This window comes from Gymnogyps californianus, chromosome 5 (genome assembly GCF_018139145.2).
Source record: "Gymnogyps californianus isolate 813 chromosome 5, ASM1813914v2, whole genome shotgun sequence".
Classification (NCBI taxonomy): Eukaryota; Metazoa; Chordata; class Aves; order Accipitriformes; family Cathartidae; genus Gymnogyps; species Gymnogyps californianus.
Window position 1 is genome coordinate 5,532,849 of NC_059475.1, and position 72,089 is coordinate 5,604,937.

At 38.4% G+C, this 72,089-nt stretch overlaps 1 protein-coding gene across 1 annotated transcript; it reads left to right on the forward strand.

The window, feature by feature from the left end:
- Window positions 1-213: 213 nt before the first annotated feature.
- On the forward strand, window positions 214-33,499 carry SLC17A6 (solute carrier family 17 member 6). The gene is made up of 12 exons (XM_050897768.1): window positions 214-299; window positions 3,212-3,464; window positions 4,645-4,763; window positions 22,227-22,341; window positions 24,209-24,296; window positions 24,398-24,484; window positions 25,399-25,541; window positions 27,949-28,098; window positions 30,281-30,413; window positions 31,132-31,242; window positions 32,678-32,805; window positions 33,167-33,499. Exons 1-12 carry the CDS (start codon window positions 214-216, stop codon window positions 33,497-33,499), a joined length of 1,746 nt encoding a protein of 581 aa, XP_050753725.1.
- Window positions 33,500-72,089: the final 38,590 nt, after the last annotated feature.

The following is a 72,089-nucleotide window of genomic DNA, read 5'->3' on the forward strand; positions in this document are numbered from 1 at the left end:
CTCCCCCCCGGCTCCGCACGCCGTCTCTCCCTCTCCCTCTCTCACACACACACAGGCGCGCACGCTTTCTCTCAGTCCCCCTTTACCCGGAGGTGCACTGATAGCCATTTAATGAGGGGGAAAAGTTAAGAGATTAAACCAATATGAACCATCGTTGCTCGTAGCAGTGCCCTATCCAGAGCAGAGCAGAATCCAGCGAGCACCTCTGCAGGAATGGAGTCGGTAAAACAAAGGATTTTGACCCCTGGCAAGGAGGGATTGAAGAATTTTGCTGGAAAATCGCTTGGTCAACTCTACAGGTAAGACTGCGATCTCTTATAGGACTCTACTTCCTAGAAATAATTGGAAGCTTTTCTTAACCGCCAGCTGCTGAAGGAGGTCGAAGGCTTTGGGGAGGTTAGTGGTGGAGGGGCTGGGAGCTGTTGAGATACTGCTGATATAATCTGGATCCTGGAAACTAGTGCTGAAGCTTCTCAATATGGCACCCTCGTAACTTCTCTCTCTGATTCGTAGATGGTGTCAGTAAATATGTAGCAAAAGCTTACCCCATCTTTCTCCCACGAAAACAGGATCCCATCTTGAAATCATAATCGGGAGAGAGCAGCTCCCTGTATTTTGTTCTGTGTTAATTTTGCAATGCAGTCACAGGATCTTTCCCCCTGACCTTACCAATCATTAAAAAATAATAATAATAATCTTTCCTGGTTTCGATTAGCCTTGTCCCTTGTGTAATTCGTCGTCAGAGGAAGATAAACATGGAGATGTATAAATAATTGATATCCGAACGATTTTTTTTTTTCTCCTGAAGCTGAAACATATAGAGGGATGTGTTTAATTATTTATCCGTCTGCCTTGAGAAGCATCCACTTGTCTTATAAGTAATACACAACTGCAATTGCTAAACTCAAAAGCATCACTCAACAGTATGCTTCTGTGCGTACAGAACATTTCTACCGTTTTCGAGCCCGGTACACCCAGATAAACAAGCCCAAATTCTCGCATACCTACAAAGGGTATGCACTTAAGTTGACACCTCGTGCTCCATCCAGTCTGGCGACTTTAGTGACCTCCAGGACGTTTGAGAATAGCCTGAGAAATTCCAATGTATTTTCGATTGTCCCCACTGCTAGAAATTACCCCGAAGTTGTTTTTTTTTCGAATTACAGATTAAAGGTAACTGCGGATTTATCTGCCTAGGCTAGGTCACGTAAAAGTCTTTTTTCCATACCTATGCGGCAGTGTTGGGCACAGGCACAAGGCTGTTCCACAGCATGAGTCACAACTTCTGCTGCCATTTTCAGGAAAGGGGACGTATCAGTGAAGTGATAAAGACAAAATTAAGATTTCCCTTTTAGTAGGAAGGGTACAGTTTTGAAAAGCCAAAAGTAAAACCAAAGCCATCAAAAACGCAGTGAATATCCTACAGTTTTTGGTCATATTTAAGTCATTTTCAATGGCCGGAAAAAGAAAAAGAAATATTGACAATCCAGAATAACTGCTTAAAACATAATTAAGGAAATAAACCTCTTTTTCACCCTAAAAGACTCTACAACATATAAATAAAACGATCATGTCTACTGCTTTTTATATATAGTCGCACAGTGAATCATGGAGAAACGGTGTTTCTATTTTCCAGCAAAACTCCGTTTGAACTCCCCCCTTGATTAACAAATGCGCGATTTACTGATCTTTTTCAACGCACGGGACTGAAGCATTTTGTTTCCGATTCCTAGAATTAAAATAGTTTTCCTGTCCCTTACACATTGATTTCTAGTGTCTTCCCGACGACAAGAAGCCCATTCAGGGAGAAAACACTTCTACTTCATCCTTTATTCGCACGAACGAATTTTGAACATAAAAACACGGTGGTTTATTCTATTCCCAACTTTAAGACATTTCTTAATGCTGCGGTCTTTAAGCATGGAAATAATTCTCCCAGCAAAGAAAAATCGGGAGAATTTCAACTGAGTAACTATTGGAGAAAATCCCTGTATCCCTGTATTTTCTCCAAAACACGGAGAACCTTTTGAGCCTTATTCTGCTAATTGTTACTGCCCCGTTAGCCGGATGAGTTAACCTCAAAGAGATGCTCCTCCGAGGAGAATTTCTGACGTGAGAAAACACTCCTAGAGCAGGGGTGAGGGCAGCGGCAGGAGAGTCCAGAGTGTCGGGAAATGGCCACATATTCGCTCCTCAAGGCGATGGAGCCAGGATGGAAGCGGTTAGTTTTTCTGTGTTTTAAAAATCTCAGTGACTACAAAAGAAAATTAAGAGATTCAGCATGGGACACTTGCTCGATAAACCCGATCTTTCTTACTACCGACACGGCATTTTTAAAGCTTTTCCAGCAAAGAAGAAATAAAACGAAATGTTCTAAGTCACCTTTCGTGGATGGCAGGGGTTTTTTTTCCCGGCATTTTTCTGTTGATTCGAAATAGCTGCAAATAACCATTCCCCTTCAGATTCCTGCACATTGTTTTCTAGGAGATAGGATTCTCATGTAAAAACAAGGAAGCGGGGGCAATGAGATCGAGCTTAAAGCTGATCTGGGAAGGTTAGACCTGCTAAGCGATCACACGCTCACAACGTGTAGCTGAACAGATGCGATCTTTTGGAAAGACTTCTCCGGAGATGCCAGTTCTCTAAAGACGGTCATGTTTTCTTCCACTGCATGTGACAGCCATTTTGCAAATCTAAAATAAGTAGCAATATCGCCCCCCCTCCTTTGCTGTTAATATTTCTTTTGTTCCCAGACCCGAAGCGAGATGCACACCAAGATCATCCCCCTTGGTGTTTCTAATACAGCAAGGAGGGAATAAAACCTTGTCCAAAAGACTGTTTCGGTTTCCATACTATGCCTCTTGGGCTACCCAACATGGCGCCTCTGCAGTGGTTACAGATGATGTCTTCTTAATGCATCCTACATATTTAAGCAGAAGTCTTTAATGATAGATGAGCAATTCTCAGCTAGAGCTCCTCCCTGGGCTTCTGCGGCGGGGTGGCGGGGGGAGTTGGGGATGACTAATCGCGACTCCCACAGGTCACTGCTAAAGAGCAGTTGAAGGTGAATGGAGAACAAGGAATAAATCCTCAAATCAATCCCAACCAAGCCAAAGGGGCGGGGGGAGCGGTGAATGTAAGCCTTCAGCTACCCGAAGTGGCTGTGCGTTCAGGCGGCCAGGGCTTGACTTTCCCTTCTTGTGTCGGGTAGAGTCCTAGAGAAGAGGCAGAAGCCTGGGGACACCATCGAGCTGACGGAGGATGGGAAGCCCATGGAAATGCCCGAGAAGAAAGCCCCGTTGTGCGACTGTACCTGCTTCGGGCTGCCCCGGAGGTACATCATTGCCATCATGAGCGGACTGGGATTCTGCATTTCCTTCGGGATCCGATGTAACTTGGGAGTGGCCATCGTGGATATGGTCAATAACAGCACCATACACCGAGGAGGAAAAATTATTAAAGAGGTGGGAACCCTTCCCTCGTAAATCCTGTGTCCTCCCAGTACAACTCCCAGGTCAAGCACCTTAGCGCAGGCGAGACGGGCTCTGGTGGTTTCGCAGCATTTCCCCCCGCTTCAGCCCGCGATGCTCCCCGGCCCGGGGCGGGCGGCCCCCCTCCCGCCGCCCGGCCCCGCCGCCGCCCTTTGTAGCACGGGAACCCCGTTCTTGAAGGAGGAACAATTTCTACCGATTATTCCTATTTTTCCTGTTCGGTTCCCAGCCCAAAGCAGTTTTGCGTTATTAATTAGCGGGTAGATTTTTTTTTTTTTCCCTTTTGCACACAACCTTGAAAAATGCAGATATCTCGTAAAATAAATGTAGGGGATGGGGGAAGGAGGGCGTCGAATAAGCGACTGCCAGCGGATGCGCTGCGCTGTAACGGAGACGGGGAGGTTGTGCAGGAATGTTTTAAAACACCAGGGAGAAAGAATTTACATTGATAAAAGGCGTTAAATGATACGAGCCGCTTTAAAGCGAGTGCTAGCGCAGTGAGAAAGAGGTGAATGCTAAATACAGATGAGCGTTAGCTATACAAGTCCGGAGACAAACCAACCCCTGTAGCTTACTGCTTGCACGGGCAAGAGGTAGGTGCTTGCAGCCGCGGCCGTGCGGGCAGGGAGGGCAGGCGACGCCTCCGTCCCCCCCCGACCGCGCAGGGGTGTATTTGCAAGCCCAGGAGAGCCGGCCCCGAGGAGGTGCAGCAGCAGCCGGGGGGTCCCCGCGGGGCCCAGCGCCTCTCCGGGTCCGCGCCGCCCCGGCCCGGCCCCGCCGCCCCTGCCCCGGCCCAGCGGCTCGGGGCACACGGGGAGCATCACTCGTGAGCGACCCTGCCCCTCGCGTGGCCCCCAGAGGCACGGACGGTGCTATTTTTATTGCTATTATCGAATTTGTTTTGCTGCTTATTTATCTGGCGGGCAGCTGGAGTTTTTGCTTTGGGGGGCTCAGGCGGAGCGAGCAGCTTTGGGCGCCGGGCGCCCCGCGTCCCTGTCCCTGTGCCCCGGCCGCCAAGTGCCACCGCCGGCGTTAGAATCCCCCCCCTCGACTGCCCGGTATGAAGTTACTGCGGGTGAATGCTTTAACCTGGCACGATTACAGCCTTCCTCTTCTCTTTCTCTCCTTCTCTCCCGGTCCCTTGCATTGGAAGAAAGCGAAGTTTAATTGGGATCCTGAAACAGTTGGCATGATCCACGGCTCTTTTTTCTGGGGATACATAATCACCCAAATCCCCGGCGGGTATATCTCGTCCCGGCTGGCAGCTAACAGGTAACGACGGCCTAAATAGCCCTAGGGTCCCGTACGAGTCCGAGCGGGAGGCGGCCGGGGAGCGCGGGGCGGTGGCGGCGGGGGGAGCGGCTCCCGGCCGCAGCCGCTGACCGCCCCCCGGGAGCCGGGGACACGGCAGGACGGCCGGGCCCGCCGCAGCCGGGGCTCCCCGGCACCCCTGCAGCAAGCCGCCCCTGGTTCAAAGGCAGTCGCGTTAAAAAAGGAAGGAACACTTGCATGAAGTCTGGAAACGCGGGTGTGATGATGCGTTGATCACCTATCTTCAAACCACCTCCTGGTTTTGCGGGGATATCTCCTGTCGGTTTCTTTTTCCTTTTAAAAGTCATTTAAGGAGGTTGTGGCAATGATATTCACGCAATGATATTCACGCACCCCGTATTCAGAGAGAAATTCAAAGATTCATTGTTTCATCAAAGCTTGAGAGATTTTCTTGCACGATCGAACGAAAGTATTTTATTATTTTTGTTTTAATGGAAAGGAAAACCATCAGCAGGACTTTTCCATTAACGCAGAAATGAATTTAGAATGGTCGAAAAACATGTTTCAATGAGACTTCCTCAATGAAAAGAAAGTGCAGATGGTGCGGGGACTTAAGGACTCGTTTCTATGGTGTCTGGCAATTTTTCAAGCACCCAGGGTGCGATTCTACCTGTTAATTAGATCCACTGAGTATTCAAGACACATGAGGCTTTCACATCCATGCTTAATGACATAGGCTCATCGTTTGCAGAAGTAGCGAAGGTCCTAGTGCCACTCTTCAAAACAGTAACAAACTGAGTGCAAATGGATACAAAAATCAGCAATATATACCTTTAACTCTTCTCAGGAGTGTGCGACATCAAAGGTAGGCCTGGATAGGCAGAGACGCTTTGCCTGGCGAGCAAGCTGACTTGTGTTTGTTTGAGAAAGAGGGGGAGGAGAGAGGGGAGCTACGGAAAAAATGCTCTCTCCAAGGTAAATACCTTTTAGACAGACACCTACGTTAAAAATAATGAGTATTTACTAATGTAGAGATGCTTTGTAACTGAGATAACCCTAATATCCCTCCTTTTAAAGCAACTAAACCAAAAGACAACATTTATTAAGCTGAGGTATCCATCGCCTGTTCACAAGTGCCATCTTTCTGATAATGGTTCAGAAATGTAAAAGGCTATTTCAAATAACAATTAACAGCCAGTTAAAGGGTTCTTTTCCTTTTCTTCCTCCTTCGAGCATGTGTGCATCTTTACAGAGTCTGTAATCCCTCAGGTTTAATTGGAGTTTTGCTTGAGTAAAGACTGCAGAATTGGAGTTTTGCTTGAGTAAAGACTGCAGAATTTGACTCGGAGAACCTGTCGTCATTCACCCGAGCACCATCAGTAAAGCCATTTGAATCAATCCAGATTTAAAGTGGTGCAACTACAAAGATTTGCAAGACAAAGGCAGGGACTTTCCCAGGAAAACTCAGTAGTAGAAACACACAACCTGGCATATGCGAATCAAATTTTCCTCCTCTTCACAAACATTTACATTTACAACAGTAAATGAAGACTAGTTCCAGTTATTAACCTGAGTGTATTTTAACTCAGCAGTTTTCACAGATTAGTGGTTCGTTATTACTATTGTGGAAGCCTCTGAGACAACTCCAACACAAGGCAAATGACTATGTAAATCACAGATTTAATTAAGGAACTAGCTATGACATACATGCCAGTAATTGCAAATAGTAAAATAGGGATAGTGGCTGTGATTTGTATGTAGTTTGTAGGTAAAAATGGCAGAGAATAGAGTGCTGAGTGGTTAGATGTAGTGGTTGGAATAACAGGGTATTGAGGAGGTGAAAATACAAGTTAGTTGCTGAATACTACAAAGAGATTTTGACATCTACACGTTCAACGTGAAACGAACCGGATGACTGTAGGGTAAAGCGGCACCCAAAATAGGGTGCAAGCCTCGATGTCCATGCCCTTTCCAAGAAACTGCAGGAGAAAAAGTCAGACAAGTGAGTACGCAGGTCTGGAGGCCTACAGCACCCATAGAATATCAGCTACTATACAAGTCTCTGCTGATTTACATGTCTCGTGCTACAGCCCCAACTGGTCCCTTCACACTGTGGTGGATGAAAGCCAAGTAACTTACTTTTTTTTTTGTAACAAACCTCACTGAATATCTTTGTGGCGTCAGTGGTTTCCTTTGCATTCAGAATTTGCATTCTGAATTTATACAAAAAACAAAGTTCAGATGTGCTCTACATAAAAAAAGAATAGACTAGAATAGCATCACCAGATTCAAGATGATCTGTGAGAAACTCAATCTTGAGCTCAAGAAAAAGGGAGATTTTCAAGAGATTCATTCCCTGGAAGGGAAGGAGATAACAATTACATGGAAAAGATAGCATGAATGAAAAACTGACTCCCAACTGCTAAGAGTGTCAAGGAAGGAAACTGGGAGGCGCGTTAAGGTGTGCTTTGCGAGCTTAATTTGTTATTGACAGGGAGTTGCTGAGTGTACGGCACTGAGTTTGCTTGACATTAAGATTCAGTCTAGCAACCAATTATAGAGATTGGGTTGACATAATTTGAAAGTTTCTCTACGGTATAACACATGGAAGAAATGACCCTCCTGTTGTATCAAGGAAACCTTTCTACACACAATGCATTAATTTCAAGCCGGGCTGAATCCCTTTATTTTGATTCTGACCCTGTTTTAAAATGCTGACTGCCAATCAAGAATTAGCAACCCTGACTCTCTAACATATTTTCTTCAGCTGAGTCTGTCAATGCGTAGCATTTTACTGAGATCCTTTGCTAATTGTAGAACTCAGGGCTGCTGCTGCATGGTTATACTGTTCTGCCTTGACCCACTGCTCTTATCATACATAGCTCCTCATTACTTCTGACAGATCAGATTTAGTGATTTACAGATTTTACAAGTAGTAAATGGAGTTTCTCAGGAATTTGCACTTGATAGCTTGGGTCTCAATTTATCTCATATTGCATCACTGAGAATTTTCTGTTACAGAGTATTTTCAGCCCAACACTAAGAAAAATGCTTGACTTAAAAGAGGTGTATTTATGCTGCTGTAGTACCAACAAGGTCAAACAAAACGGTGTTTGAAAATTCCAGAGAACATTCAGAAACAACACATCTCCCGAGCACTTACCTCTCCGGTGGGCAATAGAAGTTGGGCTAGTATGTTACAAAGGTCAGTGCTCCCGAACACTTTCAACCTCTGTTGACTTCCGTAGGAATAGAGAACCTTCAGTACATTGCAAGACAACGTAATTTTTCGAAAGACGTGCATTGGGCCTCAGGTGCCCCCTCGTTTGCAATCAGTGAAGCTTTAAACTTGCATCCCTTGAGTAGTGTGAAAATAGAAGAGGATTCCCTCTTGCTACAAGGCTAGAGACCTCTTCTCCCAGAGGAGGATCCACCTCTGGAAGATGCTGGTACGAAACCACTGTGCAACGAACCACAGCAGACTGGAGGAACAAAGGAAGCGCAATGTGGAGTCCCATGGGTAGGGTTTATTACAGCTATACCTTTTCTCAGGGTTAAGTTCTCAATGAACAATGAACAATTAACCTTGCCATCGATTAAGCGTGACACGATGATAGCAGAGAGTATTGAGCAGGCTCTGGTAGTTTAGAGAAGGCATCTTGTCACATAGACATCCAGGTTTGCAACTAATCTAGGTTACTTCTCCTATTTGAACATACATACAGCCTTACACTAAAAAAAGCACCCTTCTCCCCAGGCTGCAGTACACTGGGAGTAGAATTCATGGTCCCTGCAGAGATGTTTACGTAACTATCTTTATCGAGAGAAAATCGGCTGTGATTCAGAGCTTTTGAGACTGTAGGGGAAAGAACAGACAAGCAGATTCCAGAGACAAATCCAAAATAATATAAATGTTTATTGGTTACAACCCTTTCTGATTAGTAATAGCAGAGCTTTCTCCCCCAAAAGTTAATAAAGAGTGAGACTTTTTTTTTTTTGAGATTGTTGGGGATTCAATGCTATGTTTTTCACTAAATCACAGTGGATTTTGACTAGTGTGAGCAGGGTTTTCGGGAGGAAGTTGCTTTTGCATTGTTTAAAAGTATTTTTCCTTGAAAAATACAAGAAAACATGAAAATTCAAGCGTGATGCCCTAATACCATGTATCCACACTATTTAATCAGCTGAGCTATTACTCATAATGGCAGTTAATGCCATTTAAAAGCACATAAATCTCATTTGAATGCTTTTAAACTACAGGTTTTAATATAAGCATTACAGAGGCTCCCACCAGAGAGGCTGTCATTATATGATTATGATGCAATGTGAACAGAAAAGGTATGAAATGCTGACCGTCTTCCAACCCCACCTAGTCTTAATTTCTGCTTAGTCCATGAGAAGAACTTCTGCTAGGGCCAATCAGAATTCATCTAATCTTTACAAATTTTAAAAAACAATCATCATTCTCAGCGACTGAAATCTTGTTAAAAGAAAGAAAAAGAAATTTGTGCTTTGGTGGTTCTTCAACTCTATCATTCAAAATTTGATTTAAATGGAATGCATTTAAACATCAACGGCCAAGATGTTTACATGTTCTGAAACAATGCAATGAATGCAATATTCTGATATGAAATTCAGAAATGTCGTTTAAGAATTACATTCTTTTGTAGTATCTTAACAACTATATTATGAACAGATTTTGCTGTTCTGATGCTTTAAAAATAGTAAACTGGAAACTGGTGCAGTTTTTCTTGACTCTGAGATCCTCCAGGAAGATTTATACTGTTTAACTAAGCCAGTGAGTTAACAAGGACTTCATACCTCAGGTGTATTGTGCCATTTCCAGAATACGCATACCTCTGCCTGTATACTGTATAGGGGCCTCAGGTTACTTGGGGTATTTGCCCCGGTCATCACGTGGGGTGATGAAACCCCTTCTTTTTGTGTTTTGCAGAACCAAGTGAGTGCCTGTAACCGGACTAGTGATATTTATCACACTGGGAGACTGACGATTAACTAGCTAGTGTTTATGAACCTTTCGAAAGATTTAGATACCGTTATGATACTGCTGAGCGGTCCTTAAACAAGATCTACTGTGATCTTCGCATTTCATCAGCCATTTTGGGAATAGGTATAAATGCTGATAAATTTGTGGGTACAAAAAGGACCAGACAATCAGATGATACATTATACACCATTTGATAAACTGCATTCTGTTCAATATTGTCCTGGGGTTAAACCACGACAAATGTATATGACACTTAAGTGCAAAGTAACATCAGGGAGTGGGGAACCACCCTGGAAAGCAGTCACGCTGAGTGGGATCTTAAGCCATGCTGGACTAGAAACCCACCATGAGCTTCCAACATGATGCTGTAATAAAGAAGTCGATGTAATCCTGGGATATTTATTTTTCTGTATTTAGTGCAGTGAGTGTATTTAGGTCAATGACACTGACCTTGGATTGTTGCGGGTAATTTGGGTACACGCATATTAATACGAGTGTCAAAAAATTAGAGGTTGATTTAGAGATCTTTAATTACTTAAGAGATGATAGTATATAATCTCACATAGTGAAAGAAGTAGCAAGAACTATGTATTTAGGATATCAGCATATAAAAAAGAATACTAGGAAGTAATCTGGTTACAAAGTATGCATATGACTCCACTGGAAAAAATCTCTGGGTATAAATGTGTGCTTTAGTCCCAGGGAAAGATATAACAAGAATCAGTAAACAACAGCCATATAAATGAAAAAAGCATAAATATTTTCCATAATGACCAGCCACCACGGGTCCAACCAGAGAAATTATATGCTAGATTATTCTTCTTTAGGTGTTAAATTCCTATATTGGAAGTGATATTTTAGCTATTATAGAATGTTTTCAGTACAGGGATATTTAAGCAAAATATAAGGGATAATCAAGTGAAACATAAGAGTTAATGCCATAGCGAATGTCAGGCTAGATGGCCTTAAAACTAAGTACTTGTTTTGTTTTTAATCTAGAAATATAATAATTTTATTTAAATTAATATTTCCTATTCCACATTCATGCTATTGAAAAGCTGCAGCTGTCTGTGAATAAACTACCTGCTGTGCCATCACACATATATGGGAAGGTGTGAAACTGTACTGGTTTTTACCACCTCATCTCAGGATAATTTAAATATTGTTATATTTCAACTTCTGATACACTCTTTAAAAATTCTTTAAAAACCATGCTGGAAATCTATAATAAACCCCTTGCCCTATCAAAAGCTTTACCAAAATGCTGTGGCAGTATTTCCTTACCGATTTCCTAAGCGAACAGTTTAAATATTTATTGTAAATCGGGAAAGATTCTCTGAAGTTAATGGGTCATTGTTAGATTACACAGGATAGGGAATTAATTCCCAAGTTTGCAGTTATATATTTAAAACAGAAATGCAGGTTTTGACTGTATGTGCCAAGTACTGTTTCAAAGATAGATCTGCAATAATCACAGTCTCTTTTTTTGGTAAAACAGAGCTGAGTGACCATTTTAGCTCATTTGTGTGTACTCAAACATTAGAACCTTCTTACACAAAGAAATACAAATGGCAGAATAGAATGACAATTTTTAAAAAATTAAAGTCACCTTATAATTCTATGATAATGACATATATTTCTCATTATCTGTTAAACCACAAATCCTGGCACTATTCACATTAAGAATCGTCACTACATAACTATACTAAATTTCACTACAATGCAATTATCTCTCATCTATGTTGAACTCTTCATCATTGTCACATTCTAACCTGAATGAAAATATATAAATCAACCTTTCACTTCAAATTCATCTTTGTTTTTAAAGTGCCATTCATCTTGTTATTAAGGGCTAAATCCTTCCTCCCAGCAAGTAATCCGATAGGATTATTTGCATGAATAAACTGAATGATATTTCAGACAACTGTATGTCAGTGCATCTCATCTCAGAGTCCCAAAGATTTTCACTGAAACTGTGTCATTAGTGTGTCAGTGAAATCAGAATATTTCTCCCTAACTCAGCCTTAATGACAACAAGCATAAAAAACGTAAGGTAAAGTATTGGTTTAGAAATACAAGTACAAAGATTTCCTAGAACTTTACATCTTTACATTTTTCTGTTTTAAAAAGAGAAATTATTCACTCCCCTTTAGCAGGTAGAAATATTGTGTGTTTTTCTGATTTGCAAACAATGAATAATTCACAGCATGACCAGGGGATTTGTGGATGGTTAGACAAGAGCCAACTTCTGAACTTCTGAAGACATAAGCTGACCTTGCACTGTAACAGAGAACCCCCAAAGTTGTACTTGCGAACCCCACCTTTCACGTTCAGTTCGAAGTCCTGCAAATTAAACTGGGCGCCGATCCCAGGCACTGGTGTTGGGTTCGTCTGTTTCCAGGCAAAGAAGCCAATATTGCACAAAAAACTCAAAGACGATTTTGTCACCCTACTGCATTGCAGGGTCTTTTAAGCACCAGTCACTGCAAGAAGGGGACTGGGGAAACATCTACGGGTGGCTGGTACCGCTGCTCCCTCTGCCATATGGCTCAGGGTCCTTCCATTTTTCTGTCATGAATGATGAAGCTGTTTTCACAATTTAATGATGCAACAAGGGATTTGGATGGGGGTTTTGGTTGATAAAAGGGGGCCTCAGATGTGTGACAAAAATTAATAATGTATCCAAGCCCTTATTATACTAGATTAGATGGCGGGAGGTCGGCTTTTACATATTAATGCTTCATGAAGGGCTTATAATAGGATTTAGTATGAAGGGCACACAGACACACATCCCCCTCCTCCCTTGTACACATATGAATGAAAATAACCTGTTTTATCACGTTTTAAAAAAGCCAAATAAAGCTGCTATACTATGGCTTTTGGCCACAGACTATTATTAAAGAGGATCGGTTTTAAGCGATTCTCTCATGAAGCATGTTCAACCTGACCGGCACTTGGGAATAAGTGTTCCTCTCTGCTGTCAAAGGTAGCTTATTCTATCTGTTTTGCTGGGCAGCTGAGTTCATCAACCACTCTAATATTCATGGCATAATCCCAGCTTTGTTAGCCCTATGCCATTTTATGCAAATTAAAGGCCCGATTCACAAAAAAACCCCACTACATTCTGTCTATCATTTATGAAGCCATAAACTGTCAGGGTAAGCATTTCACAGGAATATGTCTACAGTAGAGGGGTCAACAGAGTCATCAGGAAATTAGCCTGTACTAGAGAAAAGTCAGAATGATGATATGTGTCGCAGAATAGCTAAAAAGTGTCTCCCTCTGGGTTCATTTTCACTTAGTCCATTTCAAATACATAAACACAAACAGAAGTTGTCCCAAGAAAGGCAATCAGCATGATTACAGACTGAAAAGACAACTAGAGTAAGAGAACTATTATCAGGAGTATTTAGGTTACAAAGGAGATGAACAAGTGACATGATAGGTACATACTTAATAAACATCAGTGTAGGTAATGTAAATATTCCAAATGAGAGGCTACTCACAGTTTGCGGTCAAGGAGGTAACCATTGATGCACCGGGGAACAGCTGAAAAAATGCAAAAAATCGTCACACTGTATTACTGAGGAAAATAATCTTTTCAGAAGTCAGTAAAAGTACTGTTTATATTTACATAAATTGGAAGCAAGTAAACCATCATTAATGGTGTTAAATTTTTAGCTTCCAAGCAACCCTCCAGCAAGAACATCATAGACTAAAATATTATTTTCTCTGTTACTGAGAAGCACCTGTATAACTCTCAGTTGACAAATGTGGACTTTTAGAACTATTTGGATGTAGAATGGCAGTGATCCTCAAGATACTAAATGCAGAGAACTACATTTACTCTTGACGAGTTATTTCTGGACTAAATATAAAAAATTCAGAATTTGGCCCTGCTTGTTCAGATATAACTAACAAGAGTAGGATTATGTCTGAAATTTAACCTTATTTTTGCATTCCATCCTCCATTGATCCAAATCCTTTGAAATCGGTATCTGTAGAAAATTTGCTACACAGTTTACATAAAATTACACCAGATGCTTTCAGACCAAGCTGATAAAGAAACTTATTATTTATTGGGATTATATCATCCAGATATGTCAATACTGTCAAATAACTTTGCTCCCACTTCTCTCCCAGGTCCCAAGCCTCCACGAATCCCTACTGCATGTATCATACCTCATAACCAGAGTCCTTTTCAGAGGGGAAAAGACTAATCCTCTCTGAAACAAAACCCATGTATGCTTCTGACATAGTTAATTCCAGGCACTCTATCCAACAGGTACCCTTAATCACCCCTACCTGCTTTGATACTTCACCCCAATACAATATGTACATCCGATTTCATGCAACAAAATGCTGTTTAGGTTGGTTGCATAAAACCACTAATGTCACAGTCACTTTGCTCTGAAGGAATCTGCATTTGCTCTGAGCAGTCCAGATACAATCAGCTGTAACATGTGGCCCATCTGTCAGAAAACACTCCACAAAGCAGTACAGCTGTAGCTTTTGAGTCCAACACATAGCAGTTATCCTCCCAACCAGCTCCACAAAACATTTTAAAGTTAAAAACACAGATGATTTCTTTTTTAAGTGTATTATATATCTCTAAGTCAACAGAGACAGCTGAATCACAGCCTGAGCCCTGGAACTTGGTAAGGTAATTTGAATGAGATGGTCTTGGTTTGAAACATGATCTAGCAGATTACATATTTAACGAGGAAGCCATCCTAAAGCTAATGAGCTAGAAAGGAATGAGTCAGAGTTTTATCTAGACATATATGGATATAATGAGTTGTAAAACGAAACCGCAGGTTTGAGAGATTCCCCAGCTGAATTCAAACAGGAGAGAGACAGGGTTGGTAGGGTGATCAAATAAATGAAGAATAAAGAAGATGAGGTGAAGAGGGCCTGGCTTGCTTAGCGATGCAAAAGAAAGAAGATAGGATTGCTATTGGGGTAAACTGCAGAGATTAAAACCGCTAAGATGAAACAGCATGGGTACAAGATATCTACTGGATGTAGGAAGTAACAAGCTGGAAAGGCCTCCAAAATAAGTAGGGCAAATGCTAATTACTTCTGAGATGGAACCTGATCTACTTATGAAAGGATGATGTAATGCACTTGCTGGTAAGAGCAACGATCAGAATTTAATGACCCAGGAGTCTTTTACGTTCAGCATCAATTGCAATGATGCTGTCATCCAGCAGTGCCCAAGTTCTTCATAAAATACATGCTGACATATCAAAAATAGGTCTGTGAACAGGCAATGGAAGACGCAGCCTGAAAACTGTTTAGGGTCTTGGTTTGACCTGTATGAGTCAGTGGCTTTAGAGGGGCTTGGAGAAGGCAGAAGGCTAAAGGGACTTTGTGTTACTGATACACATTGACTTAGTCTCTGCATGGCATTTCACTCTGGTGCTTGATGCAGTCCTTGTATGGTCTGTTTTGCTAAAAGACTTTTGAGTATTTGGGGATTTATTTATCTTCAAAGCTGGCAGATCAAGCCACAGCAAATTCAGGTCGTCAAAATGTTCACGTTCTGTATCAAAGGCTTAGAAGGCCCTCATCACACCTGGTATGGGTAGAGATACACTTTGTAAGAAGGGAAGTGTTAACTGGCAGCTAACCCCCTGAAATTTCTATATATTCAGTCACTGCACAACTCAAAAAAATAAGTTAAAAAGGATGATCACAAATTGTCATTGCTAGCAACATTTTCAGAAGGAAGGATTCTGAGAAACTGCTGCATGCCTACAGGCATTCCAGCTAGCTCCTGTCCTGTTTCTCCCTAGACATTATGTTTTACTCAAAAAATTAAGCATTTAATCCAGCATTCAGCCTTGCAGTTCCTCTCAGACAAGAAATTCTTTGGGTTGTATAAAAATATAACATAACCAGTTCTATGCTGTGTTGTTGGCCTTTTGCAGGAGGAGGGGTGTCAAAGATGAATGATAGTAGGTAGAGTCAGAGTAAAAGATAATAAATTTTAGAAATCTTGAGCTGACAGAATAGTCTAAAAAGTCACTTTGCGTGATACATGTTCAGCTGCTCAGAGCTGCTGCTGCTCTGGGACTCTCCCAAACAAGCACTGTTCAAGACAGAACACCAAAGGATAGTCAAGACCCAGTTTATTTTTTATATATGTTTGATAAAATAAGTCTTTGTTCAACATATTTTATGTGTTTTCTGTAAAGAAAAGGAATGGCAATAACCAGCTCACCAACTTGAATCCAAATACGTTTCCTTTTTTTTAATGACAGAATTTTCTTCTCATCTTTAAACTAGGTTGGGAAAACTTTGCAAGGAAAACCCATGTTTTCCCTCCTCTTCAGTTTCCACCCCTACCTAACAGAGGACTCTTATCTAAGACTAGGAAAAATGTTTTATCACTGTGTACAAATAAAGTATTTGTTCAATACAGGTACTTTACTAAATGAAAATAATGTCCTCTATAATATTATCAGTATTACTGTAAAATTGTCAAGTGTGGAAGTTGTATGTCCCAGAAAAGAACATGGGCTACATTTTCCACAGGTTCCTGTTTACAGTCAGAATAAATCACCTTATAATATTTTGATTTAATTTATTGTAGCAGTGTGAAAAGCCTTCACCCTCCCTCCCCCATGATTCCCTAGAAAACTAACAAAATAATCAAACTTTCCTATTCCGTAGATAGGTCTTCCATGAAATGATGATCAGTGGCTTTTTGGAGGTGAAAACTATTCAGTTACAGTCCTGAATGAATTTTCTGCTGAAGCCATTGAAAACTTCTTTAGGTTATCATAAAGTGATGTGAAACCTTCTATGCCTTCATAGTTCTCAGTGTAAATCCATTAAAATATCTGCAATCTTGTTTTGTAGTTGTCAGTGACCAACACCTATTATTCTTTTATTATTTTGGATTTTAATGAAATGGCATTCTTAATTCATTGGTACAGCATATATTTAAGCATCTTAAACCTACAGTATTTTCTCTTTAAATAAATATTAAAAAATGCTGTTTTGAACATGCAGAATTACTCTTTGATTTTTATTTTTTTTAAAGGACAAACTTTAATTAAGGTACTTCATATGCTTTAGAACAGACATATTATTTGGTTTCCATAACAGTTTTGTTTTCACAAAGTTGGACCACTTATTCAGAGAATAGAGACATAGATAATTGTGGAATTTGTCAATTATATTAAAAAATGACATAAGTAGAAATACACGGGATTCAGACAGCTGAGGAATTGACTCCTCCCCACACACATATGAAAGGGGTTTTAGGTTTATGGAGTCATTGTAGCAATTTTCACTCCCAGTCATTGGGGTAAAAGGATGCTTCCAACCAGGACCCCTTACTTTCAGGTATCTTATGTGGAACCCAATATGTCATCCATCTGGCATTCAGCGTTTGGCATGCATCTGTGCTCCCACTGTTCTCAGCTCACTTTTTGAGCTGGCACTTCTTCCAGCCGAGTAACAATATCTATAACACACTTCCGTGCGGAATGCTCCTGTAATACGAATTGCCTGGAAAAGGTAGATGAGAATAGTGGGGCTGCACAGATGCAGAGATTAGAAATCCAGAGATGAAAATAAATACATTTTTTTCTCTTTAGTTTTGTCCCCAAAGAGAAAAATAAGCCAACTGGCTTGAAACCCAAAAAGGTTAATTCCCCTTGCAACCTCATTCCATTCTAAGCATTTTTCCTGCATTGTCAGAGTCATTTCCTTCCTCTGCTCCCATCCCAAACATCTCTTAGTCAAATATGATTTTGCTATTATTACTACTTGTATTACAGGAGGACTAAGTCACAGCTCATGACCTTCATATAATGCCAATGTCAGTAAAACACTAAGGATCGATGTTAGATTCTGTCTTTTGGGACTGAGTCTACCGAGTCTAGAAATAGAAATAGATAAGCAAAGCATAATTCTTTGTTTCAGGGCTTCTTCTGGACACTTATGAGGACTAGGATTTACCTATTTTTCCTCTTCTTGACATACTACTACTGTATTTATTCATTTGTCTTCTTCTGTATATGGTTATTTTCTTCTATAAATAGTTACGTAGTTGCTGCTTTCAGGTCAGAAAGGAATTTTCCCCCAAGTCTAGGGGCTGCTGAAGGCATGTCAGGGCATTTTAATTCCCTCCTAATACCAGGGCCAAGAATGATGGCAATGATGTCATTGGCCTCTCCTGCTCTGTCTCTGTGGCATACTGTAGTTTTCCCAGAGTTTACCTTCAATCTGCTAAAGCTCTACATTTGTGCCATGGCATTAAAATATGTTTGGTGGGGTTTGGAGTGTGCCCAGCATGAAATGGATGATCAGGGATACCTCTGAATGAAAATTCAACAGCACAGCTACATGGATTTCCTAGGCTGAGCCCAACCCAAGGGACACCATGCAGTAAGGCTTGGCTCACTCTGTAAGAGACGTGAACTCTAGTGGTGTTTGTGCTTGAGGTATTGTCCTGGTTTCGGCTAGGACAGAGTTAATTTTCTTCCTAGTAGCTGGTATAATGCTGTGTTTTGGATTTAGTAGGAAAAGAATGTTGATAACACACCGATGTTTTTAGTTGTTGCTAAGTAGTGTTTATACTAAGTCAAGGATTTTTCAGCTTCTCGTGCCCAGGCAGCAAGAAGGCTGGAGGGGCACAAGAAGCTGGGAGGGGACACCATCAGGACAGCTGACCCAAATTGGCCAAAGAGCTATTCCATACCATATGACATCATGCCCAGTATATAAACTGGGGGGAGTTAACTGGGAGGGGGGATCGCGGCTCGGGAACTAACTGGGCATCGGTCAACGAGTGGTGAGCAATTGCATTGTGCACCACTTACTTTGTATAGTTTAATTCTTTTAGTATTGCTATTGTCATATTATTAGTATTATCATTATCATTGTTTTTCATTCCTTTCTGTCCTATTAAACTGTCTTTATCTCAACTCACGAGTTTTTTTTCCTGATTCTCTCCCCCATCCCAGGGGTGGGGGGGCAGTGAGCAAGCGGCTGCGTGGTGCTTAGCTGCCGGCTGGGGTTAAACCACGACAGGTATAAAGCCTTCTCCGCAAGCCCATGCCGCTGCAGAAAGCATGACTGAAGAAATGCACAAGAGGGCATGGCAGCTTTGAGACTGTGTATCCCCTAAGGGCCACCCCTATCCGTTCAAGGTGATATCGGAATATCAAGAGGACAAATAGATACGTGTATAAAAAAATGCAGTGGGGTGTGGGATAGGAACGAACACTCCTAAACAGGCTGACAGTCTTATTTTAAACAAGGAATCTTGTCTGTCTGAGAATGAACATAATCCATCTTCAATTGCAATAAATACAACTATGGAACCCCACATACTGTCAATATTTGCCATGGAAACATAAGGATCTTAAAGAAAAACGTGGTTTCTAACCCATTGTTGGAGTTAACATTGTAGCAAAATTGAGCAAATGAGAATTGTTTGAGAAGCAGAAATGAAACATAACAGATCATAAGATCACTAGCTTAATAAACATAACAAAAATGTAAGCACAAAAAAAGAACGACGCAATTCTGGGGTTTGATGCGTGGGTCCATAAAACGCCTTAGAAATGCCTTAGGAACAATCAGAATGTTCTGTTTCCCAATTAAATATGTTCAAATGTGAGCAGCATTCAAATATATTTAGAATTATTGTAGCTCAAAATCATTCTTATTTGATCTAAATCATAATAAATGTAGTTGGCTGAGATATTTAAAACAATGAAACAGTAAGTTTGTACAAAAACCAGAACTATATCACAATACTCTGTTAGGAAGAAGAATTTAGTATTTATGGAGGTGAAATAAATGTAATAAGACAAAAGAGCACAAAGGAGAAATACTGATTATATTTATGGATGTGCATTGAGAGATACAAAGCAAATGCAGGAAGATGTATTTGCTCTTGACTAAGGGTTATAGAGGAAACCGACTCACTAAAATAGCCATGCACTAAATTCATGGTGCCGCTTTTAATATTCATTCAAGAAAAAGGATAAAAAAGCCATTTCTTACAAGAATCATAATTTAACTCTAATTTATTCTACCTTTAAATCCATAGATTTTTTTGGGAAAAAATGATCTATTTTTGAGAAGGCTGTTTCTATAAAGCATAATTCTGAGAGAATTGACTTACAAGCGACATTGTTGAATTATTTCATCATCTGCTCCTCAATGTAACTAAATATTCACTGGTACTTATGTGTCTAAATACAGGCAAGATTTTCATTTGGAAGATGCATGTCTCTGATCGTTCCTTAAATTACATTTTCCTTTCTCTTCTAGAAGGAACAGACTCAAGGAAACAGCTTCTCTTTAGTGAACATGAGAACAAAGGCAATTCTGAGAAACACAGCTTTCAGTTGTGGCAAACAGAAGCTGATTTCAGATACATCATTGAAAAACTAGAGTAAATTTCCTTGAAGAAACAGTTACCTACCATAACAATTTTTAAAATCTTACCCTTATAAAGAGATGGCATTTTTTAATATTCTATCTTAGCACGATTTTAACAGGAATAGTGATTTAGAAAGAGTTGCACTGATTCACACTAGCTAAGAATCTGCTCCAGCAAGTCTATGCGCTATCACAAATTTAAAACCGTATTGCTGCATTAGGCATTTAGCTAAATAGCTATTCAGAAAAGAAACAGGAAAGGCTACAAACAAAACACCCTTTCTTCCTGCTTACAAGCAAATAAGGATTTTCTCGATGACCCTTTAGAACAGCTACAGTCTATTGCTCTTCAAAAATTGCTAACATGAACACATAACTTTTTAAAAGAATTTGTAAAAATCACAAACAAAGCTCCTATGAGTCCCAAACTCTTCTCATTAATAAAGAAAGAAAAAAAGCAAATGAAAACCAAGACACCATTGTGGTTTATGTGAACATATGGGGGTATTCAATTATAAGGAAATGAACTGCATGTACTTTTGGAGTAGAAACTTACACATAAAGAAATTAAGAGTAAAGACAGAATTCAGGACAAAATAGTTCACACAGTGCAACACAAACGTGCACCAGTCAGTCCCAGTAAATGTATTGAACATGCTGCCAAACAAAGCCAGAAATGTGCTGCACAGCCAGCTAGATGTTGTTTAACATGAGATGGGGATCACAGGGAACACAAAGAGGAGACCAGATTTAGAGCTATTTAACAAAGCTTCCTTACCCTGCCAAGAAATGTTTTTTCTGCTGCCCTTTAATATTTGTCGAATAGAAGTGGAATATACTCAGTTTGGTATTTAAAGATTCGTATCGGGCTGTAATTCTAAATAGAGAATGTGAAACATAGATGTCTTTGGGAAGAATTTTTGTGTCGAAACTTAGCACTGCTTCCTGCTTCTTTAGCCCAAGGTCTGTTTCCCACTAACTTATGGCACTGTACCAATTTCTGAAGAACACATGCTAAGGTTAAAGGTTTCTGTCAAATCTGTTCCACATCAGATACCGTGATGTCATATGTTAAGACATCTCTGGGATTTATCTTAGCATTACATAGTTTTGTATAAAGAAAGTGGCCAGTCATCGCTACTGGTTTCATCCCTTTGCATAGTTCTACTGAAGGGAAAATGGGGGGAAAAAAGATTATTTCCACAATAAAGGAATGAATGAACATGAAATAATGATATAATAATGCTGGAGAAAAGGCTTCCTCCTACCAGGGGCAGAGATTAATTGAACTAAATTAAAATTCAGTCAAAGCAGTGGAATTTTGAAAATGAATCATCACTTCACACATTTATTTGGACCTTGTAATGTGCCTTATTTGAAGCAATTTCTAGGATGCTGTTGGAGTCAAAATCAGCAATATTCAATGAGTAGCCCCTGAAAAACCAGCAGAAAGAATGATCTGTTTTCTATGGATATGTGTTTCCAGATTGATTCACTCTTGTGTCTAAGAAAATCTCAGCTTTGTTTGAAATTCTTCTTGCTGTTTTGACATTTATAAAAGTGGATTCTCTTCTGCTTTATAAGTAGTGAATGCATGGTGCCACTTCCTTACAATTAAAGCACTAACAAGAATCTCTCTTTTACCTAGCCGCCTGTTTTAGCAAACCATTTGAAGACCTAACTTCTAATTTCTCTAGAGGGTGGCGAACAATCAGATTTGGTTGAAACAGATGTAAAAATTAACTAAAGGAAAGAGTGGGGATACATAGGCAAAGTAAGAACTATACCTGTCATTGCATAAGATGTATTTCCTTAGGAAATTATGCTAAATAGATGTATACGTCCATGTTTGGTCTGGGTCTTATCAGACAGGTTATTACACTAGATGGAAGTAGACACTAATCCAGTCCAGCAGTTAGTATATTCCCTACATAAAGAACATACATTTAAATACATTTATATTGAAATGTGAGCATATGTGGAATAAGTCAATTGGAACAACACTGAAGTTACTTCCTTTCCTTTTTTTTCCCCCATCTTTGCAGAGTATTTGGTGCTGCTATACTGCTGACATCCTCCCTCAACATGCTAATACCGTCTGCAGCCAGGGTGCACTACGGGTGTGTCATCTTTGTTAGGATCTTGCAGGGCCTTGTAGAGGTATGGAAAAACTATAAAATAACCAGTAAATGTGATAGATGCCTGTTAGCTTTTAATTAGCAATTGGAACTTTTAGGGGAAAATAAAAATTGCTTTCAGTTTATTACTGATTTCCAGTTTAATGGATTTCAGTGTATGAATTACATGTATTTGATTTTCCTTTATCTATAAAATTATATAGCAAAGATTTTCCTTGCCGAGATGCAAATAAGATATGTATTTAGCACTGAAGTTTCACTGAAATCTTGTACTGCATTGGGCTTATACTGGTGCTATTCTCAACAGTTATTTGCTGCCCAGCCTCACAGACTGTACCTATAATAATGAATTAAGCTTCTACCATAGGCCCTGAACATGATCTTGTTGGAATGAATGAGATATTTACCGTGATTTAAGAGAGAAAAAAATTGAGCATGCCTTCTAAATTTGTTTTTTTGTTTGTTTCTTTACTGAAAGACAGATATTTAGGCCTCTGATCACTGGTTCTTTGCTCCTCAGGGCTACGCACTTTTGTTGCATGAGCTAACTTTAACTCGTGCACTTTATTGTATAAAAGACTCCAAAAGAGGGTGCAGAATATGCCTGAAAATTAGGTTACCAGTAATCAAGTTCTTAAAGTGTACGTATATAAATATGGATCCATTCCTGAAAAGTGATCTGCATGTCCAGAGGTGTGCTTGACTGCAAAGAGGAGAGGAACAAAAGCAAGTGGGTAATTACACAATAAAATAGCTATTTTAGACCCACTTATTTCTGTGATACTGTTCGAAGGAATCGTGAATGCAAAACATCTCAAACAGGACCGTTTGAAGAAGGTTTACAATAAATCATGACAACCTTAAGATTACGTCTTTATATATTTTTTTTAAATTAACAAAAAGACTGAAACAAACATGAAATTGGTTATAGGATCTTTCAAAACAGAAGAACATATTTTACAACCTTTTTTGTGTATTGAGAGTGATAATATCAACATTTATGATAACCTCAACATTTGCAAAAAGTTATTAATTTTTTCTACTTTTTGCATAGGAAACAAAACATCAGATTAAGAGAAAAGTGACTCTATATAACTATGCATACATCATAATAATTCTTAAGCAGGAATTTTGTGAAAAATTACTGTATATTTCATATTATATTTTCTAAAATTTCAACACTACAGGATGTAATGATTTTTTTTTTTTTTTTTTTTTATTTCTTTAGTTTTTCTATCATTAAGTTAAAGGCTGGTTTTGAAGAGAGACCTAAAAAGTAACTGGTTTAAAATCAGACCAACTAAAATCATTCAATTATTTGCTTTAAGTGCTCAAGAAGGTTCATTAAAGATAAAGACAGTGAAAAACTTCTCTCTTAACATTATATTTTTAACCTCTTATTGATCTTATTTTCCAGTTTTAGAGCAGTGGAACAGTAATCTGTATTTCCTAAATTATACTTTAAATGTTAGATCAAAAAAAGTTAGAAGGTCACTAAAACTGGGGGTTGGAGAAATCAGCCCAGCATTAGAAAGACTCCAGAGGGTCTGTGTTTTCATCCTTCCTTTGACTCTGGTACTCGTGCATTAAGATTCTTTCTTTCTAATTCTTTGCGATTCTTTCCTGGAAGGGGCAAGGGGAGCAAAAGGAAATAATTATGTTTTGTATCTGTTTCATAAGGCCTCTTTAACGATTTGGAGTGCTATACAAACCCCATTTCAACTTTAATAGAAACTGAAGTTTTTCTATGGCTGTGCTCAGACTTGACTATAGAAATGCAAAGCATTCTCGACTTCTTGTTTGTAGCAATTAAAAAAAAATATCATGCAAAGACAATGAACTGAGTGATTGATCAGCATTAGCTAACTTGTGGCACACCCATTCCCCAGGGGGTCACCTACCCTGCCTGCCACGGTATTTGGAGCAAGTGGGCCCCCCCATTAGAAAGAAGTAGGTTAGCAACCACTTCCTTTTGTGGTAAGTAACTTTCTATTTTTGTCTTTCTTTCATTTGTAACGTAAAAGTATTTTGAGACTGAATTTTTCTCCCTTTTCATCCACACATGTCTTGTTTTGTAGGTTCCTATGCAGGAGCTGTTATTGCAATGCCTTTAGCTGGAATTCTAGTGCAATATACTGGGTGGTCTTCTGTGTTCTATGTGTATGGTATGCATTTTTGCTCATCTCACTCCAATATCGTGTGACCTTACTCTACCCTTTCTAAAAATGTAAAAGCTACTGTTAAGAGGCCAAAAAAAAGAGAAGTGGGTCCGTAAAGCTAAAAATACAGTCTAGAGAAAAGGACAATGAAAGAACAGGATTTAAAGGAGAGAGTAGGAAAGCAACATTATTAAATAAGAAGAGAAACTCGTTCATGGTGAAACCTTCATCATTTCTAGTACAAGTAGTGCAAACTGCTCTGCAGGTCTATAGAATCTCAGATCATGTAACGTCGCTCTTTCATTTATACAACTGTAAGTTTAGAGTACCTGCCCTGACTAAGATGTCCTGATTTTTATCTGAAGACTTACATAACTTCATTCACACTAGTTGTGCTACCTTAACTTACACTGATGGAAAAAAATGTCCCAAAGGAGTTCATTCTGCAGTGTAAAATTGATGTGAATTAGGGGGAAACCTTATAGAAATTTAATAAACTACTCATAGCATTGCTATGTTGAAAACAATGTCACAATCTTGTATTTTGCAGGTAAAAAATTTAGTGCAGTAATCAAACAACAGTGGCTCAAAGCAGAATGGAACTTCATTTACAGTCTGGTGAAATGAAATGGAAGCTGTTTCACTGCATTGCATTGTACAAATTGATGTTAAAATATCAGTGAATATTCACTTACAGTGAAATCATTCTGTAAATGAAACAAAGAAGACTTCACTCTGGTCCAGCTCTGCATGTATTTTGCACAAATGTTGTTTGCAGGATCCACCTCCCTGTTAGAATGACTCAGTAGAAGAGCAGTAACAACAATTGCCATTTAAATTTGTTATAATTCTTCACAGATTTTGTCCTTGTTTGCTGCTTTACTGTGCATCTTTTTAAAGTCTTTCTTTCCATTCCAAAGGGAGCTTTGGTATAGTCTGGTACATGTTTTGGCTTTTGGTTTCATATGAGAGTCCTGCAAAGCATCCTACGATCACAGATGAAGAAAGGAGATACATAGAAGAAAGCATTGGAGAGAGTGCCAACCTCCTAGGTGCAATGGAAGTAAGAATATTACTTATACACTTGTTTCCTATGAGACAGTAATAACCCCCCCCCCCCAAAAAATAGAAACAACAAAAAAAATCAAACACCCTTCTTCTTTAAGACAGAAAAGCATGTTTCAAACAATTGAAAGTTTTTTGGGGTAGGGAGATCTGAAATCTGCTGATGGATTTCTGAGTGGATATTGCTTCTGCACAAAGAGAATCATAGAATCATAGAATAATTTGGGTTGGAAGGGACCTCTAAAGGTCATCTAGTCCAACCCCCTGCAGCGAGGAGGGACATCTTCAACTAGATCAGGTTGCTCAGAGTGCAACTGCAACCTGTTCCAGTGTTTCACCACCCTTATTGTAAAAAATTTCTTCCTTAGATCTAGTCTAAATCTACCCTCTTTTAGTTTAAAACCATTACCCCTTGTCCTATTGCAGCAGGCCCTGCTAAAAAGTTTGTCCCCGTCTTTCTTATAAGCCCCCTTTAAGTACTGAAAGGCCGCAATAAGGTCTCCAGTTCTTCTAGTAGATCACTCATGGACTTTATGCCTCTTTTTCTACTCCAAAGTATAAAAAAACCCCTACAGCTACATTTGAAATAGCAGCTTTATTGAGACTTTCATAGTACCTTGAGTTCAAGTGGTTAATTTCCTTCCTATATAATCCCTTCTGGAAGGTTTTCCTCTTCCTAAAAGTAAACTGGAGGAAAAGCACTACTCAGTGTCTCTTGAGGTCCTCAGAACATCAGAAAAAAAGCAAATCCTGACTATTCTATGTTTCATTTGCAAGAAAGGCTGTAAGTTGCAACAGAGCATGCTAGGAGAGCCATAGGAACATTCCCCATTACCGTGGTAACTTTGCTGGAAACATGCTATCAAGCCTCTCGTAATCTGACTTAGTTATGTACTGGATTAGTCCTCAAGAACTCCTAAAAAAACAGCTATGAACTTAGAGAATTTTCTAGCCACTTAATAATCCTATCATGCTAAATAATAATTTTCTTATTTCTCTAACTATTGAAAAGCTTTAAAGAAACTATCACCATGCTTACTAACTCAAGAAAGTAAAAAAATTCTGGTTCTTAAGCCTCACTTCATCTGCCCAAATTTTTACACCATCCATTCCCAGTAGACCCTCACTACCACTCTTCATTATGTTTTCTAATTGGTCAGAACATTGGTTCTTGATTGAACTCAGGAATAAACCATTTCTCTCTTAGTAAAAAAACTTTGATCCAGATTAAATAGGGAACTGGAAATATTACAGAGTCATTTCTTTGATAGCTGACATTTTTTGGTGTTCTTGAGGGGGTGTCTGTGTTGATATTCAACAGCATTCAGCAATGTTCATGGTTTCTTATACCTATAAGTGCTTTTGAAAATCTGACATGAAATGAGATACTTCACAGGATGTCCATATAATTCTAACTTGGGCTGGATAATTTCTGTCTATTTTTTATTGTTGCTTTTTCATTAAACATTTTTTGGAAATGATTGATTTGTATCAATAGTTCAGTTGCTCCTAACATATTTAGGCTGAAATTCTTCCCATAGTATCAAGTTAGCTTTTCTGGCTGGCTTCTCATTAATTAAGTCACACTTAATTCTTAGCTCTTACTTAAGTGTAATTGAATAGGTATACAAAGTATGGCATATATCCATCTATGGGCTGTTTTTCTTTGCAGAGAAGCCAGTATTCAAATCAACAGTAGGCTAAATTCAGCCTGAAACCTTGCTGAAGTGATTTTCAAACACTCAGCTGGGTCTGGATCCTGTATTTGGATCAACACAGATGGGCAAAACCCTGGGCTCATGGAGGGGTGCTGGGACCCAGCAGGATTGTAGTTCTGTCCATCTGTCATTTTTTTTTTCATCATGCAATTCATTTTAAAAATACAGTAAAACAAACAAAAAATATATTGACCAAGCAGTTTCAGCTGAGGCTTAATAAAAAAATTATTCAGAATGCTGAGATTAAGATTTAAATGCTAAAATACATTCTTAAAATAAATCTGGATGAAATTGTGTACTTACAGTGTAAAATCTGACTGTTGCCTTAGATACAGCAACATCGTCTTTTAAAGACATATTATTATTTTGGACTTAGTATGTTCATGTTTACATGATTGAGATAATAGCACTTGTACCTGAGTGTTGTGATACAGCTAAGTGTCACTGAGTTTCTCCACGTGTGCATTTTGTAGCAATTTTTATTTGCTAATGTTTTTAAATTAAATCTTGATCATCCAAACGTGGATGCATGTACTTTATGATAATTGAAGTAATTGGAATTCAGATACATAAAGCTGTGCATATATGAGCTTGTTGGGGTCTAGGTAAAAATACCAGATAGGAAAAAGGAAGGTAGATAGTTGATAACGATCAAAATGGTGACTGGTTCCCCTTTCTGTGTTTCAGAAATACAAAACTCCATGGAGAAAATTTTTTACATCTATGCCAGTCTATGCAATAATTGTTGCAAACTTCTGTAGAAGCTGGACTTTTTACTTGCTGCTTATTAGTCAGCCTGCTTACTTTGAGGAAGTGTTTGGATTTGAAATAAGCAAGGTATGTAAAAATAATGTAAAGCTTTTATCTTAGCTAAGCAAATACCAGAGCTACATTTGTGGTATTTATTAGGAGGAGGAAAGAAAAGTGTTCTGCATCTTTATCATGGGTTTACAAGTCTTAAATCTTATCCCTCCCAGTTACTGTTTCCGTGACCAGCACATATAAGTGAAGCAACAACAATGACAAAGGCTTGAATAGGGGAAGGTGAAGGCAGGATGAGATTCAGTGATGATCTACTTGGGGCCATATTGCAAAAAGACCTTCAGTTAAGTGCTTGAAACCAGATCATGCATGGTATTAGAAAGGTATCGAGAGAACCATTACACTTCGGTCCCTGACACCCCAGGGAATGCAGGATCCCACCAAAGCTATAAAGAAAGCATTGACAAAAGGTTCCATTTTTTCAGGTGCATTTTACAAAGCAGAATCACCTAGTTTTAGGAAGGATAGTACAATTTATCACCTTTCTATGTCCCCCTTTAATGTGGTCAGAACTGCTCCTCCTTTTTCGCTTAGGAAGTGAAAGAGATGGTGGCAAAATATGAGACATAGGGATGATCTAAGGTTCCACATAATCCATATGAATTTTGGATCAGACCTGTAATGTAAATATGGGTACATGCAAACAAGCCTTCAGAGAGTATAGTAAACTTTCTACTAATACAGATTTCCTTCTTGTGAAAGTGACGGGGGCTTGTGCTTTTGAGAGACCTGTATTCTTTTGATATTGTTCCATGAGGTATTGTCACCCTAAATTTGTGGTGTAAGTGACAATTAGAGGAGTAGCTTCCAAAGGGTTGCCGTATTATGGAGTATTGTCAAAATTATGTAATGCCATCCTGCATTTAAAGGTGGGCTTCCATCTTTGGCTGGAGTTATTTTAAGAAGCTTTGCTACGCTTGAGACATCATCTGTTGTGCATGCAATAAGAATGGTTACATCCTATAGAATTAATCTGATCATTTTGTTCTAGAAGATTTTTCTTAGAGTGTATTTAAAGAAATGCAGAGCTTTGTAAACAATGACAGCAAAGTCATTTTTCACCTGCTATGGATATGGATGCTCATAAATGAATAGTTATCATTTAGTCATGAACACCTCAAAGCAGTAACCACAATACCATAATTACCTCATAGTTAGTATCTGGTTTATTGGGAGAAACATCGATTAACATGAAGCTAGCTGTCACAACATAGTCGCCACATATATAAACTGCAGTGAAATACACAACTGCACAATTTTAATTGAAAAATAGAGAAAATTAGTTTTCTTTTTTTCTTACGAAGTGTCTCTGCTCTGCACGCTGATGTAACTCAAGTCAGACATCAGGCCAGCTGATACACTGTTCAGACACGAATTATGCAAAAAACCCTGTTCTTAAGCACTTTTTCAGATATAGACAATAATCAGAATTCCCTATTAGAACAAAATGCCATGCGTACTAAACCAAACTACCTGCAAGGCAGTTACGCTGACAGGAGATAGCAGGTGGCAGTTCGTGCCATGCTCACAGATACCCTATCCTGCTTTGAAGGGATAGTCTTCAAATATATTATTATATCTTGGAACAGTCATCACAAAATTACTATGTCTTACTTTGCTAGTATGTATAGCATTTTGAATATTGTCCACGGATATTTAGTGTTATCTTTCACTACGTACAGAGTTTCTCGGACATTTGCCCACGTGAAATTTGAAGCTTGAGGGATGGTGAGAAATGAAAGGCAAATGGCCATTGTGCACATGAGGATGATCTACAGGGAATCTGTCTAGACATGTTAGGTTTGCTGGGCAATGCTACACCAAACACTTCACCAACAGAAATGTAGCAATTCAGTTCAACGTATTTGATCATAAATTTTCTGAAAAGAAAGGGCAGAGGGGCTATTAGTCAGGGGAGAAAAACCATTAGCTTAAATACAAACTGTGAAAACCATCTATAAACAAAAAGTGTCATGGCGTCAGAGGTTCTTAAAAACTCTGGCTGTTCTTCATAAAATACAACGACAACTTAAGATCATTAGTTTTGTTCATTTAATAAACCAAGTTAAGATTTTTAGTTTTAGCACATAGCCTGAAATCGAAAAGAAACAATTAATTAGTTGCTGAATGCTTCAGAAAATGAAGAATCAATATTTTCTTACAGTTTATACTCTGCTAATTCTAATGATTATTTTAGGTGGGTATCTTATCTGCTGTGCCGCATTTAGTGATGACAATTATTGTTCCTATTGGGGGACAAATTGCAGACTTTTTAAGAAGCAGGCAGATTCTTTCAACCACTACTGTGAGAAAGATAATGAACTGTGGAGGTAAGTCTTCTTCTTTTATTAAAAAGCTTCTTGTACAGATTTAATGTCCATATAGTACGCTGTATACAGTAAACAAAGAAACTGCATGGTTCTATGTACTTATGAAGCAATACTTTGTGCGTTTTTTGTGTATTACAGATGTGGTTACTAAATAAAAGTAAACACAGTTGTTCCTCTTGCCAGTTTCAATATAGATGTTCAGTACTTGAAAAAGCATTTAGGCTGTTAAAGAAACAGATGAGCTTTTGGGGGGTAATTTGCCTACCCTTAGCTACTTACTGAATCCTAGCTCCTCATCTAAACACCTTCTGCACTAAGAGAGCCCAGACAACTACCTGAGATTACATATCTGACTTCTGAGAGGTTAAAGTCACATGAGCTGAATCCTGGCTGTGATAAGGGCTGCAAAATTCATAAGCAGGTTAAGTGTATATTCCCATTAGGGTTGGCTGGAATGACCTAACCAAATGACAAGTATTTCTTTTCATCTTAAAACTGACAGGAAGTAACAATAAATTAGCGTACAAAGAATAAAATCAGGATTATTTGAGATAGCAAGAACATGTGTTTTTTAGGGATGAAAGAAATACCTGATTATATTCCACTCTGAGGTAATGTTTTGCCTCTGTCTTCCTATGAAATATTACCATATCCTAAGGCCAGCAATATTTGAGAGGGAATTAAATCTGATGCCTGCTTTTCTTTATGATTTCCCCAGGTTTTGGTATGGAAGCAACTCTTCTTCTCGTGGTGGGATATTCTCACAGTAAAGGAGTGGCTATTTCATTCTTAGTGCTTGCTGTAGGCTTTAGTGGATTCGCCATATCTGGTAAGATTATATTACTGTTATTAGTAAGTTATTTTATCTTAAGAGATAGAACATCTCATTTGGTTTTTATTCATTAATAGTAATTTAAACAAACCTCAGAGTTCCAAATGACATTATTTATGATCATTACAAAGGAAAGTACAATCAGTATTATATCTTTTATATTAGATGATTATTTTTGTTCAAATACTTCAATCTTTTCCATATTCATTGCAGCAAATTAGACTTTCTTTTCAGTGAGGTGTTAATGTACACCATAGATTTTTCTTGAAATCAAACATATAACACAAATGGACTGATATTATACAATGATACCTAAATTTACACATCTGTTTAAATATAGGCCTTTTACTATTTTTTCCCGCTGTATATTAGTTAATGCTTTGTTAGTGTTGCATTTTTTTATTACTTTGGGGCCTAATTACTAGCAATTTTTTTCTGCTTTAAAATTCAGCTCTTCCCCTTTCCTGCTGATATATCACCCTTTTGCCTTTGCCTTTCCCAAACACAAGTCACCTGGCCTTCCCTTGTTTTCCCACTGTGATCTTAGTATCCTCTCCCATGCTGGTTCCTTATGTCTAAAACAGGCTCTCTTTTCTTTTGTGCCAAATATCTAAACTCTCCTTAATCAAATCCGTCCTTAATCCCACGTATTCTGCAAGGTATCATCACACCTGTTTTGTACAACTTGAAAAGTGTATTGCACTTTCTCTAACAGTTATCCATATCATACTGCCTGCCTTTTCCCTTTTATTATCTTTCTGTATCCAAAGATTTGGTTTCTGCTTTCACTTAAGTGCATATTTTGGGGACAATGAGTTCTGTCACTTCAGAGAAGCATGTGGATTTTTAAAGATTATTTAAATAGTTGCTGCATAAATTTCAACAGAATTAAGCTGCTGGAAATGCAAGAGAACAAACAAATATTTATAAAAATAATTAATAGATCATTTACAGATACTGTCTTTTTACTCCCTTCTTTTTACCACTCAAGAACAGAAGGGAACTCCCTTCTGCTGGTCTGTGTGACAAAAAGAAAAATGTGGGCAATAGGAAAGTGGTACAAGCTGGAAGAAGAAAAGACTTGTTATTTACAGTATGAAATGGTCATGACACTGAGAAATATGAACTTTCTCCCTGCCTAAATATCTTCTGGGTTCTCTACTCCACACAGTCACTACTGGGATTTTTTTTAAAACTGCAATTTTGGGAAGAAAATACATTTGGTATCCTTTTATAATATATTTTTAAAAGAAAATGAAAACCCAGAGTCTCTCTAGGAATATTTAATCATTATAAACCTTTTAGAGAAAACAAAATGTAATTAAACAGCCCAAATATGTCATAGGAAAATTGTCAAGTGATAGCATTACTTTTCAGAACTGAAGTAATGCTCTGCTTTTGGTATGAATGTTTGCTGACCTTTGCATTGCAGGATTCAATGTCAACCATTTAGACATTGCCCCGAGGTATGCCAGCATCTTAATGGGGATTTCTAATGGAGTCGGGACCTTGTCTGGAATGGTTTGCCCTATAATTGTTGGAGCAATGACAAAGAACAAGGTAAACGGCAATACAATTTTCAAATCTTCCAGTTTAATACTATTGGTTTCAAGAAAAAGACCTTTCCATAGTACAACTTGCCAGGATATTCGTATTAGAGTCTGGGACCTCCAGGGGATATCATCCAGGAACTTGCAGATTTGAAGCATGCTTCACTATATGCTCACCAGGTCAATGCTTTTGTAGGCTAACGAACAGTGAATTTTCAAAGAAAGATAGATATAAATAATTGGAAACTGGACACTTAAACGTTTTAACTGTGCTGACTATCACAGCCTCAATCCCTAGTTTAAATCTTTCAGCTCAGAAGAGTTAGATAAGTCTCTGCACTAGTCTGATTTAGCAAATTTCTTCTTTACAGACACGTGAAGAGTGGCAGTATGTCTTCCTCATTGCTGCTTTAGTTCATTATGGAGGTGTTATCTTCTATGGCATATTTGCTTCAGGAGAGAAACAACCCTGGGCAGACCCTGAACAGACAAGTGAAGAGAAATGTGGCTTTATTCATGAAGATGAACTTGCTGAAGAGACAGGGGACATTACTCAGAATTATGTAAATTATGGTACCACCAAGTCTTATGGTGCTACAACCCAGGTCAACGGCGGCTGGCCTAATGGTTGGGAGAAAAAAGAGGAATTTGTACAAGAGGAAGTACAAGACTCATACAACTACAAGGAAGGAGATTATTCATAACAAACCTAAATATTGGGTATATTTTGTAGTGTTTGTGATTAAATTCATTGTGATTGTTTGCACACAGAAATAAAATGTGGTATAAACATGTAAACACATATCAAACAGGAAGGTCTTACTGTAAAAAAATACATCAAAGTGCAATCTGTATGAGTTGTGACATGTCATCACTTTCATTAGGTTATATTTGTTCTATAAACATTAGAGTTTTAAGGGTTTACTGGTCAAAACTATAGAGGCAATTAGATACTTACAGTATACAAGAGCTAAAACTCATAACTAAGCATTAAAGCACAACTAAGCAACCAAGTTGGCACAACTAATGCTCTTTTTAGAAAGCCAAAATTACTTGATCATTAAAAATGCACTTATATATTTGTTACACTGTATTGAAAGAGATTGTGTTAAATACACACGTTTACTCAGTGCAATGTAGGAATTGTGTGTTTAGTCTAAGACAAGAGCTTTCTTAAAGAAGAAAGGTTGAGTCCTAGGCATTTACAGAGGATTGATCCAGTTCCTTTAACGGTAACTGTATCAAGCCTAAAGAACAAATAGGGCGTATTGTATGTTTATCGTGATTACATGCTGCAGGCTACTCTGTGATGAATAAAGGAATTATTTAGGAGTTTTATACTGAATGTTTGGGCACAAATTCTTATTTCTATTCTTTACAGAATCTTATGAAATTATAGGCGTTGTCATGTTCTTCCCTGCATTTATCTACTAATATAAAAACAATATATAATGTTAAGTCTGACTTTTCATGCAGACTGTCAAATCCCTTTATCAAAAAACAAGCTTTATTATTCTATTCTTTGCAGTATATTCCAACTTTGTACTGGTGTCTTTAGAGAGAGAAAAAACCAATATAACCTAGAAAAAGATATAGTCTTTTACAAAATTCCAAAGAGAAATTTACTATGAGCAAGTAGCCCTATGAAAAAGGATGTATTTGTTTTGCAGAATATTTTGAAGCCAATAGAAGAAACAGAGAATAATTTAACCCTTATTCTTCCCTTAATAGCTTTCATATTTTTACACATCGTGCCACAGTTGTATACATAGATATAAGTTTATTGAAGATACTGTAATTATAGAAAATGTTGCTATTTTAGAAATCCCTGAAATAAAAAATGTATTTGTCTTTCGATTAAACCTAATAACAATGGACACTGAATATGAGTAACATATAAACTCACAATAAACCAAAGTGGTAAATAACTAGTGTTGGGTTGAAAGAAGCCAACAAGCATCACGCTTGTCTTTTTAGCATAACTCAACAGTGACTGCAACATTAGTGTACCAAGCAATAAGTGCAATGCATTATGAAGTGCATAATCTTCTAGACTATATATTAACCTTCATTTAGCTTGTTGTATATATTTGGGGTTGTTGGGATTAAACCAAACTGAACCAACTGAAGTTAGCAACACCAGACCACTTCTTAATACTCTAAAATGACAACAATGATCCATTTCTTAATTCAATCAAATGATTATTATTGTATGTAATAATCCTTTCTGGATTCTTGGTCTGTTCATTGTATTGTGCTAGTGATTGGAAACCCTGCTACCGCAATATACAACTTGAGGATTGTTTCTTCTCCTTTTTTTTAATGCAAATCATACCTTGACCTTAAGAAAAAAGTATTTTGCTTTGTGCCTCAAAGTGATGTAAAATGTGACCATAGCTTTTACTGTGTTTAATGAAAAAGATGTGGACTGTGTCACTTTTGTTGCTGCAAAAAGTGTTAATAAAATGCTCTATTTATCCTTTTATATAAAAAAGGACCATTATAGTTTCTTGTCATTTTTTTTAGATGCGCTTTAATACAGATGACTAAAATTAGTCACTGCAGAACAAATTCTGCTATCGACGTGGAGACAATATCTTATGTCCCAGCTGGGAGCTATGCTGAATACCCAACATCCTGCATTGTCTACTCTCTCCTCCAACTACGCACAGGTGTGTGGTGGGAGAGGTACCTAACTCTAGATTGTTGTTCCTCCTCTCGTAAGGATGGCTGGAGTAGGCGTGGAAGAGAAAGGAGCAGGAGGATCGGTGTGCCAGCCAATGCAGCGAAACAGGGAAAGACAGGCTGGCCTGTGTTAGCTAAAGAGCTGGCATGGATCAGCATTCTCTAAAGAAAATTAAAATCATCACAGACTGCTGTTCTTGGAATTTGTTTCCTTTCTTGCTCCTGCAACAAGACTCCTTAACTGAAACATAATGTTACTGTCCATCCATCTTTAGATAGACCCTAGAGGAATCAGTAAATTCAAGAAATCCCATATTAAAAGTAAGTCTTTTTCTAACAAAATTTTTACTCTTCAATAATTTTGTTGCATCAAGTAGAAGAACGTAGAAACACCAAACTGAACAAAAGGCTGCAAAACACGAGACAGAACAGTAATGGGCCCAGTGTTTCTCCCCAGTAGGCTAGCTGTCACGAGATGCTGAGTCAGGTAACACACAAAGTTACTGCTAATTGTTTTGATGGACTGGTGTGATGTTGCCATGGAAACTTCCTGAAAGATTCAAAAGTGGGATAAATAGGGGCTGTAAAAGTACTGTTGTATTTATTGTGGTAAGTGGACAGCTCAGAAAATGAAAACTAATTAACAAAATTAAAACCAATCCTTCTTAGTTTTCAGTCTAATTTTACAGGTTCCCTATCTTTTGGAATTGTTTCAATAATTTCCTTTCATTAAGTATAGGTAATTTTTTATTTCTTATTAGCTTGACACCTTTTAATTACTTAGAACAAAGGAGAGACTTTAATCCAGGCATTAGGCACTGCAGTGTTCAGCCATGCACAACTCCGTGGGAACTCAACAATTGCCTTTAAATGCTACACCACTCTAAGATCCTCCACATTCTCTTTCTAGCTCTCTTCTTCCGCTTTGACTCCCTTACTTCCTCTTTAAATGGCAGTGCAGAGGAATCCGTTCTTCTGGGAAGGAAGAGGAGCATCACCAGTTTTACGATTTTTACTTCTTCACAGACTCCTATTCACAGAAAAATACAGGAACCAATCATCAGGAACATGACTGAGAAAGAAGAAGGGAAAATGGAGAAAATAATTGGGTTCTTGCAAAGAATGATTAAGTGAAGACAAGCAGCAACAGCTGGATCTGTTTTAGGGAAAAGGAGAGTTGAGGGGACACGACCCTTCATCTAAACTCCTATATTTCTGTCAGTAAATATGTTTATGTTTCTCCCTTGCTACTTCATTTTTATAAAGTAGCATTGCTAATACCTCTTCAGCCTCTTCTGAACTGTGCCCTTTCTGCCCAGAGATTTCTCTTCTGCACTCAGATTCAAAGACTAGCTCTGCAGTCGCGTTGCACTTGTATGATGCAGTGTTCCTCTTCTGGAACTCTTAGCAGCTCAAATCATCCCCGTTTATCAATCAGACTGTGCTCACAGTCACTTGATCATTTTGTCTTGTCGCCTCTTTCTGTTCTGTTCCCCTATCTGGTACTCTCCACTCACTTATTGTGTTGGAAAAAAGGAAAGGAATTGTTACTCACATTTTTATTTATCAGTTAGTTATCTTTCCAGTGAAGAACAATAAGTAAAAGGAAGGTGCAGAATCCAGGATCCATTAAAATAATTAGAAAAGCTTTGAGTTTGGATGGGCTAGAACATCACCTCAAATGTTCACCTTTATGTCCTCAAATGATTTCATATAGATAGTATCACTCCACCAGTTACAATTTTTTAAATATTTGAATCTGCATTGGTCAGATCCCTTCTGTTAACACATACTCTTTGTTGCACAGATAAAGCTATCACAAAGTGCTCTTTGCTTTCAGAAGTGATCATGAAATTCATTGGACCAAATTTCATAAAAACACTTTTCTATGGGGGAAAAGAAAGCCTCAAGGTAAAGGTTGAATAACAGTGACAAAAGAATATCTGCAAATATGAATGAAGTCCTCTTTCAGCATGAAGCTAGGAATAGGAATGAATGTGGAAGTCAGAATAAATGTCACAGTTCAAAGCCGTACTGTTAGAAAGATAACATCACAGTCTTAGTCGCTGTCTCTGAAAGATGAAATGTTTTGTTCCTTTCAGAATAAGCTGTGAAGGAGTTTGAAGGCTAGTCTAAGTCTAGATTAACCACTTAACAGCAGCTGCTTTTGTACTTATTTTGAATTTGTCTGTGTTTCTTGCTTGAATAATTTTCATTGTACTGGGAGATTTAAGAGTAAATAATCAAAGGACCTAGAACTACAGTCAGATATTTTAATTAGATATCTATGTATATCCTCTCTGATCCAGCTGATGTGTCTGATGTTGCTATTCTAGCTTTGCTTAACACTTTTTCGCTCTGTTGTAACCCAAAGCACGACAAAGAATGAAATGTATTCTATATTTACATATGTACAACTACTGAAGCCTGGGTAATTAGTTATACTGAGGTCAAGTGCTTAGACAGTATCTTCCATGTTTGAGAATTAATGTTACAAAATGATTGTTGGCAAATGCCTCCTTGGTAAGGCTTTTAACATTAGAAACATACAATCCTTGCAATTTTTGCTTTAGGTGAAGCCGTTTTCTCTCAAATGCCATGGGTGAGGCATTAGAAAACAATACAAAATAAGATTTTGAGCGACAGTCCAACCTCTGGCAGGCTTTTACCTGTAAGAAAGTAAGTAAAGAATAAGTATGAAAGGCGAATGTAATGTCAAACATAAAATATAAGTTAGAGATTACAGGAAATAAAGTGTAGAAAATTCAAGGAAAAGCTTATAGAAGAGCTGCCAAATTTCCTCACTTTTGTTCATGGCAGTAGTGAGAAGAAAAAAACTGAATATGAAGTCCTGAATATCTGGTCCACCCTATCCTGAGTCTAAGGTATGATCAAAGGTTGGCTCAGAAGCTGGTTACCACGTTCTGGCTCCACCCTACCTTGTCCTAACATAGTTTCTAACACATTTCTCTGTCAGGGCCACGACGGCACTTACAGGCCTTAATTGCCCCAAGCATCCTGCCCTGGGACCCCCACTTGCACTCCCATCCATGACCCAGGAGCCCCATTTCAGCTCAGGCCGGGGCTTCCCTGTCTCTGCTCTGCCTCCTGAATAGAAGTTGGATTTATGTTGTGTCCTTGTCTCCAGTCCTGCCTCTGGCCCACCTCCTCTTGCTCCTGAGAGGGCTTTCTGGATGGACCCTGGACCTAATTCATTCCTTGTTGTCTCTGGGACCGTTGGTGGAGCTAGCACCCTGCTCTGCCCATGCTGCTCAGACCCTGTGGGACTGCACCCTGGTCAATAATGGCACAGCCAGCAGCTGGGTCACCCTCGGCTCGTGGCCCATTTCCCTAGTGAGCTGCCCTTCCTGCTCCTCCTGCTCCCTGTTGGACACTTTCCATGTTGTGCCAGTGATAGCCCAAGGAGACTTGCTAAACTTCACGTATGGTCAATTCACAATCCTGAAATTAAGCACCTTTGTCAGTCCCTGAAGAAGCAGAATTGTGCATAATGGTCCCATCATTATTTTCTTAAAATACAATGAAACATACTGATGGGTCAGACAGGAGATTTAACCTGTTAGGTACCAGAGCATACTGTTTCATTAGTAGTAGGTTTTGGATTCCTACTTAAAGTCTGTCTCTCTCGCAGATGTACTCTGCCATCATGGATATACTCAGTTTCCTATTCCAGGAGGAGCTATGTTTCATTCGTCAGTGTGTCTTGATGGAACTGCATCAAGTTTTCATCCTTGCACCCACTACAGGCTTTCTTCACTGTGTACAGGAGGCTGCTATTACTATCCTCAGTCCTTCTGCTGGAGACGATCAGCATTTGCTTGCACTTTAACTAGCTTTTCAAAACTGATATATCTTTACACTACTTCCAGCTGGGCACTATCGCACGATGGCATACTGTCTGCTCACAAAAGTATGCAAGCAAATGATGTTCTTGATCTTTGCACTAACCAGGGTCAGCAGTTAAAACTGATCGTTTGCAAAACTGGCAATCAAGGCATCATAAAGAGTAACACAACCTTGTATGACTGACAAGGAGTTGATGACGAGGTGTTGCTTGTACCCTGAAGATCAAATGGCAGGTTCTGTGCACAAAGAATAGTGAATGAGATGAACATTTGACATGGAGAAACAGTACAGCTATATTTGATTTAGCAAGATCCCACTTCATACTAAGTAGTATGAATTCAGTCATATCTACTCTGACTGTGACACCTTGAACACTCAATATATAATTTATACACGTGCAAATTTACTTCCTCTACTGCTTTTCTTTCAGAAAATACAGAGATTACATGTCATTAGCAACCTAACAAAATAAACTGATTAACTTAATCAGCAACAGGAATAATTTTATTTCAAATTGTAAACATATCTTATATGAGAAAGATAGCAGCCGTCTACAAAAAAGATGGTTATTAAAATTAATCCAATTGTAAAGCTTCACTTAAAAATTAACATGAACCACTTTAGAGTATTCTTCTAGGTTTGTATATACATACACATACATGTACATACAATATGCACATATATATGTACATAATATACATATATTTGGAGCCGTAACAGGAAATTATAGTGCAGATTTCTAAAAATAGAAATCTTAGTGTACACAGAAAGATTTCAGTTCTTTTTTGACCTGATCAAAATCCTAATGTATCCTCAGCAAGTTCAAATAGCACTTACGTAAGTCTCCTCTCAAAACCATTACAATCTACAACAAACACGGACATCAGCAACAAGTAACAAAAATTTTAAATCATACACAAGAAGTTTGGTTGTTTTTGTTCTCTCTGAGAAGATCTTGAAGTCTGATAGCTTGAGGGAACCTCAGAACAGCAACCTAAAAAAGGTCTGTAAAACTGGATTGGGATATTGGCAGGAAACACTTGGTGTTGTATCGCTTATCTTGACACTTCCACCATTACATTTTCCAGGTCACAAATGTAGAATAATCTATTATTTATTTTCCCCACTTAGTACTTAGTACTTACTTAAGTTGATACAATTAAGGTTCATAATATTTCTAAAGGTGTGAATAGCCTAATAGTATACCCCAATTTAAGGGATCTTCTTGAATTCAGAATGTACTTTTTCAGAGCATCTCTGTTCTCTCTTGAAAAAGAAATATGAAAAAGAGCTTTCCTTGAAGAATGGAATTTCTTTCACTTATTCAAACAGTTGCACTCCTCCTGCCAGGGTTTTCAAGCTTCCTGTGCATCACACTTACTGTCGTGGTTTAGGCCCAGCTGGCAACAAAGCACCACGCAGCCGCTCGCTCACTCCTCCCCCATGGCGGGATGGGGAGGAGAAAATACAACGAAAAGGCTCGTGAGTCAAGCCCAGGACAGGGAGGGATCACTCACCACTTATGGTCACAGGCAAAAACCAGACTCGACTTGGGGAAAAGAAGAAATCAATTTAATTTGTTACCAATCAAATCAGAGTGGGATAATGAGAAACAGAACCGTATCTTAAAAACACACCTTCCCCCCTCCTCTCTCTTCTTCCCGGGCTCAGCTTTGCTCCCGATTCCTCTACCTTGTTCCCCCTCAGTGGTGCAGGGGGCGGGAATGGGGGTTTGGGTCAGTTCATCACACGTTGTTTCTGCTGCTCCTTCCTCCTTGGGGGGAGGACTCCTCACGCTCTTCCCCTGCTCCAGCCTGGGGTCCCTCCCACGGGAGTCAGCCCTCCATGAGCTTCTCCAACGCAAGTGCTTTCCACAGGCTGCAGTCCTCCACGAACTGCTCCAGTGTGGGCTTTCCCATGCAATCACGGCCTTCTCCAGGCCCAGCTACCTGCTCCGACGTGGGGTCCTCCACGGGCTGCAGGGGAATCTCTGCTCCACCGTTAACCTCCATGGGCTGCAGGGGGACAGCCTGCCCTCTCACCACGGGCTGCAGGGGAATCTCTGCTCCGGCGCACCTCCTCTCTCTCCTTCTTCGCTGCCCTTGGTGTCTGCATGGTTGTTTCTCTCACATCCCACTCCTCTCTTCGCTGCAGCTCTCTTCTTTTAGCAGTCTTTCGCCTTCTTAAATATGTTATCAGAGAGGCGCTACCACCGTCGCTGATGGGCTCGGCCTTGGCCAGAGGCAGGTCCAAGTTGGAGCCAGGGAAGCTTCTAGCAGCTTCTCACAGGAGCCACCCCTGTAGCCCCTCCCCTGCTACCAAAACCCAACACACTTACTGAAAAATCTGAACTGATAAAGTAGGACATGCACAGTAAAAATGATACCAGGAAATGTTGGACTTACTATTTCCATGCCATGCAGATGAAGAGCACATGCACTGTAAAAATGTGTCAAGGTCCACAAAAACAGTGTCTGGTTTAAATCAATGTTCAGAAGATGCGAGTGGATGGCTGGATGTCCAAACATCCAAAGAGAGGCTAAAATTCCTCATATTCTGAAGAATATTTCTGTGTAATACAAGGAGTCATATCTAGAAGAATCCAGATACATGTATGATAGCCCTGCTCGCTTATTTCATTCTCTCCACCTTGTAGCATCTGGGAAGGTCAGCAAACCAAAGAGAAAGGCCACTATTATGCCAAAAACAGATGTAAAAAAAAAAAAAAAAGCAAAAATGATGGTTGGAAGCAGAAAATGAACTAGATGATAAGAAAGCGTTTCAAAAATAAGGGAAAGCATTGTTAAAATTGGAAGATTGCCATTTAATTAGTCTTGTATAATCAATTAAATGTGCCAACACTGGATAATTGCCATAGATGGCCATGAACTAAATAAGTTTGTGAGGAGGGTATGATAATTTTCTTCAAGGTAAACATCAGAACAATCAACAGAACTGCTTTCAGTTTTAATCTGGAAAGTTACAATGTTATTTTCTTTTTTGTAAATGTTGCTTTGTGGAATTAAAATTGAATCAAATAAAGACAAGGTCAACCAAAGCACAACTTTTTTCTCAGCTATATTTTTCTGTGCAGTTATGTCTGATCATAGGATCAATAAAGCACACACTGTTTACCCTGTATAGATGAAGCACCAAATTAAATGTGATGTATGAAAAGATGCTTGTCGGCATGTACAAGTCTTACACAGAAAATCAGAAGGCAGCACTATAAGGCGAAGGCTGACCATCTAGCTCTACGTTAGGAGTCCTGAAGACAATGGTCCATAGTTACTTCTTGACTGGTAGTGTGATGGTATATAATAGGATGGGTCTATGAAGGAGTGGACTGGCTGTGCTGTGTAAGTTAGTATTTTCCATTGCACGAATATGCAAATCCCAATTACTGTTGACATATGCCCTTTAATAATAAAAATATAATAATCTCAGCCTAAAATCTAAAAGAAGAGCTAATTCATATAATATGTATGTATACATCCTCCAAAAACTTTTCAGCTCATTTTAAGCAACCTGAAAATGAAATACATTAAAAATTGAATTAAATACATTAAATAATTTTTTAAAAAGATGGGTTTCAGAAAACATAATTTTTATTATTTTTTCCTTTATTTTTTTAAATTTATATTATTTATCTTATATCTCAATCATACCTACCCAATTAAAACCAGATCTCTCTTTGTTTTTCAGATATGGTCTCGGTCATGCTGAGAAGCTTAAAATTTGACTTTTTCATAAATCAATACACCTTTCTTGTCAAACCAAATAATCATTTTATATACTGAACACATTCAGTAATGAATGAGACAGAAATAAAAATCTAAGAAACCAGAATTACCTCTTTAGGCCAATTATTTTAAAGGACCTTTTTGTGTGTGTGTGTGTCTGTGTTTCATATGAGTAGAAAGAAAGGGTATATGTTTAAAAAGGATTTTCTAGTTAATTTATTTTCTTGTCTTAGAATGTCTTTATTATCCTATAAACTTGTTGATACGATGCCAGCCTTCTTGCAACCGTCATTTACTGTTTATATTACTAAAGGTAAATATTCCACGTTTCATTTAGAATAAAATCATTTCGGCCATCAGTGGTTTATTTGTTCTTGTGCATTAATTTGATGTGAGAGGACACAAAAACTACTTAGCAGAAAACATACAAGCTGAAATAATTGCTGTGGAGTTGGAATAGCAGCACTATTTAACATTTAACCATTGGCACTCATTTAAGATCTATTCCCTAACTAACTGATACTTCAATGCACAGACCGTGAAACTTTGGAGAATTGGGCCCTATCCTCTCTCAAAATACCCAGTTCTGCTCCCTGTGAAGGCAGTGAGTTTTGAAGACACTGACTTCAATACAAGGAAGATAAACCACATTTCTCAAAATTGCCACTGTCGCGCCCGTGACTGAACACTGTGCTATGTAACAGCCACACTGCAAGTGCTGAAATTCTGTTCTGGAATAGCCACCACCAGGTAGGAGATTATCTGCAGTGCTGCTTCTCACTAGATTTCAGTCTATATTCCCATGTAACAGAATGGAAGAACTGAAACAGAGAGAAAGCCCTGACTATATTTTCCTCGAATTCAAAGCTCCTGGCATTTGTTAGTCCTCTGTCAGAATGAAAGCTTTATCTTCACAGGACTTTGCAACAGAAGTGGATCAGCTCCAGAGTAGTCCTGGGCTATGGCTGCTGCTGCAGTGAATCAGAGCCTCAAATGTAAGCCTCTCATACTCTAGGCAAATGTTCAAATCCTTCTGTCACTGAATTGATCTTCTGTAATCTCCTGATCTCTTCTGTTTACTTAGCATGTGTTGGTAAGAGTATTTGAAGCAAAGAGAGATGATGTCTTTGTGACACAGAGTAGAACTGGGGAAGGTATGGCTCCTGATCACCGAGCGACGTATCCGTGTCCGCCTGCCACGGCGCCCGAACGGCGAATGTTCCAGATGATCTGATTCCAGCATCAGATAGGTAATACACCTTAACGCACACCTAAGTTTCTGTCAGTAGTGACAATGGTAAGTCACGGAAGAAAGACAATCCCATAAAATAGCAAATGAAACAACCCAGAGGCATTATGTCATCAGAAAAAAACCCTTATTTGACTAATAAGAGAACCTGGAGGTGCTGCTTGGAAATGCTTTTTTTCTCTTTTGTTATTGATTCATTTCATCTTGTGCATCTATCACTTTCAATTATGTTATAAAAATGAAACAGTGGATCATATCTAAATTGATTAACAGCAACATGTTGGTAGCATGACTTAATCATTCCCTGTGGGATTACTATTCCCTTTCTCATTTCTTTCATTTCAATCAACTTTGGCTTTCTTTTTCTGCAATGAAATCACAAATCATGTGATTCCTCCTGGAATAATCTCATAAAAATAATGAAAAAGGCATACAGAAAAAGGAAAGTGTGAGAAAGAATGAGACAGAAAAGAATCCTCCAGCTGACTAAGGGGAGAGATTTAAAGGTCACCATCAAAACAGGCTGCAAAACCACACATCAGAAAAGACAATAAAATCAATTAGCAAAATTGTATTGTTGATGTTTGAAAGTTAACTGTCTTAATAACAGAGTATAGACACTTTATGTATTCAAACACTTTTGGGAAACCTCAATCACTTCCAAAATAAAAGGTCTATGTAATTTTTATTAGGAGCTAAAGTTTCTTTTAAAAATGTTTTTGATGTGCATATGTTAGAGTTTATATGGACAAAAAGTGTTTATAGAGTAGCTTGAAGCCTGATATCCTGTTAAGTGTGACTTTGTTTCTGTTGCCTGAATAAACAGCGTAGGACCCACTGAGACTCTGTCATCTGTAGTGAAATGGTGTTGATCTCCCAGGGAAAAAAGCTGGAGTCCGTCATTTCATTTGTTGTGCGTGACCATTAATTTAATTTGTGATTACTAGCAAAGTACAGGAAGATATATACAGATGAATTATTGATCTGCTTTTGGGCACTAATTAGAACAGGTTTACAGTTAATCTCTAAAGCACTCTCTATCTTGTATGCAATAAAAAGGAAAACAAATTTAATTTGTCCTCTGTTGTTCTTGTGATTAATTGAATGTATGAAAACTAATCAGCATTATATTCCTAACAAGGCATTTGCAAATGAACATTTTGGTTTGCAGACATCATTCTCCTTATTCTATATCTGTAGAAAGAACAGACATTGTCAGTAACAACTTTGGCAGAAGGCAGGGCTTGGGGTAAATTTAGCTATATGCTAATATTTGATTTGCAGCAGATAAAATGCTTTACTAAGAAAATATAGTAAAAATGAAAAAACCTCACATTTCATAGTAGTAAAATAGTAATTTAGCATATTATTATATACTGGCAATGTCTTTCTCCTTTTCCTTTCTCCTTTCTCACCTCTCTGAGCCCGGGATATGACATTTACTATCATACGGCAGCAAAGCTGAAGCTCCATTGAAGGCTTCCTCGGAGACCGTGCCGTCGTTAGCTGTGTGGGCAGCGCTGCTGCAGTAGCGCTCCTTTCTTCCCTTTGGCATGAGAAACTACAGTTTCAAAGACGAGCTTTGGCCATAGACAGTTTAAAATACAGAGCCTGATTGCCTGTGCTGCCAGCACAAATTTCATGTCACACTTTACCACTAGGATTTGATCTCAGGTTTTGAGTAGCCCGTAACAGTGCCATACTTCCAGGTAAGCAAAACCAGACTTTACAAAGCATCATCTTGCAGCAGGATCCTCTCTTCCTAATTCATTTTTATACTGTTTTTAAAGGCAACATGTTTTAGATAATCCTCCACTCTGACATGACACAAAAATGTGACATAATCTATATATTAAATGGAAGAAATTAAGAGGTCTACATGAAATAATAAGTTGTTTATCTGTTACTTTTAAAACTCTATTAATGCTAATTAAATTCACATTATGGTTTTTGCATTAACATTCAGAATTACCCCACTACTTAGTGTTGTTAGATATATTATACCTTAAAGAACAGAAAATCAGAAAATCATCTCTCCTTTTTCTCTTGAGGTTTAAAACGAGGTTTAAGTCCACAGACAGAAGAGTAAACCCTCCTTGTAATTCCTCCTGCCTTCTACCGCCTCCAGATGATGCTCAGACATCAAACTGAGCATGTGCAACACACACTCACTAAAAATTCTGGTTGCTACACTGTATGTTTATATGTATATACATATTTGTGTGTGTGTGTATAAAGATTAAAGAGTGCAAAGACGAGTATTAACAGTTAGGAGACATCAGAATTAAAATTTGCATGTACAACCCTAATCGGCGCCTTTTCCACATATATTCTGAAACAATGCATGATGAACTAATATGTTTTTCCATGAGACCTCAGTGTCACTCAGTACACAAATGAATAACAGAAACTAATAAGCAGCTATTGAATATGTTGTTTTCTCCTCCTTGTTCAATGTTATCACCCCATTTAAATTCTGATTTGAAGACAGAATGATTAATTTCCCTGTTTACTCTTCACTAATACTCATCACTACTGTGTCCTAGTGCTTCAGACATTGATCCACATTTCCTCAGCACCTATGTAATATAAGAGGGCCTTGATTGCATGCTTAGGTAGAGAACTAGATCAAAAAAAGAAAATGATAACTAATTTGTAGGGCACTAATTTGAGAGTTTTTAATCCTGATTTTTCAGAACAACTGATGATAAATAAAACTACTTAAGTTTATAATATGGCCTCCCATATTGGCTGCAGTTCCAAATACTCTAGTGCCGTCAATCAGATGTATCATCTGACCATAATCAGACTGTATCATCTCACGCTATCCTCCCAGAAATAAGAAATACAGTTATTTAATATCTATGAGAAGTTTTGTTTGTTTTGTTTAATAACTTGTTTAGTCTCAGTCTAGAAGTTTTGGAATAAGAAAAAAGGAAATCAGTTCATTGGGATGGCATTCAACAGTCTCAAATAAAACATCATCTCCTTTTGCTAGTAATTTGCTAGCAATCCTCTACCTCAGTCACCACACATTTTTCTAATGTGACAAGTCACTTTTATTCATCTACAGCAACTGTTTTCTGTGTAATGAATTAGTCAATGATCTTACGAGAATAGTAGTGCCCAATCCCCAGCCTGTATTCCTTGACTCACTCTCCATCAGCCCAAATCTGCAAACTGCAATTACCAGTCCCAACCTATAATCTCAATTTCATTTGATTCCTTAGTCCAGAGGACCATTTGGATGGATAGCAAAATTTTTGTACCTAATCTACCCATATGCCAAGCCTTTTATGCATTTGATAAGAGCAGCCATAGTGGTCTACATCACCCACGGAATCTTTTTCACAGGGATTCTCCACGAGCTGGAACCGCATATGGAATTTGTTTCAGTGCATGCAGACAAATATTTGTGCGTTTGAGTACGATGAAGTGGTGCATCTTTTGCTAAATTTCAGTGGACAAATACAATGATTGTACACGCTACTCTAGAGCCCAAATATTTGAAAGCATACTTTCAAAAATTTCAAAGTTTAAAGTATTGCATATTGATTTAATTGTCTAAGTAAGTAATCATCAGTTTCTGGAAGGTTTGCTTCTTACTCTGTGAAAGAATGTTTTCATTTTGTCATGTATATTGCAGAAATGGACAGAAGTGGATGGGATATGTAGATAGTAACAAAGCAACAGGGTCGCAAAGAGACAGTCCTTCAACTTTGGTAGAGCAGCTCTACTGTCTTCAGATGATTCAGGCCAGTTCAATAAGAGTAAGAGCGTCCCCATACATCTGCCATTTAAATTTTGGAAGACTTCATTGTGTGCATTTTTTATGAGTTAACACACATTGAAAAAAAGTCAGGCAAAATTCCAAGAAACAAATCAGTTTGAAAGTGAATATAATGAAACTGCTGAACTACTTTATAAAGGACTTCTGTCTTCAAATATCTGGGTTATTTTTCATAGCTATTTACTTAAGAATCAAAAGCTGTATGTACGTTAAAGCAAATGTAGAAAAAAACCTTTCAACAAACAATGAATCATGTGCAGGAGTTCAGTCTAAAAAAGGCAACTCCACAAGGAGCCACTAGAGTATAAGAAATTTCACTTATTTGTAAATTCATGAGAAATATAGTTAGTCAAATCTAGAAAATGAATTATGAATGGTTTGGAGCAAAGGGGGAAAATTGTACATACTGTACAACTGACAAAGAACATTTTGGCATCCAAATACCGAGAAAAATACTGAATATAAAATAAATAGTAACTGACAATATGAAAATGTTTTTCCATCTCAAAGCTGCCGATCTAGTGGTGAAGTATATAGTTTGAGATGTTATCCTCTATTTACATAAAGAATGAAATGCTGGAGGCATGAATTATGTCATTTATCTGTCTCTGGTATTTCTGAGTTGCCTCTCCATCTTCTAGTTAGTAGTATCTGTTTCTCTAAACTGCTATTTTTGAAGAGAAAAAATTGCCATTAGCTACATTTTTTGAGTATACAAGAAACAGCAGTGTGGCTACTATATTAGATAACAGCAAAAGAGAGCTGGCAACATGATGTGCCAAAGGTCAAACTCTCAAAGTGTAGTTGCATACTTCTAGCTACTCCTACTTTTGCATACTTCTGACGTGTCTCACATCCTTCATTTCTGATTCCTGGAAGCTGCCAGTCTACCCACTCTGTGTCAAGTTGATTAGATATAGAATCATACACACTAAGGACAGGAGCTTGACATGACAACTAGTATGATTTTCCTTTCAGCAAGCTGAATTCCTTTCAAGATTTTCAGATGGACTACATTGGTATGAAGAGAAATAATTGCCTGACTTAAAATTTTAAACACAATTCAACATCAAATATGACAAATGTGTTGAGTTTCACTTGTATTCTCTCACAAGCACAGGTTCCCCCTCTATCCTAAAAGCTTATTAAACCAAATCTTTCTCCCTTTTCTCCGTTTCAAAATCTTACTGTCAGGACTCTGGCATAAAAAGATCTTGCAAATCCATAGCAACCTAATTTTTAATCTGCACCACCAAAAATAAGTGTGCACGCGTGGCTTCCTCCCCCTCCCCCCGGTCATATGCTTTGCTGACAAATTCCGCATTTGGAGGGGAAGGGATTAGTCACTGGAGCAGCAAGGGAGAACTAAGGATTCCTTACAAAAGAAGTGCCTTCAAACTGTGTGTCTGCTACTCATCACTCCCTTCACGTGAGAATTCAAAAATACTTGGCATGTTTTATGGCAAGTTGCCTTTTTAAAAATAAAATTATAATAATGGGACCTCTCTGACAGCTGCTCCGTGGTTTGGAATATGAATACTAGTCCCAGTGGAGGCAGATTAGAGGCCAAAGTGCAGATGAAATGGGGAGAGGTGAAAGGTTATTAGCTTGAGACATGTGTCTCCAAAATGTATCTTACAGATCTTCACCACATAGCTATGCTGTTATATTTACATCACTTTTTTAGTTTTGGTTGGGTGCTTTTTATAATAAAGTATATATAAAAATATAGATTACATAGTCATTATACACATGATATACCTGAAATGGCATTTAGCAATCTTTAGAAAAGATTATGAATCATAATCATAAAGAAAACGTTATGAATATAATGTATTATAATTAGGCAGTGCATTAATTACATAAAGAGGAAAATCTTTAGACCAATTTTTTTTCTTTTGTTCATAAATTATTTTCATATTTACCGAAAGCATGCACTGTTACCATATCTTAATTTTTCTGCTGTAGTGTTTGCTATTCAGGAACAAATACTGACAACTACCAGTAATAATTAGCCAACTAATTTTACTACATGGACAGTCTAGGAATAGATACGCACTATCATCCCAGCAGCATCAGACATTGTACAGAGAACCTGTGGAAACTGCTGGGATCAGCTATCAAGACTGGGAAATAGGATATGCTATGAGATCATCAAGAAACATTTCTATTATTTCATCGTCTGATGTAGCACATATACAAAGCAGCCCACTTCTTACCTAGCCTAGCAGAACACAGTTCCTTTACTAAGAGAAAAAGAAAGCTGAGCACCTCTTTGTTCGCACTGAGCCCCTTTCAGGATGACAACACATAGTATATGCTACCGTATAATTTTTAGTGGCAGCTACTTACTGTCTAAGGATTTACACGCCATTGACACCGTACAAGGAGAGGTCTGCTAAAATCTCACACAATACAATTTAGTTCTACTTTTTCCTTTTAAAGATACCTGATACCAAGTAAACATATACAAAATTATTCTTAAAAGAACATTTTAACTAAGCACTGGACATTTGGGAAATACATGAGTTACAGATGCTTCTGAAATTTCAATTTGTGTATCTTTCTGTACATGTACGATAACATTTTTCAAGAATCATTTGACACATTTTGCACTCATTTTGCACACACAATGTACACAAGGACAACATTGCTAAGAGCTCTACAGCTATTTTAAATTTTGCTTTTTCAACTATTTGAAGTCCTAACTTATTTGCTACTTAAACAGCTTTTTTAAAATATGTTTTTGCATGAGTTTTTGCAGTATTTTATACTGATATTCAGTAAAAGCTTTCACATCCAGAGGAACATTCTTTTATCACTCTGAACCTGCCAAGAGGTCCCTGCAGCTCTCAGAGAATGATCGATACTGTAGAAAACATCAGACACATCCAACTTCCTTTTTCTCCTTAAAGCATTAGCACGTAGCGTATGTAACTTGATGCTCAAAAACTTTGCATAATGTTACGACCCCTGACAATTCAGTGTCATATCTGGCAACTTTCAAGAGCTATATGAAAGGCTACTTGAGTGGGAAGAGAAGATAAATATTAGTAGATTAATAGTAATATCTTTTTCTCTGAATAAATTCAGGGCAAGTTTGGAAAAAGAAATATACGTTGGTAAGTATTAGAGACACTTGAGTAGAGCCAGTTACTGTGTACAGCAGGCACTGTCAATGTAACTAATTTAATCACTGGAACTAACTCAAGAAAAAAATCAGTTAATTGTGGTCTTATATAAGGAGTGACGTCAGTCCATGTCTCAGTACTGGAAAATAATGCAGCCTTGTGGGGCTTTTAAATCTGGAAGCTGGCAGACTGTGATGTTGACAAGGAGAAAGACTAGAAGCAAGAGCTATTTTATTTTTAAAGTCAGAATTCTCTGTTCAAAGTTGGGAGAGATCTACTTTTTTTTTTCCCCCTTTTCTTTGCCCTCTGCCAGTTTGGAATTTACACAGAGGCAAGTGTTCTAGGTTCAGGTGTGGCAAATCTGGAACCCGGGCAATCTAAATTTTATTATTATCATTTCTGTCAAGTTGGAGATATGAAATTGTGATAATCCTGATACAAAACACTAATACAAGCAAAAATCACTGTGAATGCAGCGTTTATCATAATGTTTTTCCTCAAAGGAATATTCGAGAAAAATGTAAGTAGTCCTTATTCCTTTATACTGCTTTTGGAAAATGTTCCTTGGGGATCTTTTCCATTATGCAAGTTGCTCTGTTATGTGAAACGGCTGGTCACTTGGCACACATTTTGGAGATAGGATGTGGAATGTGCCAGGCTGAGAGACCAGCAAAGGTACTGGTCCAGCGATCTCACTTCTGTGACCATGCAGAATGGGTGATTCACTTGTCTGGGTCCATGATGGTGGGAAGAAGTGGACAGCAAAGAAGAAAGATGTGGCTGCAATACAATTGATCTAATATTTTGTTTCATGACGATGACAGCGAAACATATAAAAGATTGTTTATATGTTACCTGAGTGATCTCAGAGAGATCTTCACAGAGAAAAGAAAGCATTATGCTCTCTTACAGGTAGGAAAATCCAAGTACAGCAAACTGAAAGGACTACGACACGTTTACCCAGTAGGCTACTGGCAGAGCTAGGAACAGAACCCAGTTTCCAGCTCTAATGTACTATTGAACTATGCTACCTTTTTTGGTGAAGAAGAAAAAAATAGACACATACAGATATACTTGGATTAATCAGATTGGACTTCGATTAATTTCAGCACAATGTAATTCTTGATTCCGACAGAGCACTGACTCATCAGAGTCTGGAAATTGTGGCTGAACCACTGGGAATGACACTTAACAATTCTTTACTCTCCTTTCTGTAAATGAAACTTCTGTGACATCAGGCTGTGGACACTGAAGATGTTCAGCAACTCACAGGATTTAAAACTAAGCCATCACGTTGAGCTCTAAATAATTTCATGGGGAAAAATATTTCTCTGTCTCCTTTTGGAGGCTCCCTTCAAGGGCATAGACTTGTTTTTCCACTTCTAAAAATTCTATTGTTCTCCCTTAAGCAGTGAATTGCAAGAAACAAAATTTTACTGGGCACTTCAATAAACCACTTTGAGCTTCTTGGCTTTGCAGACATGCAATGAATGAGTAACAAATGCTCCTTGAAGGATCAGAGCAATTGCCAGTGAATGAGATTACATGCCACATCCTGCTGCTGTCTATCTTGGCAGCACTCACACATAGGAACTCTAGAGAAAGATATTAGAATTCTATTACTAGGGGCACATGCATGTCTAAATACAACTACTATCTCCTGAAAACCAACGTCTGCATTTCATGTTCTACACCTCTCAAATGTAGCATTTCAAAGAAAAATGCATAAGCAAGCACAGTAATCCTATGTGAGGAAATTCAATTTTACTGAATTTTCTGCATTCATATTTCTGAAAAAGCTTTAAACACTGTTTATATATTTTCTTCAAGGAATATCAGTCTGTGAATTCCTTTCTTTGAGAAATATGTTCATTTCTGCACAAATGTTACAGAAGAATACAGAATGCCTAATAGTTTATCATTGAGATAAATGAGCAAAAGAGCTCTTTTCTTTCTCATTCCTAAGCATAAGCAAGTATCTTCCTCTGTGCCATAAATCACAAATATACAAGAAGTCCAACCAATTTTCCAATAAAATATGACTCCTTTGATTTAATGTATAAAATATAAGCATTCTATCCTAAGACAATGACAATGCTTTTATCAGAGTGAGTGACTGAGCTACACAAACCAAGGGCAGCTGTAACTTGTGTTGCCAACAACTTACGCAGCTTTTCTTACCTTCTCATTGTGCTGTTCAGTAAAAGATGCATACAGGTAGTTACCATGGTAATCCCTGCACCACATGACAATCGTGAGCTGTTGCAGAGATATAGAGCATCTTCTTAAAGAAGCATGGACAGATGCACACAGATAACAGATAAAAAATTTTAGATAAACTTCCTTGTTCAGTACATCTTAAATTAGATCAGGTGTGAAAACATTAGCACAGAAAAGATCATGTCAAGACTTCCCAAGGTAGACAACTGTAACAGTGCAAAAACATTTGGTTGTAACTAGCTCAGTGGGCACGAATGATTGATTACATTTCAAAACCTTAGGACAGAAGTTGCATTACTTTCTCATACAGTGCAAACAGTATTGCATATACTTTGTAAATAATCATAACAAAAATAACTGATTATTTCCTTTGTAAAATAGTCCTGAAAACACTTGATAAATATGCTAAGAAGGTATCTGTATATGTTAAATTAAACTCATGCAGTCACACAGAAACAGCAAAATTAATCTGATTTTGAAATTCTGGGTTTTTTTCAAAAATTGAAGTAACAACTTCCATTAGTTAAGCATGTGTTTTAGTCTTCGGTCACAACCTAAACAGCAATGCCTGAAGAAAATATCCCAGTTACTCAAACAGAAAAAAGCATTTCAAGCTTAGGAGCATGCCCTTGCCTTAGCTTCTACATCTGAGAACAGAGCTCTTTTTGCTTTTGAAGCAGCTTCTCTTTAACTGTGAAGCAACCTCTCTCTCGTCAGAAAACTCTGTCTCTAAAGTTCTCATTTAGGTTGATCTAAAGCAATGCCTGGTGTGTGACTAGGGAAGGACATGAAAGGATGGATGAAATACAGAATGCTTCATTAAAAGATGTTTGTTTACATATGTGGAGGTAGCAAGGAGAGGAGATGGAGGAGGTAGTGTATCTATCTATCTCATCACTTTTCCTGTTTCGCTAATGTAACTACTGAGTTTTTGCGTGGCTCGCAACATGTAGAGCAGTGAAGCCCATTAGGCAGCCTTGTTGCTGTTCTCTGCACAAAAGAGGCAAACAGGGCTTCTTCTTTTTCTGTTTCACATCAATTACAACCTGCGACAGTGATTTTTCACAGAATCTTTCGGCACATTGGGCCAGACATACAATAAAGAGTAGAAAGATAGGCTTGGTGCAAAAGCCTGGCCTCTTTTCCCTTACCAACCATACAGAAACAATTCAATACAAAAAAGCTAAAGTGATATTACCACTACTGTCTACTGTCAGGATTTATCATAAATTTAAAAGTGCTGAAAATGGAAGTAATCTGGTGGATTTCTCCTGACGATCCAGGGGTTGCCTTTTAATCCCAAAGACATTGGCTCCTCAGCCAAATTAACTCCATTCACCTCATATCTCTACATCTGATGTTTGAATCCATCTCTGAAATCTGCATCCTAGACCTCTCAAGGTCTAGTAGCATCTCTATAGCAATTTTGAATGTATTTTAAAAAGGAAAATTATTAGTAGTATTTTAAAAGCTACTAAAATCTTACCCAATCACAACACTATACACTGCAGTTGTGCATTCCACATGAATCTACTGCTATTGTCAGTTCTTACCCCACATCACCTGGTTAAGAACAATGGTGATGAGATCCCATCACCATAACAGCCTAGGAAAATGTTTTTCTCTCTAAGTAGAACCAGTATTACATAAGTAGTCTGCTAGACACTCTGCTTTTGACTCTTCAAGGCCACATAAGTGAAAGTTAGCATCTGGATTTAAGCCAGCACATGTGATGAACAGAGGTGTAATAAGTTTAGTGTGAAAGCACTGCTGAGTAACTAATTTTTTTACTTTTCCTTAATTTTTCATTAATTTTAAGGAAAAACATACAAAATGGATTGTAGAGATAGTAGTGGAGTCCAGCTGAGAGAGTGTGGGTAATTTCTACCTTGGAAGCCAAGACTGGTACTCTTTGTCAAGCGAAGGCAGAGAGAGAAAAATAAAACAGCTCTAATTAGGGATAGAAATTAATGACATTTGATTCTGTGTATAAGCAACTGTGCAAGGAATGGAGAACTTCAGCTTCTACCAGCATCTGAAGACAAGGAGGGGTCATAAGCACTTCACAAATGCTTTTTCCAACTTTTGGAAGGGGTTTTTTTTTTGCGTATTTTCTTTGTCTACTTTCCATATCAGAGCAGACCCTATTTCTCCTATTGCCATAAGCTACTTACAGTTAACAAAACTTAGTCTCAGGAAAATGTCAAATATAATGAAAAAGAAAGAGGAAAAGTTATAAAAGAGAGAAAGTTGGCAACAAGTTCTCCTATGGGTCACATTCTTATGGGTTCGGCAAGTTCTTCTGTTTCATCCGCTAACATGCTACCACCTCAGCTGCTTCTGCTCCTGCCATTGCTGCTCTGGTTTGTGTCACCAGGGTATTGTCCATAAAAAGAACACCTCCTAAAGCACCGCATAACGTCAATGCTGGTTGACAAGGTGGAAAAACAGCTTTACTCTTGAAAAACACAAAAAATGAACCACTGGGAGTTGACCCCTTTTCTTTCTTTACCATGAAGCAGATTGTGAAAGAAATGGAGTACGACGTTGATGAAGAAAGAATAAACTATTTATTATTGTAATGTGATGTTCAAGGAAAATTTTGAGAATATTAGAATATATGATGGATCCAAAACCTGAGTAGAGTCTAGAAAAGAAGGTTCTGAGGTCCTCTAATATGAACTCCAACACTGAGAACTCTGAATAAAGAGGAAATCCCACTCATTTGTCAATTAGATATAATCAGTACAATGGACTTTGTTCTAGCTCTTGGAAAGATAGAAAGTCACAATTTACCAGAATAAAAATTAAATTTAAGATTAAACTAGGAGCTAGTGGGCAAGTGATCAAAAATAACAGAAGGCATGTCAGAAAGTTTAAAATATTTTTTGTTAAATTGCCTGTTGATTCTGTACGTTGACAGCAATTGGTTTACACCTAGAGCAAAATTAATTCTTAAAAGAAAGGAAAAAATCACCCAGCAGCCAGACCCCTACACAGATATATCTGAGAATCTCCACAGAGATTCCAAAGACACTTTAGATTATAACTATCATACTGAGACTTTAAAATGAGCCACAGTGAACATTAAGATACTAATGACTGTGGGGAGAAAGGGATGAAGTATTTCTGTTAAAAATGAGAGTAAATGAGACCCTCCATCCATCACTTACTGATGTTTATGAATACATTCTATAGTTGTAGAAATCTGCAAATCTGACTTACCTCAATATCCTTCAGTGGTAACAGGAATCTGGGGAGTGGCTGAAGCCTGGGACAGTGTAAGATAAGGACTAAAGTACAAACTCATTTATAATCTATAAAAGTTAGAATATCAATTGTCTACCCATCTGACCAATGAGATCCTGGAATACCTTTCTGCATGGATGTTGAGGAGAAGAGAACTTAATACTTTTAAGGTGAAGCTTGATCATTTCATGGAAGTGTGTATGCAATGTGGCTGGCTGAATAGCAGCAGAGAACATATGAGGATTCACAAGTTTATCTCTAAACCTTGCAACATGTAGGATTATTTTTAAAGGACCAAAAAGTACCTATGGGAAATACTCTTAACGCAGGCCTCTCAACATGACTTCACATCCACAACATGATGCTATTACTATTTTTTTTCAGTAAGCTGGATTCTGTTATAGAGATAAAAGTCTTTGGTTTTCTTTTATAGTGAATTCCTGAGGCAGAATTGCTAAGAATTAATCATTATGCTGAATAAGAGTTGCTCCAAACGTAACTGACCAAGTGATTATTATAATGCTGTTAACTGGGCCTGCTAGTGCTTTGGAGCGAACATGCATGTCTCTATTTGGCTTTTGGGTCTAGACCAAGTACGGCAATACCAGGCAGTTTTCCATAACTGCTGTTTCAGACTGACAGGTACAACACTATCTGTTCTCTTTTTTCCTGTATGCTTTCTGGTTGTGAAAAAAAGTTTTTATTCTCTAAATAACCAAATGCATCTTCTGACTTTCAAGAATATCAAAAAGTCTGTGAGGATCAAGATGAATCATTTGACACACACTTATTTCAATGAACATGTGGGTGGACGCCAGAATGTTTTACCCTTACTGCCGTTAACTTTCAGGCTACAAAATTATCAGGTATCAAATTTATGTCATTGATTCCACAGAATCTTCACTAACAAAATCTGCCAGGCGATGACTAAAGAATTATTCTGAGATTTGGAAGATTTAAATTGAGCCCCATGTTAGGATATAGGCTTCCTGTGTGATCTCGTGCATGTTACTAAGGTCATTCAAACGTGATGCAGAAAATCTATGCTTTCTCCTCTGTATGAGGGGATTTGTTTCCAGTTCTCTCAGAACAGTTGTCTAGTCATCAGGGAATAAGGTTTGGTTTGGGCACAATCTTTTAAGCCATCTTTACTGCTGAAGCAGTTCCACATGCAAGGAAGGATTACAGAAGAACACGAGAATAGCCATACTTGTTCAGATCACAGCTTACTGCTTTCACTCCAACAATAAACAAAAGGGAGCACCTATGGAAGAGTACAAACAAGGCAGGCATATGCAATATTTCCCCTGTTAATACTTTCCCAGCCTCCAACAATTTTCAGCTTGGAAAATTCCCAAAGCCTGCTGGTATTTGTCTACTAAGTAATCCTCAATGAATCTCTCTTCCAAATACTTATTAGTCCCCTCTTGACACAATACATTTTGTCATCCAAAATGTCCTAAAGCAAAGAATTTCACAGGTCTAACACAACTTCCTTCTTGGTTTTGTTTTGTTTGTTTGTTTGTTTGGTTTTTTGTTTGTTTGTTTGTTTCTGATTTTTGTTGTTGTTGTTTTTGTTTTTGTCAGCCCCTACTGCCCTAATTTGATGGTCCTGATTTCTTGTGCTGGAAAAGACAAATGACAGCTCACCATGCTACTCATGATTTTGAAGACTTCCGTCTTGATTAAGTTGTTTTTATTTCCATGTTGAAGATCACTAGCCTATGCAGTCATCTTCTGCATGGAAGTCATTCCATTCTTTTGAATTCCTTTTCTCTGAAATTTTTCCCATTCTAGTACACATTTTGTGAGGTCAGAGGACCATAACTGTCCACGATATTTCTGGTGTCAGCAAACCATGGATGTATTCAATGGTTTAATGCAGGTTTCTCTTCATTATCTTTTCCTATTCTAGTAATTCCTAATGTTTGATTTTCTTTTTGACCTTTGCTGAGCACTGGGCATAGCATGCGTCTCTACACTATGATTCCAATGCCTTGTTCCTAAATGGTAATGGTCATCTCAGAGCCCATCATATTATATATGAAGGTAGGACAATCTTCCCCATGTGCAACACCTGACATGTAAATAAACCCAAATTCTCATACATAGTTTATATATAAATAATTTACTCCAGAAATGAGAACCAGAAATAGTAACACAATCAGTGTCACATGGAAAAGAGAGATCAGATTCCTAATACCTACTCCACTAAATAATTAAATTTTTATATTACTTATTGATTGGAAATAAGAAGCATATCTCCCCCTTCCTAACTTAATGCTATCAGTAGGCTGTAGGCTCTCCCCCTTGTCTCAAACATGCCTTCTCTCTCTTGCAGACCACCGTAAATACTTAGTTGTTCAACTCGGTGTGGGACTGCTTCAGGCGGGAGGGATTAACAATGTATTACTCTACAGCATTTTACTGGCTGATGACTAAAAGCAGAAGGAAGGGAGAGAGAGAGAAACGGAAGGACGGGGGGGAAAGGAGGGGGAAGTGGGGAGAGAGGGGAAAGGAAGAGAAGGGAGAGGGAGAAGGAAGGAGGGAAGAAGTTAACATTTGTTAGACAAAAGAGGGAACTGAATTCAAGTCTGCAGCCCACATTAGTCCTTGCTTTACTGAGCTATTAGATAAATTTTGGAGCACCTGCTTCTGCTATCTTTTGAAAGAAGATTGGCGTCACCTCAGAAAAAAGCTGAAATGCTTGATTCCCAGGGAGAGTTCAGGACTGAACTGAGAAAAGTAACTGATGAGTATGGCTGACAGCCTTTTAATTCCTGGAAAGGAGATGAGTTCAAGCCACGACTTTCTCATCATGATTTCCTCTTGGCATTTTACAGTTCCTTGGTCAGTACTCTAGCCTTTGCACAGCATATTATCACTAAGCCTGACTTTTCTTGTGTTGTGCCAGGCCCGAGGGACTTTGGCTGTGGTTTCCATGCAGTGGCAAAGCAAACAAGTTAGAATCTGCCAGATGTGGCATTATGAGACCCATGGTCCCCTTGCCACTGTAGTCTCTAAGTCTAACTGAAAATCAGATGGATTTAGGTTCAACAGAGTCTGAAGTCTAATCTTCAAAGTTATTAGACTCCTCTTAAATAGAAATAAAATGGCTAATTATTTTTGAAGATCTTGGAGTAAATAATTTTTTTAACGTGACACTTAAGTTCCCAAATGCAGTAGGTATTGAAACAAAGGATGAAGCCATAAGAAGGTATTTTTAATATATAGCACTTTAAAAGCCTCCACATCAGTTCATTCAGTTTCCCACATGTAAGGTTAGTATGGTAATGCTTTCATTCATGCTTCATTTCCCTGTGGATTTTATGCTTTTTTGGGGTTATGGATTATTTTATACTGTATGTACAGTACCTAGTGTAGTGGGGTCTTAATCATGGTTATGGGCTATAGTAATTTTGGCAATATAGTGATCACCTGTTTCATTTATATACGAGACTTTTTAGTCACCACTATCTATGTTTATGATGTCTTTCTCTCTCACAGAGAGAAAAATACTTTCAAAATGGTGGTATTTGTGGACACCACTGCTGGCATACTCACTTCAAATATTTTCTTCCCTAAATGTGAAGAAGAAACCTGAATAAAATCAGCAGTCCCTCAAGGCGTTTTGAAAATCCAGGCCTATGGGATTTATACGTTCATTTCCCATTGAAATAAAAAGGAAATAGTCAAATACCCTGTGCAACTCTGAAAACCGTATCTTAAGATTTATGACAATGTCTGAAAAGCTAAAAAGGAAAATCTTTCCCCAGCAATAATATATATTATTGATCTCCGTATTTAGCTGTATTTTCATTCTCCAGCAAAGAAGAAAATATTGGTAAGCCTACTGATTTTGTTTTTTAGTATTCCTGGCAAATATAGGATCGTGTTCATTAGTGGTAAAACTGCTTTTGCCTAGCTATGCACTGCGCATTCCGTAATGCAAGCTAAAAGCTTTTCTTGGGTATGCAAAATAGTTTATTATTACTAACAGTTACACACAACCAGGTTTAGTTAAAGAAATATGGCTGGATTTAAAGGGCACAAACCCTCCAAAGATCTAAAAATAATCAATTCTTTAGGGGGTTCTGGAGCTTTTAAATATGTTTCTGCAGTACAGAAATCTGATGTGGATTATAAAAAGAAAACAGTGCCCTAATAGCTTACAGTATTATTTTACATGACAAAATTGTACAATTGAATGTGTACACTCCATAACGCAGGGCCAAAATCTGCCCTTCTATGCGTCCCCATTGATTTTAACATAATTTAAATTGTTCAAAACAGAAAGAAAGCTATTGTAAAGATTTTTAGGCTGTAACATACTTTACTGTAATGACATGTATACTATTAGCATATTCTGTGCAACACAGCCGAATTGTCGCATGAGCCAAGTCTACCTCTGGCCCCAAAGGTGTAGAGGCCTCCTGGCAGTGAACCAGGGCAGTTCTTCTACATGAGGGATTACTACATTTAGGCACCCCCACCAAATTAAGGATCACTGTATTTTAGTGCAACATTCGAGCATATGGAATCTGAGGATCCAGAATTTAATATCTAATCTTTAACATTCACAAAGCATTAGTCAGGTCTTAAAACCTAAGGGTTTAGGGGAAAAAAAAAATCATCATTTTCATGAGTTAAAATTTAGTTTAATCAGCTGTTCGCCTGGGCTGTGGTTTTTTGCTTTTAGCTTTCTGGATCATAACAATGTCATTACATTATGCTGTCCAGCTTTCTTCCATATGTATGAGGACTTGAAATTGGCTTTTTTTTTTAAATGAAAGCTTGTGATTCTCACTGAACTGTCTGAATTAGGAGGCTAGTTCTTGAGCAAAACTGCTAAGCATGGTTACATCTTTGCTAAAATGCTGACAGTTCAATTAAAGATAGTTACCTCAGTGGTGCCTGTTACAGTTTCCCAAGGAGGACATGCTCAGGCCATATTGGCTACATACATTAGGGTTCCACCTCTTAGTTACCCTGAGAACAGAACTGAACCCCATCCAGTTTAGTTGTTCATAGAGCTGAGTCTAAAGCCCGTGATGTATTATCAAGCCAGCCACCAGTGTGGATGTCTGATATATTGTAATCTGTAGAAATGCTAGGACTGGTAAAATATTTTTACAAAGGAACAGTTCACTATTTGCAAAGTGTTATACACAGATGCTTCAGGACTACAGCTTTGTGTATGCAGGGAAGCAGAAACAATGCCGAGAAATTAATGCTGTCCATTGAAGACACCTTCCATGCAGCCTTTCTATGGAGTCAGAGCCAAAGGTTTTCAGCTTGCTTCCAATAGCAGAGTCCTGACGTTAAAGAGAAGGGAATTTCTGGCAAGGAGAACTAAACTAAATCAAAATGAAACTGTTGTTCAGAAAATATTTAATTGAAATATTTTGCATAACAATGCACTTTGTCAAAAGCTGAAACACTGATTTCATTGAAATATCATTTAGTTGAAAAATTAAAAGAGGTGTCAAGAATAAAGCACTCTGTTTTGGCACTTCTGAACTGAAAGTCTGTAGTTTTTCTTACACACAGAGTGGAAGCAAAATAGAATGTTTCAAAACATCTTAAATTTTTTTCCAGAATTTTCTTTTTAGAAATTCCAAAATATAGATGGTTTTCCCCTAAATAGAATAGGAATAACTACTGAAATCTTAATTTTTCCACAGGCTGGATTTTCTATCTTCTGTGTAGCATTCAAAGTGTTCCACCTTCTCAGAAAAGAACGACCATCTTTGATCTACATCCTCATTGTACTGGTGTGCTGAGAAGCAATTAAAAACCTGTATTATTGAGCTGCAATTTCCACTCTCCTGGGAGAATGAAAAAAACAGAGTGCCACATGAAGGCAGTAATACATCCATGGTATGACTTTAAATTTCCAAAGGAGCCCTGATAACACTTTCAAAACTGCTGTCACATAAGACAGCCATAAGATCTGTGCTACATTACATTAGATGACTGTCTTGTTGCTTGGCAGTCCCAAGCTCAGAGAATAAAACCAAACCAACCAACCAACCAACCAACCATGTCTTGAGCTATATTAAAATAACAAGACAGACTCAGCGACCTGAAGAAAATCATTGTATAGCCTCACGGTAGTCTTGTAGTTAGTTCTTGTGTGTCTTCAGCTTGCTCACATAATTAAAGGCAGGTAGCATAAGGTGATGAAAGGAAATCTTTTTCTCAATGTACAAAGAAAATACTGATTACATATACATTTATTAAACCAGCTTGTTTGACCACACCTATGAGTTCATGCTACTTACTACAAATGTAAAACATATGTAAGGAGAATAAAGACATGTAGATTTGTACACACTGCATAGTCACACAGCTAATAAAAAGAGATTTGTGGTTCAACATAATTGCCACACATTTCTTAAAAATAAATGTGGATTATTCTACAAACGTATTCTACAAATTTATAAATAATTGCAGGTTTTCCACCACATATTCCTTTCTAGGTAAGCTGTTATACTAACTGAAATAATGCTAGCATAAAAAGGTAAATTAATATTAAACAACCCTTTTTTTTTGTTGAAAATTAAAAAAGAGGTTTTTTTCCATTAGGCAGAGAGATTTTGGCAATATTTACTCATCCTAAGTTTCCTACTTCTATGGGGGCAGGGTAGGTACAATGTATTAGAGCCCTTAGCATTTACGCTTCTAACTAAATTCATAGATGCTGGCAAGCTTTGCTCATTTGTCAGAATGCTCTTTGCTCTGCTTGGTTTCACAGTAGCTGTGAAACTGGTCTCCAAAGCCTATGCACACCACAGATATTTATGCATATAAAGGGATGGAAGCAAGAGAAAGCTTTCAAAGAGGGGGCTGGCTGTTCCCATCTGGAGCTCTAAATGAGGAGCTTTAGCCTCACTCTGCCCCACAGGGGACGTGCACACCAGTGCAATAAGGTTTCCTATACATCTTGTTAAGCCAGCATTAGATTGAAAAATGCCAATTTTCATCCACACGCCACCATCTCCTGAGCCCTCAAGCTTGTCCTCAGGTCTCATAAAATACTTGCTTCCACCTGTTTCCACCAGTATCCCCCAGAGTTTACCATGAATTTAATTGCCTGCCAGTTTTTATGTCTGCTTAAACTACAAGACCTTTAAATAATTTATGTCCTAATTACTGTTCATCATTTTTTAACTAGAAGGCTCAATTCCATTCACACAAAAGAAAATTCATGGGATTCATTCTGAGGAAATACTTTCAAGGAGCCGTATAAAAATAGCAACTGTGATCATGGTTTTGAAAAATGAACTTAAACTTACTCTAATAAAATGTCATAAAAATATTAATCATTCCCTCCTGATATGGATCATAGTCATTTTAGCACAGATTCTAATAAATAAGTTCATAGTTCATGTGAAATGTAATACCTCAGATTTCTGGGAGAGCTTATTTATTGATCATCTCATGCAGGGCTACCATTCTGCTTGCAATTTATATTCCTTTCTCCCAAGCAGCAGGATTAAACCCAACTGATGTTTCAATCAATCTCAGCTAACACAACCTCAGGCTATCAAATTCATCTACGATAATTCGGAGCAGAAGCCTGCAATGCCTCTGGGCCACAGTTCAGAATTAAACTTCTCTTTTCTGAAAGGGAGAGTGATTTTTTTTCAAGACTACAGTATTTTCAGGTACAAGCAAGTAATGCTTAAAGTTGCTCTATGATTTGTGGCAGGGCATCTTAGGGAGAAGGGAAATCATTCTAATGGAGTGTTATAAGTTTCTTGAGTTCAACAAGTTAATAGAAGACACATGTCTGGAATGCTTTTGCTGTTAGCATTTTGTCTGAGAAATATACACAAAGGAAAAACAGAAGATGAAATTATAGGACAAGGGTAGACTAAAGGCTTTTGAAGTTTTACTGTGGCTACCAGGAATAGCTGTAACTCTTTTACAGGTTTATGGTATTTCTGTTAAGCATATCCTGGCCAATACTTTAAAAATCTGATTGTGTATCCATGCATGATTGCTTCTCTGCTTTTGCCCAACTGGGCCTATTTAACAGAGTAGGGGCCAAAAATTCCAATGGTCTATGCATCCAGAAGCTACAAAAATGAATTCCTTGTGAATTTGAAATATACATGTTTTTGTAGACAGAATTAGGAGTTACAGGAGACATTGGTTATTAAAATGTTTACTTAAGAAAATAAAACTGCTACATGTTGACCACTGTAGAAAACAAGAACAAAAGTAATATGACTGCTCAGACTTATTTTTGCATAACTTTACTTAAATGAGTAGTGCAAAATTTATGAGTAAATTTCTCAATATATGGATGTCCAACCTCTGGCTATGGGCTGGATCTGACTCACCAATGTATCAATGCCTGCTCTCCAATTCCCTCTTCCCAGGAGGCCCTTCAGGCATAACCTATCAATCATACAACTTATCTGGCCTTCAGGGTCCTGATGTGCCACATCCTTGACCAGAACAGGTGCTTATAGCATCATCGGGTGAGAACGTTTTTACACATGTATTCATGAAAACAATGCTGTGTTGGCTATTGCACACCCCGGTGTACGCACATTGCATGCTGGTGCCTGTCTGCTTTTGGTCACACAACAGATACCCTTGTAGTCATGTAACTGGGGGAAGGAGAATATATGGCTCTGCATTATTTGCAGAACAGACGATTGGCATTTGCCTTTACTCAAAAGATTGGGTAGAACTGGAACAGCTGGGAAAAAAGACAAAAATCTTCAGGTGAATCCACTCAGTTGTGATCATAAGTTATATAGGAGATAAAAAGTTTTCCATCTAATTTTCCGTACACCTTTTGGAGTAAAGGTGCTACACAAAAAAACCCCCAAAGCCTGGTACATTCAATGACTACATATTTAGATTACAGAAGTCATTTCTCAGTTGCCCACATTTATCTTATTTTACTTGAATACCTCATCACATCCGAGCTTTGGCTAACCTAGACTCAGGAAGTGTGATTAAATTTTTCATCTAATACTGAAAAAGGTGGCAAAGATTTCTGAGCTGATTTTCTTCCCCAGCTTTCTCCAAAGGTCTAGCAGAGATTCTGCTTTTTCCCTTCAGGAGAGGCAACATATGGAAATAATACGGGGCAGATCTCACTCCAAGCCACTTTTATGCTCTTTGAAACCCAACTGTTCAGGCAGTAAAAGTATTTCTTGACACAACTGCTCTCAGCTACTATGTTCTTGTTAAAGCAGTCAGTTGTTTTCAGCCCAGATGGAATAAATATAGCGACCCACATACTCTTTGGCCTGACAGATCGATCTCTCCCCGTATCCCCAGTCAAGGTATATCATGCCTCTATTGGTGTCTGTCAAGAAACCAGCATACAGCCACCGACGGCAGCTTAATACAGCGCAAATTCTCGGCACTGGGTGACACTGAAGTCTTTTAAAGATAGCTTAATGCTTTCCACCTGTTTCCAGAAACACATACATGCGTCAAAGGTACAATCAGAATCCCACTTTCATATCTTCTGCCCAAGCTTGGAAATATCGCACCTGCAGAAGAATATTTTTGCATGATTTCAAACACACAGTGGGATTACTGGGGCACTCCTTAAAGCTAAATAAAGAATTTCATACTTAGTGCAGGTTCAGATGTTTTATCATTAAAATTAAAAGGAAAGATTTTTATTGTCAAATTGCATCAGATACAAGACTTCTGCTTTCACCGTATCTCTGGTTTAAAATCAGATAGTTGTATTCATTACTGAAAGTACTGATGTGAATTCATAAAGGGAAAGTGACTATACGCAATCTGTTTAGCAATGCTAATATTGCTTTGCCAAATGTTTCATCCCAATAATTTTTGTATCAATGAGGGAAGTTCAGAGGATGTTGCTGTAATAAATTATTTTTCCTGAGAGGGATTAGAGTCCTCTGATGGTGCCCCATGTGTTGTAATAACCGTGGGCTACAACAGTTTCATCATGCTGTGGTATCCTTTGTTGATTTATTGCTTAGCTGATGGTCTTTAGAGGGGAGACTTGCTAATAATTTTAATTCACTCCACATACAGTTCAACACGGATAGCATTACGAGTATCGTCACACTGTGAACTTCTAACAGCCCAAAAGACTGACCAAGAAGCAGGCCTCATTCACAAGGAATTAATCAATATCTAAAGGCAAGGATCCTGTTCAGACAGAGGGACACCCATCAGGATACTTGACTTGTGTCTCTTAAAGAGGCGGAGACTTTAAAAATAATTTAGTAGTTTTCTACAGGACATAAGATCGCACGCCATTTCTCACACAGCAACCACAACAAAAATCTAACTAACTAGTTAAAAAGGCAGAACTCTCTGTTGATTATAACTTTAAAAAGATGTGGTATATGATGGAAAAAATCAGTTATTTACTTTGTGGTATATACTAAATCTTTTTTTTTCAACTGAACTGTTGATGGAATATGACCTGCAGAATCCTGATTTCTGTGAATATAACAGAAAAACCACAAGAGGTATGTCCTTAATGTTTACATTAAAAATACTATTGTGCCTTGAAAAAGATCAGTTAATTTGTGCAACACATCCCTGGAAGATATAAGGGGTTTTTAATTTTGTTAGGTGAATGTGTTTAATCACTGACTGAAAATTAGACCATGCAGTAGGAAAAGAACTCCGCACATTTTGTAGGAGCTGATTTGTCATTCAGTTTTGCAGGTAGAACTCTGTGTTTTCAATGCCAGAATAAAGAATACTGAAAAGAAGCTCATATGAATTCTCATTAAAGATAGTAGATTGTTGACACCATTGGTCTGCTTCTGCCTGGAAATTTCCTTCTCTCAAAGTCTACTTTCTTTGATGAGAGACTCATTGTCTCTCTAATGAGTCCACTAACAAGTAAGCAATTTGTCCATTTGCTTACTTGCTGTAGATGATTACCTTAAAGGAACGGGGCCAAAACAGTTATTAGTTCATCTCTGCTTCATAACTTCTATCTTGTTAAAACTCTATTTTTTTTATTTATGTCTTTGTGGGGCTCTAATGTAAAGTGTTTGGAAACATAAAGGAACAGTAGCCATAACTAGTATCCATAGCTAGTTAGAATAGAAACATAGAATCATGTAGGTTGGAAAAGACCTTTAAGATCATTGAGTCCAACTGTTAACCTAACACTGCCAAGTCCACCACTAAACCATGTCCCTAAGTGCCACATCTACAGGTCTTTTAAATACCTCCAGGGATGGTGCCTCAACCACTTCCCTGGGAAGCCTCTTCCAATGCTTGATAACCCTTTTAGTGAAGGAATTTTTCCTAATATCCAATCGAAACCTCCCCTGGTGCAACTTGAGGCCGTTTGCTCCCGTCCTATCGCTTGTTACTTGGGAGAAGAAACCGACCCCCGCCTCGCTACAACCTCCTTTCAGGTAGTTGTAGAGAGGGACAAGGTCTCCCCTCAGCCTCCTTTTCTCCAGACTAAACAACCCCAGTTCCCTCAGCCGCTCCTCATAAGACTTGTTCTCTAGGCCCTTCACCAGCTTCATTGCTCTTCTTTGGACATGCTCCAGCACCTCAGTGTCCTTCTTGTAGTGAGGGGCCCAAAACTGAACACAGTATTCGAGGTGCAGCCTCACCAGGGCCGAGTACAGGGGGACAATCAGTTCCCTAGTCCTGCTGGCCACACTATTTCTGATACAAGCCAGGATGCTGTTGGCCTTCTTGGCCACCTGGGCACACTGCCAGCTCATATTCAGCTGGCTGTTGACCAACACCCCCAGGTCCTTTTCCACCAGGCAGCTTTCCAGCCACTCTTCCCCAAGCCTGTAGTGTTGCATGGGGTTGTTGTGACTCAAGTGCAGGACCCAGCACTTAGCCTTGTTGAATCTCATACAATTGGCCTTGGCTCATCAATCCAGCCTGTCCAGATCGCTCTGTAGAGCCTTCCCACCCTCAAGCAGATCAACACTCCCGCCCAACTTGGTGTCGTCTGCCAACTTACTGAGGGAGCACCTGATCCCCTCATCCAGACTGTTGATAAAGAAATTAAACAGAACTAGCCCCAGTACTGAGCCCTGGGGAACACCACTTGTGACCGGCTGCCAACTGGATTTAACTCCATTCACCACAACTCTTTGGGCCCAGCCACCCAGCCAGTTTTTCACCCAGCGAAGAGTATGCCCATCCAAGCCATGAGCAGCCAGTTTCTCCAGGAGAATGCTGTGGGAAATGGTGTCAAAGGCTTTACTAAAGTAAAGCTTTACACAGCCTTTCCCTCATCCACTAAGTGGGTCACCTTGTCATAGAAGGAGATCAGGTTAGTCAAGCAGGACCTGCCTTTTAGGTTGGTAGTGTAAAACAGCAGTGAAGCCTTTCCATCTACCCAATTTTAGTGCCTAAGGCTTACATACATCTTCTCTCCTTGTCATCTTCACCTCTGTCATGCACCGGGTACCTAAAATTGCTATGCTATGTATGAAGTTCATGGGTAGAATATATCCATGCTCTGAATACTCTCTGCTCACAGTATAGAAAAAGTATTCTGGGAGTTTTGTCATGCAAGATTGTGCAAGTATGCAAATGGAATTGGCAGCTATTTATGGCCATGAAGTTTCAAAAGTACAAGAGATCAGAATGGCACTAGCCCATAGTCAATAGCAGCAGAATTCAAGAGCTGGCCCAAGATAAAATAACTAACATTGAGATTGTCCTTGTACACATGCCATCAACTCCATAAATAAATGGCATTGTGCCACGTGTTGGAAACTTCTTCCTGATATATTTCCATTTGTGCCCTCAAAATTGCAAAGTTTTTGGTAATTGCAAAGGTAATGGAAATCCCAAACTGTTCATCGTATGTCTTTTACTTGATTGTCCCAATTTGAAGAGAGAATACACTTTTAAAACCCTGTTAAAATTTCACCTGGAATGTCACAGGCATCCCACTGCCCACTTAACACTTCACATTCTTCAGCTGAATGCCGAAGAACAAGAACATATTTTCTTACAGATTTTTCATGCTTTCATAAACGGATGCAGTGTGATTGAAAAGTAACAGAGGATGAAACAGCAAAATTCAGTTGTCTTTTGTGTACACAATAGCAACTCAGTATGGTAAGTGCTAATATAGCACGTTCCTAGTAGCTTCCTCTGGGTGTATCCCAGTTTGTGCCCTAGATGTGAAAGTATTTCGCAAACTTAGATTTGTGTTTTTATTTTTAAAACCAGTCTTTCACTACTCAGGGAGAAATTCTTAGAAGTGATCTTGATTTCAGTGACCCAACTGTTATAAGAAACCACTAACAATCTTGATGTTGCCACGTAGAAAGGGGGAAAATATATATACTTGTAATGGCATAGATTTAAGTTTCAAGTTCTCAAAAAGTTAATTTTGGTGCCTGAATCTGTCTGTAGTTAAGGCAGAAAAGCCATTGACTTCAATGGGCACCCAAAACCAATAAGCATTGATTGAAACAAATTCAGCTTCAATAAATACACTGGATTATACTGTAAGCTTCAAAATTAAATCCTGCATTTTATCTAGCTACTGGGATTTTAAAGAAAATACTGAAACCCTAAACCAAGTGCAGTGAGAGGTGGCAGGGGGCACAAGCACTACCTGTAACACATTTGAACACTCTTATTTAAAATGCTGACTGTTATTAGATACTGAGTGATGAGGATTTAAACATCTATTTTATCCACGACTTCTCTCCACTGAAGGAAAAGCAGCATCATACCATTAAGATGCTCTAATCTCCTTTGCAGGATAAATCACATTGGAACTATATTTAGGTCAATGAGATAGACATCTTATTCCCATTCATACCAAATAAAGGGTACAGAAGACCGAAATGACTACTGGGATTTCTGAGCATGATCAAAATGATGTTAGTATGGCAGATTTGTTCTTATTCTAGTCACATAACTATTGCTGCCAATGGCATACATAAAAAAAATACCTTGTGCATTTAGTCTGAGAATGACAGGAAGAATGCTGAGAGAAAGATACAAGGCTCTGTACTTCCTAATTATAAAGAAAACAACAGACTTAAAGAGCACATCTGAAACATAAAGATCAGATTCTGATCCTTTTCCGCTAGAGATCAGATTTATATCTTTTTTCACAAAAAATCAGTGAGTAAAGAATTATTTAGTTTGCAGCTCTTGCTCTACTGTAAAAGTAGGCACATACCCAAAGACTAGCCACATATCCAAACTCAAATACCACCTAACAGTTTCTAATTGTTTTTTCTTGTGACTCAAACAGATCTAGTGAATTTGCAGACTTGTTTTGCTCATTGATACAGAAAGAATATTTTCCTTTTACACAGATGAAACCAAGTGAAGCAAAGGACAAAAAGTGGAACATTTTATTACTTGAAAGGTATTTCATAATTGTCTGAAGCATTCCAATTTAATCCAACCCACCTAATGTTATTGGTAGCCCCATCCAGTGTTGATTTAATCAAACTGATACAGAGCAGTTGAAATCAAGGCCTGGTTCAAGTAGCTTTCTCAACTATAATTTATTTTCCTCGAAGCTGGTCATATTAGTTTCACACACTTTGACACTTCTGATAATGAAAACATGCATAGCTTGGTACAGTTGTAATGAACATATGAATAAAGGCCACAGGATCAGCCTTTTTGTCTGTCACAGATACCTGGGGAGACTGGGCCACTTCTGAGTGGGACACAAGAATCTGATGCCAACACAAAGTTATGCAGCTGGGATGGGAAAACCCTATGCAACCCAGGCTCGGCATCGCTGCTAGAAAGGACCTTTGCACAATGAGAGATGAGGGTCCTGGTGGGCAAGCAGAACGTGAGTCAGCAATGTGCTCATCCAGCAAAACAAGCCAATGACACCGGGCTGTGTTAGCAAGAGTGTAGCCAGAAAGCTGAGGGAAGGGATTTTGCCCCTCTATTCAGCATTTGTGAGATGGCATCTGGAGTAGTGTCTGATTTTGGATTTCCCAGTATGAGAAAGACATTGACATACTTGAGCAAGCCTAGTGGAGAGCCACCTATATGGTCAGGGGACTGAAACATGTTATGCACTAGGAGAAGGTGGATGTATTCAGAGAAATGGGTTTAGGAGAAGGCTAAGGGTGGATCTTATTGCTGTCTTCAACTGCCTATTGGGAGGACAGAGTCAAAGTCTTAGGGGTGTACACTGGCGGAACTACAGGCAATTGGAAAAGTTGTAAGAATGGAAATTGCCATCACATATTAGGAAATCTATTTTCACCATAGAAGTATTTAAATACTGGGAGAGGTTGCTCAGAGAGCCCGTGAAATCTCTGTCCTTGGAGATATTCATAACTTGACTTGACAAGCTCCTCAGCAACCAGAGCCAGGTCTGAACCGACCGTGCTTTGAGGGCAGTGG

What these genes read in the sequence shown, in the direction of transcription:
- SLC17A6 (XM_050897768.1), top strand. Translation starts at nt 214, where the DNA reads ATGGAGTCGGTAAAACAAAGGATTTTGACCCCTGGCAAGGAGGGATTG. An exon ending in AGCAACCACTTCCTTTTGTG is followed by an intron (nt 24,297 to 24,397) that starts GTAAGTAACTTT and finishes CTTGTTTTGTAG; the next exon opens with GTTCCTATGCAGGAGCTGTT. An exon ending in GAGCAATGACAAAGAACAAG is followed by an intron (nt 32,806 to 33,166) that starts GTAAACGGCAAT and finishes TCTTCTTTACAG; the next exon opens with ACACGTGAAGAGTGGCAGTA.